The 70,774-nt window shown below is 46.8% G+C and overlaps 2 protein-coding genes across 4 annotated transcripts in view; both read right to left on the bottom strand.

Annotated features, from left to right (window-relative positions):
* STRIP1 (striatin interacting protein 1) overlaps positions 1 to 11,714 on the bottom strand; it is a 17,063-nt gene extending 5,349 nt beyond the window's left edge. For 2 of the 3 annotated variants that reach the window (XM_040998541.1, XM_040998542.1), the window contains exons 1-14: positions 11,505 to 11,647; positions 9,151 to 9,220; positions 7,801 to 7,875; positions 7,293 to 7,427; positions 7,072 to 7,192; positions 5,934 to 6,002; positions 4,969 to 5,075; positions 4,726 to 4,853; positions 2,902 to 3,090; positions 2,157 to 2,374; positions 1,790 to 1,855; positions 1,630 to 1,693; positions 626 to 697; positions 103 to 177 (exon numbers count right to left, since the gene is read on the bottom strand). In XM_040998541.1, coding sequence (XP_040854475.1) covers positions 103 to 177; positions 626 to 697; positions 1,630 to 1,693; positions 1,790 to 1,855; positions 2,157 to 2,374; positions 2,902 to 3,090; positions 4,726 to 4,853; positions 4,969 to 5,075; positions 5,934 to 6,002; positions 7,072 to 7,192; positions 7,293 to 7,427; positions 7,801 to 7,840 — 1,284 coding nt within the window. In that variant the 5' untranslated portion in view covers positions 7,841 to 7,875; positions 9,151 to 9,220; positions 11,505 to 11,647. Of the gene's footprint in view, positions 1 to 102; positions 178 to 625; positions 698 to 1,629; positions 1,694 to 1,789; positions 1,856 to 2,156; positions 2,375 to 2,901; positions 3,091 to 4,725; positions 4,854 to 4,968; positions 5,076 to 5,933; positions 6,003 to 7,071; positions 7,193 to 7,292; positions 7,428 to 7,800; positions 7,876 to 9,150; positions 9,221 to 11,504 lie in introns of all 3 variants that reach the window. The other variant, XM_040998540.1, reaches the window with a different exon arrangement.
* A 9,139-nt stretch (positions 11,715 to 20,853) lies between these two features.
* On the bottom strand, positions 20,854 to 67,264 carry AHCYL1 (adenosylhomocysteinase like 1). The gene is made up of 17 exons (XM_040999231.1): positions 66,794 to 67,264; positions 36,089 to 36,200; positions 33,723 to 33,866; positions 32,645 to 32,745; positions 32,132 to 32,234; positions 30,077 to 30,171; positions 29,405 to 29,511; positions 28,473 to 28,589; positions 28,118 to 28,181; positions 27,377 to 27,465; positions 26,951 to 27,021; positions 25,925 to 26,019; positions 25,744 to 25,842; positions 24,940 to 25,008; positions 24,464 to 24,542; positions 23,312 to 23,432; positions 20,854 to 22,871 (listed from the first exon to the last, which is right to left on the bottom strand). Exons 1-17 carry the CDS (start codon positions 66,911 to 66,913, stop codon positions 22,865 to 22,867), a joined length of 1,593 nt encoding a protein of 530 aa, XP_040855165.1. The 5' UTR covers positions 66,914 to 67,264; the 3' UTR covers positions 20,854 to 22,864.
* Between the last annotated feature and the right edge of the window lie 3,510 nt (positions 67,265 to 70,774).

Raw genomic sequence — 70,774 nt, 5'->3', positions numbered from 1 at the left:
AGCCCCGAGCTGGGGGCCGCAACACTCAGGGGAAGTCTAGAGGCAGCTCCCACTGCAGGCGCCCATGAGGCCACCAAGATGGGTCTCAGCCCCAGCACTCACCATGTACTGAGGCAGGCTGGGGAGCAGGCCTTGGTAGAGAGTTTCTGCAGGGACCTGTTCAACCTCCTCTTCTCCCTAAAACACAGTGGGTACAAAATCAAAGCCCCAGTCTACACTGTATTCCTCTGGGCCAGTTTCTTGCTGGCTAAAGAAGAATCTGCAAGCATCAATGTGGAAGAATTCACGATAGCCACAGCAAACCCTCCACACTTGGAATGTGCCAGAGTGTCTGCTTGCAGGAACTCACTTACTTCTTATTATAAGTCTTTGGAGGTACCATGTTACTGCTGTGAATCTCATAAGTGAGAAATCAAGATACAGAGATTTGACCAGGAGTCAGTAAGTAATTATTAGCAGGTCGCCACCCGCTAATAAGTAGCAGGGCTGGAATTGGGTCTGTCCTCTTAACCCCTGGTGGCAGCCAGCTAGACATGCCACCTTGGGGCAGCTCTGAGGTGGAGGCCCCTCGGAGTGTCTGGGACAGCTGAGGACAGCTGGGGGCTGTCAAAGGCATCCCACTCACCCCTGAAAGAGGCGAACGGAGGTACTCCTCTTCCATCTGCGCCTGGACCTCAGCAATGGATGTGTACTTGTGCTGGAGAGAGACAAGAAGCAGGGACGATATCCCCCATTCTCCGGCCGAATGCCCCACATCCTAGCAAAGACTCCACATTGTTCCCTCAAACACACTCCTCCAGAGAGGGGGGCTCAGTCACCCTAAAGAGCTCTAATTTGAACCTTAATCAAAATAGCCTTCTAAGTAGGCACTTATCTGTTTTGCTAGCCATGATGAGAAGCCTGAAGAAGATGAGCAAAAAGCAGACTCAAGGAGGGGATGGGGCTTCCCCCATAGCTTTAGTGGCATGACAAGAGCTATTAGAAGTAAACCTAAGATCTCAAAATGTCTAGCTGCCCAGGGCCCAGCTAGTACAGCACTCTGCAAAACTATGTCTTGAGAATACATCAGTAGGGCCTCCTCCATGCTACGCCCTGCCTTGGGAGCCCACCCTGCATGGCGGGTGGTCACCTGCAGATCACTCCTGGGCCCTACCTGGACTGGAGAGGAGGGGTGGAGGAACAGGACTGCCTTAGCCCAACACCCTTCTCTTCAGAATCCGCCTGCTCACGACCTGTGTTCTCTGGCTCCGGCCTCAGCCTCGTTCCCCAACTGCTCTCTCAGTGGTGAAGAGGGGACTGCAGTTCCTGCTAGTCCCTCCTCTATCTCCAGTGCCCGAGACCCTGGGCAAGCAAAGAGCAGGGCTGCATGCTGGGCTTTTCACAAATAACTCCACCTGCCCTCTGCTGGCCTGATCTTTAATAAACCCCCTTCCCCACATACCAAGGTTCTCCATCAAAAGCTCAATTATGAATTGAAAAGTGCTTTCTGAGGTATTCTGCAACACACCCCTGTCTGTAGCCCAGGTTCTCAGGTAGGTAGCAGACTTCAGAAGGCCACTGCCTGCAGGTCGGTGTCACTTTACTTACCTGGTACCAAGCCAGGCCAAAAGCTCACCCAAAGCCGCTTACCTGTTTTAGAGTCTTGATGCTTTCATGGATTGGCCTGGGCAGCCCTACTATGGTGCTTGTGTCACTAGAGAAGAAAGAAGGCTCTGTGTTTGCTAGGGTCCCCAACACCAACAGTGCACAAAAGGACCGTGACCTTCTCAAGAACTCCAGTCCCACTCACCTGCCTAGAGTGTAACCTATGAATTTGCTGCGGCTAGACTCGAGGAACATCTCAATGTCCTTCTCTCTGCCAAAGCAAGGTGAAGATTTCAGTATCACAGCTAAGAAAACACAGAACACATAGCAACACTGGATATACCTCCCACAACAGTTCTGTGTAAAAGAGAGAAAAATGTTTAATTTCATGTTTTCTATAATTTCATTGGATCAGTGGCCTGATTTTCTGTGACAGGAATAACAAATTTGTCCCCAACCCTGCCCAGGGCACAGTGAGTCCCTCAAGGAGCTGTGTGTGTGTGTAGTAGAGGGGGAGAGAAGAGGGAATGGGATCTGGCTTTCAGACAAGTGTGACAGAGGTCTGAACTCACCTGACCTTGGGGGCCCAGGGCAGCCCCTTGGGACAGGTGAGCCTGTCAGTCTGGGGGTGCTGCAGTGGGGGAGGCATCACCTCATCCCGCTCCAAGGGAAAGGTCTCTCCCTCCAGACTGTTGTCATCGTCATTCTCCTCCTCCTCTTCTCGGGAGTCATCGGCCTTGTAGGGGTCCCGTTCATTGAAGGCATCTAAGTTGTCCTGCTTTATCAGGGCCTACAAACAGGAGGAGATGATGAGCATCAGACTGAGACAGAGACCAGGAATGCAGCCTGAGTGGGCAGAATACTGACAGGTGTTTGGGTAGAGGGCAAGAACAGTGGAAAGCCAGAGTTAAGGTGGGCACCAAATGACAGATGGCCTCCTGCTCCGATCCCTGAACAGTGCTACAGCTGGGTGCTCTCTGGGCATGGCCTGGGGCTGCAGTCAGAGTGGCCTTCTGAGCACGCATTCCTTCCACTTGTTCATCCAAGACCTCAGCAGCCCTGCTGCCCTAGAGCCTGCTGTGTCTGCATACCAGCATGTGTGTGTGTGTGTAGGCCTGCTGTGTCTGTGTTCGCCCATGTGTGTAGGCCTGCTGTATCCATGTGCAAAGGCCTGCTATATCCATGTGTATGAGTGTGTACAGGGCCTGCTGTGTGTGTGTGTGCAGGCCTGCTGTATCCATGTGTGTGTGTATAGCACCTGCTATATCTGTGTGTGTGCACCTGAGACCCCTTGGGAGTCCTGGGGCCCTTGGTCGCCCTCACCTTGTGCTCACGGCGGCCCCTCTTCTGCTGCTGCTCAATCAGATCAGAGGCGGATGCTGGTGGAGAGGCAGCCCTCATGTTGCGGATCACCTTGATGCTGTCTTCTGGCAGTGGAGGCAGGCCCAGGAGCGCACGCTTCTCGGCCTTCATGCTCTGCAGCTCCTCAAAGCCACCCAGCGTGCACTGCATCACAGACAGGGCCCGGAGCTGGGTGTCAGTCTGTTCACAGCTGCCCAGGTACTGTGGCAGACTCAAAAGCACCAGGCTTTCAGCATCTGGCCTAGTGCTTAGGATGCTGCTTGAGACACCCACACCCCAAATGGCAATGCCTGGGTCTGAGTCCTAGCTCTGTCCTAACTCTAGGTCCCTGCTAATGCACACCCTGGGAGGCAGCAGGACTGACTCTAGTTCTTGGGTCCCAGCCACCTTTGTGGGAGACCCAGATTACAGTTCCTGGCTCCCAGTTTGAGCCTGGTTCTACTACATTGTCACAGGCATACAGGGAGTGAAAAAGCAATGGGAGCTCCTTGCCTGCCACTCAAATAAACAAGGGCCATCATGACTCACACAACCTCTACAACACAAGGAACTAGTGTCAATTCCAAGGAATTTAGTGACACCAGCAGAGGGTATGGGTGTGGAGAAGGAGAGAAGAAAGAGTAAAATGCGGGCATGCAATATACTTCCCCCCATAAAAAAAAAAGGCAGCCTGAAGAGCCCACCCCTACCAGTTGCCAGAGCAGCCAGTGAGGCTCGTGTTTCAGTTCTCATGCATGTCAGGCTTTCAGAACCAACAGGAAGCACATGACTGGCAACTCAAGCTAAAAACCAACGGGGCCAGTGCTGGGGCATGCAGTTAAGCTGCTGCCCATAGTACTTGCATCCCATATGGGGACCAATTCAGCTCCCTGACAAAACACCTGGGAAAGCAGTGGAGGATGGTCCATGTGCCTGGGCTCCTGTGCCCAGGTGGGAGACTCAGATGGAGCTCCAGACTCCTTGCTTCCACCTGACCCAACCTCAGCTATTGTAGCTATTTGGGGAAGCGAAGCAGCAGTAAATCTCTTTCTGTATCCACCACTTCCCTGCCCCCTTACTCTACTTTTTAAATAAATAAGCAAATTAAAAAACAAACAAACAGCTTCCTCTCTGAACATCTCTCTGGAAGCCAAAACCTAGGCCATGCATGGCAGCTGCTGGTTGCTAAATCCCTCCACCTGAGTGACTCAGCTTTGCTCTGCTGTCAGCAAGGCCTAGAGAACCACACAGGACAGGTGGTCAAGAGAAAAGCAGGAATGATGGAGGAGGCCCCAATCTCATTGAACCTTGGCCTCTACTGGCCGACTGCGAAGGAGGGCAGGGGAGTCCCAGGGACAGCAGTAGCCTCAGCTACAGCTAGCTCCCCTTGGAGACCTGGCCTGAGTCTGCTGGGGCTGACAGGGCCCTTCAAGCAGGGTACTGGCCAGCTCACCTCGGGTCCTCAAGCCAGAAACAGGTGTCATATCATACTGTGAGGGAAATGGAGGGCAGCCCCCTACATGTGGATCTGAAAAAGGGTGCCCCATTACCCTAGCTCTAACTCAAATCACCCTACAAACTCCAGGTGACTGACACAATAGCTGCCCGCAATAGGAAGCCAACAATCCAGTCTGAAGCAAAGATCAAGTCCTCCTGGGGGCACCAACTGTTTTGATATCTCCTTTTAGACTCTTTTACAATAATTTTTCAGCCATGGTTCACATGAGTCAAGCTTCAAAAGTCAGGCGCCTTCCTGACTTGCCCCCCAGTGCTCAAGTTCCCCTCCAAGCAGGTGCTCACCAACACTGTCTTCCACAGCAGTAGGAGAACTTTCTTCATAGGAAAATGAGGGGCATGGCCACTGCAAAATTTGGTCACCATCCCAAACAGCATGATGGCAAACGGCTCATTGTTGTACAGCGGGGATCCTGGGGCAGGGTTGACACAAAGAAGTCTGATGCACCATAGGCAGCACATACACAGCACCCAGGACCCCCAGGAAGCCTCCCAGATTAAGTTCCCAGAAGGAGCCCAGGGTCCTACCCAGCTCTGCCCTGAAGGTCTGCCGCATGGTCCTCCACTCTGCCTTGTCACCCTCACACTCCTGGTGCACGGTCTCCACGATCAGGTACATGATGTTGAGCAGGACCCTAAGGACAAGAGCCAGTTCACAAAGGAGCAGAAATGGGCACTCGAGGAAGCAGTCCTGGCTTCCTCACACGTCAGCTCACAGGAGCAGATGCCAGGAAAATTGAGAACAGAAAGGTGAGAAGCCAAGGGTCCATGGAGCCCAGTGGTGCTTCTTTCTCCCCTGCCGGTGTTTCATGTCGTGCTGGCAGGGACAAGACCTTACTCTGCTTTGTATCTCCAGTGGCTAACAAAGTGCTCACTCAAAGCAGGTGCTTATTCAATGAATGACCATGAACAGGAATGGCCAAAAGCCATGACTGCCCCAGGCTTCCGGACAAGACAGAAAACCTAGAAACGGGAGTGAGCCATTAGGGCAAAACAGGACACTCGCAGTGAGGACAAAGACTGAGTTCAGGTCAGCACCGGAGACACTCAGGAACTCTAACTGCAACAGGAACACGACAACCCCCTGCCTGAACACTCTCTAGATTCACAGAGACAAACTCCAACCCCACAGATAGAAATGCAACCTACGTTGGGCAGCCGCACCCATGGCACATGATGAAGCCACCAGGTTGAGCCACACAGATGGGGTTCACGCTGGGCCAACGGCAAAGGGGGAGTCCAAGGATATCAAACACCCCCGGAACAATTCCTCAGCAGCAGGCCCACACCTCACTGCAGCTCCATAAAGTGCCTGGACCCTGGGTTTCCTGTGGGAGTCTCGACCCAGAGCCCACTGAGGCTGGGTCCTCGGGCAGGGTCTCCTAGTCAGTCACTCACACTGAGCCCATCACACCAGCAGGTTTGAGTGTGCAGAAGGAACACACACACACACAAGCTGCAGCTCCAAGAGCCCAAGCCCGACGCCTGCTTACCTCAGATCTGTGCTGTCAGCCAGGGAGATGGCGGGCTTCCTCACTGCGCTGCTGCATGCGGCACTGTTGCTGCAAGAGAGACTCGAGAGTCAGCACCTTTGCCCGGATAGGTCAAGTAATGCCCTCAGCAAGTCCCACACAGTACAGGAACAAAGGGCTGTGACATGTGTTTAGACTGCACAAGAGGCCATGGGGCACAGTGGAGAAGAAGTCAGGCCTGGGGCCAGCAATGTGGCACAGTGGATACAGCCTGCTGCCTCGGATGCTGGCATCCTACATGGGTGCTGGTTAAAGTCCTGGCTATTCCACTTCAGACCCAGCTCCCTACTTAATGTACCTGGGGAAGCAATGGGAGATGGCCCAAGTGCTTAGGCCCCTGAACTCATATGGCAGACCTAAAGGAAACTCCTGGCTCCTGTCTTTGAACTAGCTCAGTTCAAGCCATTGCAGCCATCTGGGGAGCGAACCAGTGGATAAATTGTTTTTCTCTCTGTCTTTCCTTTTCTCTCTCTCTCTCTCTGTAACTTGCATTTCAGATAAATACATAAATAAAAAACAAAAATTTAAAAACCTAAGGCCCTGTACCAGATTGCAATGGTTTGATTCCTGGCTCTAATACTTATTAACTGTGTACTCCCCTGGGTAAAGTGCTTAACTTTTCTGTGCCTCCATTTCCTCCTCTAAATTGGGAACTGCGTCATTCACAAGGCACTCAATGAGTGTTCTCAGCTTTTATCACTGATGCTTTCCTCGGATGAGCACAGCTGACCTTCCTACCAAGCAAGGGACCATTGGTAACACCTGCTAGAGAAGGCTGAAGTTGAGCCCATGTGTTACACTTATGTCTGGCCTTCTGCTGAAGCCAAAACTGCAGGCCAAACCAAACAGAATCAGCAGAAGCAAACAGAGTTCAAATGCAAGGCTTCCTCAGAGAGGTAGCTTAGACCTGGGAAGCTCAGATACTACCTAATTTAAAAGCTCTAGCATGAGGCAGGTGCAGTCACCCAGCTATGGTCCTGAAGGTGTAGGCAGCAACATCCTGTTGCTCTTCCCCAGGTGGCCGGAACAGAGCCTGACGTGAGACAATTAGCCCCCTCCCCTCCCCTCCCTACTCGAGCCCCTTGGAAGAAGTGCTCACTCTATTTCCATGTTCAGAAGCTCCACCAAAGCATTGAACGTGCCCACCTCCAGGAGCAAAAAGATGTTGTAGCGCATCCAAAACTGCACCTCTGCCTCCGAGCTGCACTCACCGAAGGTGCCTGCAAGCACAGGGCAGTCAGAACTCACTGAGCCCTTTCCCACATCTGACAGGGGATGCCACAGGCAGAGACGCTGGCGGTGGGGAAGCCCGCTCTTTACCTTGGGCAACATAGAGAATGGCTCGAGCCACCTTGAGTCTCTTCTCCCTGGCAGTGACTTCCAAGCCATCCAGGAGCCTCATGGCATGGGTACGGTGCTGGTTGGTGTCCAGCTCAGTCCACTTCTTGTCAGTCACTGCAGGGCAAGACAACAGTTACATCTGAGCCTGGAAGAATGCTCACAATGGAAGAGCCCCCCCCAGTATTAATCCACTACATCCAGGAGTGCCAGAGAAGCAGAAGGATGCGTGCCTCTTTGGAAGCAGCAGGCGCATACTGCTATTGTATTTTTGGTGCAATTCCCATCACAACACTTTCCCCTCAGTGCTCACATTCTGAAAGCCTACCACCAGACTTCCCAAAGCCTCCTCTAAATGCGGCACCTGGCCTTGGACAACATGGTCCAACAGGTTTCTCTGGGCATTCCAGGATGACTGAGGTCACCCAAATGACTCAGAGGAACCCCGCAGCTCTTGGATGCACATGACAGCACCAGGAAATCATCTCACCATGTATCCTAAAGTCTTCCTCAAAGCATTTTCGATTCATCAGGAATTCTGGTCCTTCCGTGTAGCTGTAAAGTTCTGGCAAGAACAAAGGTTCATTAGCAGCAGGGCCTCATTGACTTCCACAGGTGCACCCAGGACCACTCCAGCCCCTGCATCCAGTGGCTCTCAGCTGGTGCTAATTACTCAAAGGATTCTGGTGCTCTAATTCATCTTACAGTTGATACCCAGAATGCCAATGAAGCATCAGGGCAGGCACTTGCATTAGATGAGCATCCTTCTAGCATGCCATGCCAGAAGTGACCCTCATGCTCAAACTGTCTTCCACGAGCTACCTTCCCAACAAACCCGAGCTTATGGAGGCCACAGAAGCAGCTCACACTGAATTCATGCCACACAGGAGTGGTTGTGGCAAAGGCAGATATGCAGGCATGGCTGCTATCATCTCCCACGACACACTGCTATCTTTTGGGCCACTGTTGGGAACAGTATATGACTAAGAACATCACTATGACCACCTTGGAACTGGGTTCTAGCTAACTGAGCTAACCACACAGAAATGCTTCAGAAAAGTAAAGAACAGGGGTTGACATTGCAACCTAGTGAGTCAAGCCACTGCCAGCAAAGATGGCTCATGTCTCGGTTACTACTCTTTCAATCCAGCTTCCTGTTAATGTGTCTGGAAAGTAGAGAAAGATGGCCTAAGTGCTTGGGCTCTAGTCACCCACATGGTAGACCCAGATGGAGTGCTGGCTTTGGCCTGGGCTAACCCTAGCCAACGTGGTCATTTGGGAAATGAATAGTAGACAAAAGATCTCTCTTGCTTTCTATTTCTCTATGGAATTCTTTCAACCAAAAAAAAGAAAGAAAATAGGAAAAGAAAAGAAATAAATCTTAAGAGAGAGAAGAGAAAGAAAACAACCTAGCTTTAAAGTATATAAGGCTTGAACTAAAATGCTATTTACACATATGTATGGTGTGTGTGTGTGTGTGTGTGTGTGTGTACCGTTGATAGGATTAAAGTAAAACATGAATCCAGAAATGATACTTATTCTTAATGTCCTTGAAGACCAACAGGGAGAAGAGCATCCCCAAATTAACACAAGCTTTTTTTTTTTTTTTTTGCATTGTAAATATACTTATGCTTTTCACCCAGCAGCACAAGAGCAAGCTCACGCACAGCTGCCCAGAGGTTGTCTCCCTGCCTGAGAGCTGCACCAGGTTTAAGAGGGTAGAGGCAGATCCTCCTGCATATGACTGCTGGGCTCCCACGAAAGCAAGGGCAGAGGCCACAGGGGGAGCCTCTGGCTGTGTGGAGCAGGCTCGGGCCCTGACAAGGGACCGTGATTTTACCTGAGAGCTCTGCTGCCCATTTGTCTGTGTCCGCATACTCAAACTCCAGGTCTGGAGACTCGGAATAGCCCTGCTGACAAAAGGAGACAACGTCATGGGGGCCATCATTCTGAAACAGAAACGCTCCCAGTGTGTCAGTCAACCACCGCCTCCACTTGCTTGATGTTTCATTGCCACACTTTGCCTCCTAGGTTAGCTCTGCTCTCCTCCTGGAGCACCTGGAACCTGTAATTACACCGCCATGTTGTTCAGTTTCTACCTTTTCTTGAGATGGCAAGTCCCTTGGATGCCTGAAGTCTGTGCACCTTGCCCGGCAATGATTTCAAAATGCCTCCCAGGGCACTCTTGACAAGAGCAAGTAAATGGATCAATGGTTTATATTCAAGACCTCACTGAATGAATGAATACAAAGCTTCCAAGCATGTAGGGCAGGAGACACTGTTCCACAGAGTGTTAAGATTCCAGAACCCAGCGAGTTAGTGGGTTCCCAACAGCCTGGGAGAATTTGAGCACTGAAACTCTCAATCATCAGTCCATGTCTCAAATTTCCTTGAGAGCTGAGAGAGAAGGAAGGCAGTGGCCACACAGATGGGCTCACCTCCCACACAAGAGAATGTGACAAAGAAAATTTTCTCCCTGTTGGAAACAGGTGACCATGTATCACACCCCATCCCGCAGGCCTCACACTAGGAGAGAGGTGATGAAGAACAGGATGGTTGAAAATCCTAAAGCTTCAGTAAATCTACTTGGGAAGAGAAAGTAACAAAACACAACCAAGAAAAAGGGGTTTCCTTCTGAGACAACACAATGTACATTTTTACAAGTTACTAAGCATCATTTTTTTTTTAAAGATTTACTTATTTACTTGAAAGTCAAGAGTTACAGAGAAGGAAGGACACAGCGAGAAAGAGGTCATTCATCTGCCATCCATCACTCCCCAAATGGCAGCAAGATCCAGAGCGGGGCAGGCTGAAGCCAGGAGCTTCCTCCAGGTCTCCCACATGGTTGGCAGGAGCCCAGGCATTTGGGCCATCCTCTGCTGCGTTCTCAGGCACAGGAACTGTGCCTGATCCAGCAGGATACTGGATCAGCAGTGGAGCCACTGGGACAGGGATCAGCAGTGTTATCTGCTATGCCACAGAGCTAACCCTAGTCTCTTCATTTCTAGAATGAGGATGACATAAGGCCACCTCGAAGGTTTTTAAAAAGAGATCAAAAGTAGGTAACGTACAGTAGGGGCTCCTGGTAAAGATCAGGGTACCTATCCTTCCAGCACTGATCCAGCCCCCAACTGTCTTCACTCACGGAGGAAGACTGCAAGCTACCCTAAGGAGACAGCTGTAGACAGCCTCCCACCTGATGCAGCCATCCCACCAGTCTCCTGTGTGTTCAGTCTACCAGGAAATTAAAGGCTAGTAAGAGAAATTCAAGTGCATCCAAGGCTATTTATTCAACTAATCCTGGCTGATGGGTTCACCCTCACCACTCTCACAATCCTCCCCACACCAAAAAAATCACTGAGCCGTCCTCAGTGACGTTCCAACTCTAAGCCACGCAACAGCGGTGCCCTCGGCTTTTCCAAACAGTTCAGACATGAAGATGGAGAGGAACTGATTCCGTCCGCCTAAAAGCGTCCAGGAGGGGTGGTATGGAACCGCTGGGACGCTGTGCTTGGGTACTGAGGAGTCACCACCGGCTGCGTACCTCCGGGTTGCCTCAGGTGAGGGAGCCCGCTGAGCGAGTGCTCCGCACGCGCGGAAGAAGCCCTACAACGCTGCCACAGGTGTCTTCATTCATGAATTCTGCCAAGGGAAGCGGTGGTGGGAGGGATGCCTTTATGCGGGGTGAGGAGCACAGTCAAGCTGCTCCGCGAGAAGGAAGGCTGAGACACCCTGCACACACGCACACCACCAACACCAGCTCGTCTGAGACCGGTCATCTCTGATCCTCCACAGCCCGGCACCGGGCACGCCGGGCGATGACAGCCCACCGCTTGACCCCGCACCGCCTAAGGTCCACGGCAAGCCGGTGGGATCCCCTAGCCTGGGCGGCGCTGGATGGTCACTAGCTCCGTTCGCTTTCCAAGCGCCTTCCCGCTGGAAGCCGCGCTCCGCGGAGCCCACGACCGCCGTCCTCCGGCCCAGGACCCGAGGCCACTGGTTCTTCACGGCGGAGCGGGCACCGGCCACCGGAGCCTCTTCACGCCTCGCCTCCCGCCCCACCGGCTGTAGAGTGACAGCTCCCCGGTTCCACTCGGCCGGACCCTCCGGGCAGCCCGGCTCAGCCCCGACTGCCCCGACAGGCCCCCAGCCGCCGCCCGCCGGGTCCGAGCCTCGCCCCCTCCAGCTCCTGACCTCCGAGTCTTTACGCTGGTTGCGGTTGAACTCGCGGGCTTTGCCTCCGGGTAGGAGGCCTCCGCCCGCCCGCGGTGCCCCGGAGGTAGGCTGCGCAGCTGCCGGCGGAGGAGGTGGCGGCGGCTGCGGCTGCTTGTTGTTCACAATCAGCGGGCCCGGGCCACCGGCTGCCGGCTCCATCTTGGCTGCTCCACACCCCCGGCTCAATTCACGAACACCCGGGATGCAAATCTCGCGTGACTTCCTCTGGGCACTTTCTCTTGGCCATATTGAGTGTGGCGGCAAGTGTGGGACGCCATCTTGTCTGTCCGACACCTCGCGAGATTTCTTCCGGCCGAATCTCTTTCCAGGTCTACCTCGCTGTCATTCTCTTTAAGGCTTTCTTTGTTTCCTGAAGCCAGAATGACGTCTTTTAGCATAACTTTACACGAGTCACTGGGCTAGCTCCGATCAAAGTTTAGGGAGTATTGTAAGAAACAAGATGAAATCAGCCTTTCCATGGAGTTTTGCTTTCATAAACCAATGAATAACAAAATTAAGTCAAGCACAGCGTGACAGCTGCGTAAGCAGTGGATTAGAACTGAGGACAACTAGAATTTCTGCATTCCCAAACAGTAAACAAAGGCGATATTAGAGAAATAAGGTGGAGAAACATTAGCGAAAACGGGATTCATAGCATTTGTTAAGGATACCAGGGCGGACTTTTTTTTCCCCCACAGTGCACATAGCAGCAGGTAGGCAGAGCGACCACCGGCAACCCCGTCTTGCAGTGGAGATTCACAGCCAAGCAGTAGGGTGGGGAGCCACACAGAGGAAATTGCCAATAGGAAACACCAAGGATAAGGTTTCTGACTCGATAGATGACTGCTTGCAGCATGCCAGAGAACTGAAACATGGAGAGTAGGCAGACATCAAGGGTCAAGTGTTTTGCTGGATTCCTGCTCAAACAAGATTCACCAAGGAGGGACCCCGATACTCTATAAATCTGTCTTTCCAATAAAAACAAGTAAATTTAAAAAATCATCTGAGCCCATGTGAAAATCTTTTCTGACTGATGCAGTGTCCCCAGCGTATGAGAATTCTAAAGAAAACAGCTATTCAAATGGCAACAGTTTAGAGTCCTGGAGATGCAGAAGCATATTGTGTGCTCCTGCTTTCCTCTGTCTCATCTATAAAATGAGAGTGATCCCATGCCTCCAATTAGAGAAGTTGAGCTTTCGTTCAAATCCATCTCCTGTGTTAGGCAGTCCTCCCAGAAAGCTGGCTTTGGGGCAAAGTTATATCCATATGTGAATTTGTACCTGGTGATACCCCCTACAAAGGGTGAAGGAAGCAGGCTTGGAGAGAGGGGGAAATTAATTGTGACACAGTCCCAATAGGCTCTGGAGCTGACCCAGGGGCTGGGCCTTACATCTCTCTGCAATTGAGTTGCTGAATGGCTGACCATCCCTGCAGAGGGAGCTGAAGTTTAAATAAGGTAGTTCTCTTTCCCCAAGAAGGTAGCCAGTACTTAGCTGGCAACTCCCAGCAACACAAGAGTGTGCCAGTCCTGGAGAGGGAAGCCTGGCAGTGCCTCCAGGACCCAGCACCCACCCACCATATGTAAGCTGCTTTGGTAACACATTACTGTAACCCTTAGAGGTTTAAAACCAGGCACACTGACCTGACAGGTTCTGAGGGTCAGGAGTCTAGAGCGATGGCTGAGCTGGGTGCCTCTACTCAAGGAAAAGTTAGGATGACACTCGTTAGAACCGGAGGAGGACTTGGCTCGGTGCTGCCATGAGAGGCATCAGGACTGTCCTGGTGAGACAGTAGGGTATGGCTGGGACCTGAGAGAGGCATCAAGGCTGGGGACACATTTTCACGGGATTCTGGATGAAGGCAGACCAGAGTGACTCGAGATCAAAGGTGTGTGTGTAGGAACAGAGGCAGTGATCTCACAAACCAGACTTAGCGTTCTCACGACCACTGGGGCAAGCAGGCTGAAAATAGGAGCAGGTGAGGGGGCAAGGCCCTGTGCAGGAGACACTTTAACAGATATGTCTTCATCTGCTGGCTTGACTTCAGGGAAGACCATGCAGACGCAAATACAATTTTTTTTAAAAAGATTTATTTATTTTTATTGGAAAGGCAATTATACAGAGAGGAGGAGTGCTGGGATCTGTGCAGTAGGTGCGGATGGCACGAAGGAGTGAAGAGAACAACTCCCCTGCTTGGCAGGGCCCAGGGGAGCTTCCAGTTGTTTGGCAGGGCCCGGTGGATTTCTCTCTGACCACCTTGATGCTGTTTCACCCCGTTTGCATGGACACTCAAGCACCCCACTAAGAATTCTGTAATCTATTGAGGCATTGTTGTTTGCCCCTGTGAGATGGCTTTTGTCACCAATGTGAGCTTGAGAGTTAATGTCACTGATAATGTCTTGGTGAGTGGGCCTTTGACAATTTACACAAAGGAGTACAATTAAACCCATGCCATTTCTGGACACCTTATTGTGTACCTAGCCATTGCCCTGAAATCTGGCCAGGACATATAGCATGCCTTCTGGGAAATGGCTTAATAAGAATTTTACAAAGTAATGGAAGTGATGGGAGTGAAAGCTGAAACTGCTATGGCAATAAATATAGTTACTGTTATCTCAAAGGCTAGCCTGCCTTTGCAAATTTTTGGAGCATAGAAAATGTAACTGTTTTAGCTGCTTTTATAATTTTTAGCTAGAGGAATTAAGGATGCTTTTATTAAAGAAAAATGCTTTTGATTGTTGTCTCATTGTTTATGGGGTTATGGAGTCTGTAGTTGTAGGAGGATTTTGTATTTAAAATTTATGTTTTGGATTTTAGGTTTCTTCCCTTGTAACCTATTTTCCCATTAAATGATGGATAAATTGTAGAAGTAGAAATGTGGTGGGAAAGTACTATGAATTAGCAGGTAATCGCATGTGCCTTGGCTTTGGAGTCCTGGCTGTTGCTCCATGGTTACTGGTAAAGAATAAATAATGGCTTGCTTTGAAGAATATGAATACGGTATTTTGCATAATTATCTTTAGGGGCACCTGTTTAGCCTTGAAGTGCAGACGGAGTGACCAAATATCTGTACATGCCCCCTTAGTCTTGAAGTAAAAATAGAATAATTAGTTCCTTGTGCAGAAGCTTGTGAGGTGTCTCAGTAAATAAAAAGGACAGCTTTTTCTTGAGCTGTTGTGAGAACGCATTCAGTGTCTGTGCCTTTCTTTATTGCCGACTCCACGCACCCTTCCCGAGCTACAAACTAGGCTGTAGCTGGACTCCGGCAGAGGAGAGACAGAGAGGAAGACTTTCCATCCGATGATTGATTCCCCAAGCGGCCACAACGGCTAGAGCTGAGCCAATCCGAAGCCAGAAGCCAAGAACTTTCTCCACGTCTCCCACGTGGGTGCAGAGTCCCAAGGCTTTGGGTCGTCCTCGACTGCTTTCCCAGGCCACAAGCAGGGAGCTAGATGGGAAGTGGGGCTGTCTGGATTAGAACCGGCGACCATATGGGATCCTGGAGCACTCAAAGTGAGGACTTCAACTGCTAAGCCATCGTGCCGGGCCCAGATGTAAATACAATTTTAACAGTGTCCTCCCCTTCAGGTTGATAGCTTCATGTGATTCATTTGGTCTTGAGGAGGAAATCAGAAGAGAACAGAGCTGCTGTCTCTGCAGCATAGAATGAGACGCAGGCTGAGAAGTTGGCCTGGAAGGGAGCAATGAGGTGAGAGCTCCAGCCCTCAGATGCTGGAAATTGCAAAGGGAGTTCCTATCTCACAGCAAGCTCCCCTCTCTGCTTCTAAGTTATGCTTCAGCATAACTTCCCTGGATAAAGACAAAAGCAAAGGCAGGCGAACCCTCTCAGAGAATGGATGGGCCCTATGTTTGGTTTTCATGAACAGAAATAACAGAATCAGTAATGAATGATGCATGAGTTTTTTTTTTCTGAAAGTATTTATTTGAAAGGCACAGTTATAGATAGAAAGTATGTACACACACACACACACGCAATCTTGTATTTGTTGTTCACTTCCCAAATGGTGACAATAGTAAGGGTTGGGCGGGAAGTCAGGAACCTGGAACTCCATCCAAGTCTTCCACAACAGTGCAGGAGCCCAAGACGTTGGGTCACCTTCTGTTGTTTCTAGAATCATCCCAGATTCATTAGCAAGGAGTTGGACTGGAACTGGCACTCATGGCATGCTCGAGTTGCAGGGCAAGCTTACCTTGTGCCACAATGCCATTCTCATAAGAGAACTTATTTTTCCTTTAATAATTCATTTACTTAAAAGGCAGAATCACAGAGAAAGGAGAGGCATAGGGAGAGACAGAGATCTTGCATCTGCTGCTTCACTCCCCAAATGACTGCAATGCCTTGAGTTGAGCCAGTTAGAAGCAGCAGCCAGGAGCTTCTTCTAGGTCTCTCACAAGGGAAAAGGGGTGCAAGCACTTGGGCCATCTTCTACTTTCCCAGGTGCATTATCAGGGAGTTGGGTCAGAAAGTGGAGCAGTGGGGGTCTTGAAGAGGTGTCCCTATGGGATGCTAGTGTTGCAAGTGAAAAGCTTAACTTGCTATTCCAAAGATATGGCCCATCATAAGAGAACTTGTAAATTTTTTCAAGATTTATTTACTTTTATTGCAAAGTCAGATATATGCAGAGAGGAGAGACAGAGAGGAAGATCTTCCATCCGATGATTCACTCCCCAAGTGGCCGCAACCTTTGGTGCTGCGCCGATCCGAAGCCAGGAACCAAGAACTTTCTCCAGGTCTCCTGTGTGGGTGCAGGGTCCCAAGGCTTTGGGCCATCCTCCACTGCTTTCCCAGGCCACAAGCAGGGAGCTGGATGGGAAGTGGAGCTACCGGGATTAAGAACTGGTGCCCATATGGGATCCCAGGGTGTTGAAGGTGAGGACTTTAGCTGCTAGGTCATTGTACCAGGCCCAATAACTTGTAAATTTAACAATACTGAAATCAAGAGCACAAGGGTTCAGTTGGGTCTTCATGCCTCCATCAAATTTCTTCTGTTCTGGGGATCTTTGCTGAGATATGAGAACCAGGGGCAGCTTCCTCCTCCTTCTTGAGCAATCTTAGGGCAACTCAGGTAAGAGGAAAAGGAGAATAAGACAGCTGAACTCTAGCTGCCCATAGAATGCACTCTAACACTGGAGGCAGACTTGACTTCCTGAATCCATTTCCTCGTGGCCCTGAGAGTTTTAGTAGGTATGGAATAGAGCCCAGAAATTAGTATTTCTAATGAATACCACTGGTGACTGGCATATAACATACTCTAGGCATCACCAGGTCCCTGGTTTGGGGCTGTTTTCTGGAGGCAATATCATCTACTGCCAAGCATGAATCCTGGAGATGATCCTGCCCAGATCCATTCCAATTCCACCAAGTTACCAGGTATTCGAATAGGCTGGATCAAGCAGTGTAAAAACAGGGGTAGCAGTCATCCCTATTTCAAGGGGTTAATTGCAGAGACCATGTTTGTTAGTGTGTGGAAAGCAATTACAAAGAAGCAAACATTGCGACTGCAATTAGACAGAAAAACCAAAGGGCTCTAACAATAGGCCAGTGGACAAAAGCAGGCGTGAGCTGTAGCAGTTAAGCAGGCAGGAATATATTTTGGTTGGGCAAGCCAAAAAGTAAGGTTGCTTCATAATCAAACTCCAGGATGCCTACAAAGTCAAGTTGTTTCTAGGGCTTGCTCCCAGGGGTTATTTTGGGGACAGTATACAAAGGATCAAACATTTTCCTAATGGAGCAGGTGTGCATGTCCTGAGTTACTGCATATATCACATGGAGTCCATGTTTGCCTCAGGGCAATTTAACATCACAATTTGAGGGTTTGGCTTTCTACATCATGAGGCTGCCATCAACTTATGTGCACTATCTGAAACCGCACTGTCTGGTTTGGTGCCTGAGGTTCCTTCTCAAGACAAACTCATCAGACCTGGTGCGATGGCTCAATAGCTAAATCTTCACTTTGCAAGCACTGGGATCCCAAGTAGGCACCATAGGCAGAGACTTAATCTATTATGCTATGCTGCCAACCCTTGCTCCACTTCTCGTCCAGCTTCCTGTCAATGTACCTGGGAAAATGGCAGAAGATGGCCCAAATTCTTGGGCTCTTACACCCACATAGATGATTGGGAAGAAGCTCCTGCCTTTGGCCTGGCTCAGCCCCAGTCATTGTGGCCATCTGAGGACTGAACTATTGGACAAAGTATCTCTTCTACTCTCTCTTCTACATTTTTATAAATTTAAAGACTCCAACGTGTAAGAAGGAATTTAGCACAGCATCTGGGGACAAAATCCTAATCTAGTGTACCTGGAAGGCAAAATAAGGTCAAAGATTATTCCAGAACCTGAATATTAAGAAAGTTTGTCTTGCTGACTTTTTGAATTGTTTGGGAGCTGTTACTGTTCTTTCTGTTTCGGAATGGGATTGTGTAGCCCATGTCTATTCCATTGTTGCACTCTGGAAGCAGCTAACTTGAGACAGCTTCACAGGTGTGTGTCTCAGGATGGACCTTGTGTATTTGCACGCAGTGATTTAAGAGACCCTGGACTTTCAACTCCTGAGCTGATGCTGGAAAGAATTAAGAATCTGGGGATGGTTGTGACCAGTGCTGAAGCTGCTGCCTAAAATGCTATTAACCCATGAGAACAGGCTCAAGTCCAGCTGCTCCTCTTTGGATCCAACTCCCTACTAACGTCCCTGGGAAGGTAGCAGAAAATGGTTTGCATACTTGGACCCCTGCTACCCACATGGAAATTCCAGATTCCTGGCTTCTCTGGCTCAGCCCTGGCTGTTGTGGCCAATTTGGGGAGTATGCCATGAGATTTGAAAATCTGTCTCTAATTCTGCCTTTCAAATATATAAATGAATCTTTAAAAAAGAATCAGGGGGATAAAAAAGATACAAATTTTAGTTTAGATTGACACCCACATGCCCCATCAGTGTAGCTGAGCTTGAGCCCCACCTCCAGACTAATGCAGACCCCTAAGACAACAGTGATGGGTAGTTGGGTTCCTGTCACCCTGTGTTCCCAGCTCCCGGCTTTGACCCTGACCCTGTGACAGTCACTGTGGGCATTTGCTGAGTGAGCCATTAGAAGGGAGAAGTCTCTCAAAAGACAAGATTTGGGGTTACTGGATGAAAATACATATTTGGTATGCAAGGACATTAAGTTTGGGAGTCAGGTGGCAGAATGCTATGATCTGAAATCTTCCCTGAAACGAATCAGATGAAACTGAAATCACTAACATAAGGAAGTTATTAGGAGGTAGGGCCTTTGGGGTGAGGAAGTCATGAGGGGGAGAATCCTTGTGAGTGGGTTGGATGTTCTCTACGAATGTGGTAGGCAAGCAGTGCACTGGCTCTACTCTCTTCAGCTCCTTGCTGACATGCACTCTGGGTGGCTACAATGACGGCTTCCATACTTGTGTCCCTGCTACCTACATGAGAGACTTGCATGGAATGCTCTCTGCTGCTGGCTTTGGCCTGCTCCAGCCTGAACTGTTGCATTTATTTATTTTTAAAGATTTATTTGAGAGTCTTCAACAGAGGATAGAGATCTTCCATCCAGCTGGTTCTCTTCCCAAATGGTTACCTCAGCAGGGGCCTAGGAATGAGGATCATCTACTGTTACTTTCCCAGGCACATTAGCTGGGCACCAAATTAGAAATGGGACAGCCAGGACTTTAATGGGCACTCTGAGAAGCACCACTTGCATTGCAGGCAGAGGTGTGATACACTGAGGTATGCATCAATACTTATGAAAGGCATTTGGTCAATCGACAGAGGATCTTGGTCTCTTTGCCTTTTTTGTTTAAGATTTGTTTGGGTCCAGTGTGACAGCTCAATAGCTAAATCCTCACCTTGTAAGTGCTGGAATCTCATATAGGTGCTGATTTGTGGCTTGGGAAGGCAGTGGAGGATGGCCCAAAGCCTTTGCACCCTGCATCTACATGGGAAAGCCAGAAGCAGCTCCTGGCTTCGGACTGGCTCAGCTGTGGCTGTTGTGACCATCTGGGGAGTGAACCAGTGGATAGAAGATCTTTCTGTTGGGCCTGGCACAGTGGCCTAGTGGCTGAAGTCCTCACCTTCAACACTCTGGGATCCCATATGGGCACCTGTTCTAATCCCAGCAGCCCTGCTTCCCATCCAGCTCCCTGCTTGTGGCCTGGGAAAGCAGTTAAGAACGGCCCAAAGCTTTGGGACCCTGCACCCGTGTTTGAGACCTGGAAGAAGGTTCTGGCTCCTGGCTTTGGATTGGCGTAGCACTGGCTGTTGCAGTCACTTGGGGATAAATCATCAGACGGAAGATATTTCTGTCTCTCCTCTCTGTACACCTGACTTTGCAATAAAAATAAATAAATCTTAAAAAAAATTATCTTTATAAATCTGTTTTACCTTTCCAATTAAAATCAATTCAATATTTTTGAAAATATATTTATCCATTTTACTTGGAAGTTAGAATTACAGAAAAGAGGGAGAGACGGGCCAGTTCAAAGCTTAGAGCCAGAAGCTTCTTCCAGGTCTTAAGCTTGTACTTCCCAGATCCCTGACTGCTGAGAAATACATCTCAGTTCTTTACAGAATACTGTCTTGGGCATTTTGGTTGTAATAGCAGGAATGGGCTAAAGTGGATACACTGCTGTGTCAGAAGGTGTAGAAACAACTTCAGAGATGGATCCATATGGGTGCTGGTTCATGTCTCATCCAGCTCCCTACTGATGGCCCGGGTAGATGTGATCCCGGAAACTTCATTAGCAAGTCTTCTTAAAAAAAAAAAAGAGATATTTTTTATTGAAAAGTCACATATACAGAGAGAAGGAGAAATAGAACGATTTCCATCTGCTGGTTCACTCCCCAAGTGGCCTCAATGGCCAGAGCTGAGCTGATCCAAAGCCAGGAGCCAAGAGCTTCTTCCATGTCTCCCATGTGAGTGCAGGGTCCCAAGGTTTTGGCCATCCCCAAATAATTACCCAGGTCACAAGCAAGGAGCTGGAAGGGAAGTGGAGCAGCCAGGATATGAACCAGTGCCCATATGGGATCTAGGTGCATGTAAGGTGAGGATTTAGCCACTAGGCTATCTGCTGGACTGCCAACTCTACTTCTTGAAGAAAGTTAAGAGAGACAGTACTGAGGCCCACTGTTTGGTACATAGTTGGCAGATAGGGCTACTTTTCTCAATAACTGAATCCAGTCTCTGCATATTAGGTCCCCAACAAATCCCTGTTCAGTACTGTTGACCTATGATTGTCCCCCTCCAAAAAAACAGGATTTCATGATTTTTTTTGCTGGTCAATCAAGAACGACACAAACTATCAATAAGGTTTCATCATTTTAATTGACTTTAATGATTATTGCTCATCTGCAAGGATTAATATTGCATTCATTAAAAATCATTTGATATAAAATGAACTTGTTCCTCCCAAGTTGCTCTCCACACGCTCCCTCTGATGCCAGACATTTTCCACAGTGTTCTTTGTTACACGGCCTGACAGAGATGGAGATGGAGCCCTTACCTACTATTCCTAAGGACAGGGTAGTAGACAGGGGGCTGGGGGCAGGCCAGAGGACAGGTGGCACTGGGCCCCCTTGTTCCAGCAAAACTGATGTGATGGCTACACTGTCGGCCAAGTTACCTTCCCTATTGAATGTGTATTCTGATTGGCTGGTTAAGTACCCTAAGAAAAAGCATTTTAATGTTCACATCAATAGAGAGAAAAGCATGGTCACATCAGCCAGGATTGAGAAGGGACTGGAGGGGGAGAAATGGGAAAAGGAAGGGAAAAATATTTTGGCAAGATAACTTTCCCCTGCTGTCAAGTGGCAGGGCTGGCTTTTCTTTCACATAGTCCTGTTTTTAATGTCTGGTTTTCTGATCAATGGAAAGAGAAGTGAAATTTCTACTGTCTAGCACTAATATATGACCCAGCTTGGAAGGATCACAAGCTAGAACACGTTGAGGATTTAAATCCCAGATAATGCTATATACTTAAAGCTCACTGGACCATGCAGAAATGCTGGTAAGCAGGGCGCATGGCACGGGAACACGGCTCTCTTATATTGGAGAGCGCTACTGAAGACTCTTCCGGAACATGAGCCAGGAGATTCTGTGACTGTCTTTGTTTTCCACACTTTTTATCGTGTGAGTTGACCAAAAATGGTACCATTTCTATAAAGCTCACACTATACATGGTTTACAGTCCCAAATTACACAGAGCTAGAGTTCTCTTACCTTGACCCAGTCTATCATTTTTTTCATCCACACCTACCTCCCTTAAAATAATTTTAGGTTACAGAAGCACAACGGACCAGAAATTTGCTCTTAAAAGGATAAATCCTAAAGATAAAGCTCAGTGCTTTATATTGAGTAATGGCTCAAGAAATTTGCTTTCAGCATAAGCTGTACGGGGCAAAGCTGAGAGAAGTTGCTGTTATGGCTCCAGTTCACTGATGCTATGCACTATGGGCTAGGAACAGAGGGACTTCAAGTTTGAGACTAGCATTTTTCTAGACTCAACTCTGCACTCTTGTCTCCAAAGATTCAAAACAGAAATTGGTAACAACTAACCACCCAAGTAGTTTCTCAGTACTAACACTAAGAATTTTCCTTATTATTATCATTATTTTTAATATAACACAAATAAATGCTAGGGGACAAAATTTAACTTAACAGGATGCACTCTAGTTAAGAACTAGTAAATGAGAAAGTGGTAGGAGTGACGGAATGGTTACACTATAAATCCCGGTGTGCTTACTGGATCTCGACAAGCAACACTCACTAGTAACATATCTTGGAACCAGACATACTGCCTTTTCACAGGAAATGAGGCTTGGGACTTCTAAAGGGAAATGAACATGCACCATCTACATCTAACCTACCTGGCTGGTAGGTGCCATCCCTGCTCCTTTGAGGAAGTGAAAGAGCACTGATTTCAGCAGCTAAGAAACGGGCTCTTTTAAGGCAATTTAGACATTGCAGATTGTTCCACATACAAAGTACCTTAGTATTTCCTGTTAATAAGGTACCTAATTAAGACTGACGTCCCCAGAAGTGGTCAAGGAAGGACCACCCTTCTGAGAATGGGAGAGTAAAATCTTTCTCGAGTAACTAGGGTGAGGAACCCTGAACCCCAGTTTCATCTAAAGAGCCATGAAGCAAGTTCCTGTGCGGTCTGCAGAACTTGGATGATGAGATGAAAAAACAAAGGATGAAGTTATAGAAAAAAAAAATCGAGAGGAAAGGAATAAGAATAAAATGAGTTATCTTAAAAAATATTTCTTTCAGAAAGTTGTATGGTTCATGTGGACAGGTTGTTGGTAATATGGTCCATTAGTATCTGTAAAGGAAAGAGATTGATGGTTAACATTGAAGGCTTTCCCGTGAGAACTCTAATACCAGGATCAGGAACCGCACACCTTCAGCAGGCTCCCTCTCGGGCACAGCCAGGGGATCCCTATAGTTATTCTCCAGGATATCGTTCTTCCCTGGTCTTCCACAGGCTGTCTGGTAAGGGCAGTAAGGGTGTACCTCCTGCTCTCTGATAATGTTAAGTCTGTGGTTTTCCACCACGGTCACGTGATAGAATAGTCTGGAGAGCTTTTACCTAATAACCTTGCCTAAGTCCTATTCCAGACCAAGTGGATTAGCTTCTCTAGGGGTGAGCCTCAAGCTCTAAAATCTCAGGAAACTATTTGATCTTCATTTAATAAAGTCAGCCTAGTCTGCTAGAATTAATTTTAGGGAAAAGGGGTTTTCACTCACTTTCCCCCAAGTTACCTGTAGTAGTTGGGTTTGAATGGCCCGTTTTTGTTGAGTCCCAGATATTTTGCTTGGTCATCTGTCAGCTCTGTCAAGTGGGCATCAAATGATGGCAGGTGCAAGCTGGCAACATACTCATCTAGGAAGGCAAAGTGGTGGAAGCAGACTCCTTTTCAAACATGCTTCTCAGGGTATTACCTGTCCTCACCCCACCATTTTTATTTGAAGCTTTCTGAGAAAGAGGATAATGACTAAATGACTGAAAGGATATACAACTTGAACTATTCACTAGTTTAGAAAAACAAACATAAAAACAAAAAAACCCAAACTCAAAGCTGCATTTTTGGCAGGGTATTTCTCTAAGTATTTTTACAAAGTCACTTATCAAGGTGACAGAAAGAAGTGCATTTATGTCTCCTTAGTCTTTTCCAGCAAAGCTTTGGCTTTTCCTCTGTGGCCAACAGTTATATATCACCCCCACTTTCCTCCTTAACTAGAAAAAAAGTATCGTCAAAGGTGAACACGAGTAAGCTCAGGAGAGCCTCGTGTCACTAACATTCAGACAATATCCACTGACATGGATCTCAGGATTACGGAATTCTGGCACACAGCTATTACTTTTCTAAAGATAAGCTTCCCTGATTTTTATGAATATGATTTTTAAAAACCAATCTGAGGTAACCTGTTGGAGAAAAGGAGGTTTTCTCCCCCAACTTTTTTTCAGTTAAAAGGTAAAGGATGGGAAATGACATACCATACAGAGCAGTGTCCTCTGGAATGGCAGAAAGTGGGATAGCAGGCATTTTGCACAATTGTACAGAAGACGGAGAAGTAAACTTACGTGTGGTCTCTGTTTCTTTCATTTTGGCCCCAGGCTGCACTTGGTTGCAATGAGAAGTTCAATGAACTTCCTGAACACCCACTCTAACCCACTGTGTTCTGCACTGTTCTCACTCCTGTGCTTCTGCAATGAATGTATTATTCTCACTTTACTGATCCCGCAACTGAGGTTCGCGCATATCAGGACTTGTGCTGAGGCCAGACAATCTGTAAGCACTACAACAAGAACCAGAATCCTGACTGGGAACCCAGTGTATCTGGTGATGCTCACTCCACTAAGTAACACAGCTGTCTGGGGATTGATGTAGCTTTGTCTTGTTTTTCACTTACCCATTTTCTTAGGAAGCAGGTATACATCCTGTTTGTATCGGCCCTCGGGTGCATTATAGAGTTCTATCAGCGCCAAAGCCTAAGGAGAGAAAAGTGCCAGGAAAATACAGAAACACTTCTTAGAAAGGGATGTGATTAAACAAAACCAGGTTTGACAGAACATGAGGTAAGTATTCCAGTGATTAGCACCTACAACTCTAATAAAGGCCAGTACACATCACAAGAAGATTTGCTGGTATTTTGTTTAGTTCTTGACCAAAGAACAAAATAAACACAACTAAGCTGAAGCACTACATTCTTAACTAAACAGCCAACTCAATGAGAGACAAACACTGACTAATGACTCTTTCTATTCAAGAACCCTGAAGTCTCAACAACCTGTAACATGGGCTAAGTTTAGGTTGAGAGCAGCCTGGCACACTCTCTCGTCTGCTTCATAAATCACAGTGTAGGATAAGCAGACGTTTGTCATGTACCTGTGTTGTAGCTGTGATGGACAGAACAAAGGTGGGAACTGTGGAGCAGCTCAAATTGAGTAGACGACCCTGGAAAAGTAAGAAAAAATCTTGGGGTGAACTTTTGGTTTCAGATTCCAATAGCATACAAGTCAAATTACAAGGATTTACACTCTTTCAGACTCAACTGAAAGACTTATAGCTCCACATCAGGACCCCGAGTTTTTATACTATTTTCATCAATCGATTTGAGTCTGAAAACTCAAAGAATCAGCTGTGGTCAGGCAATAGTACACACTTCATAAAGAGAGGGTATGTTGTGTGCATACACATATAACATACATATTTAACATTTTTTCATTTATTTGAGAGGCAGAGATATAGAAAGAAAACAAACATGCTTCCATCTGTTCATTTATTCTCCAAATGTCTGCAATGACCACGACTGGGAAAGAACAAAGCCTGGAGCCAGGAATTCAATCCAAGTTACTCACTGGATGGCAGGGACACTTGAGCCACCACCTGTCACATCCTAGGGTCCCCATTAGTAGGAAATAGAGAGTTAAGAGCTAAAGTTGGGTATCAAATCCAGGCCTTTGATATGGGATGTGGGCATCTTAATATCTTAATTGCCTGGGGCCAAAGGCCTGACCCACAAGTAATTTTCTTTTGAGTGATTCTACTTTGGGAAGCAGCCCATTTGAAAAATATATCTGTAATGACAAAAACAGAATTTGGGGAAGACAGGCTCAACATTTTCCCCTGCCTCTTGTCTCTAATACAGCTTCAATCACACTCTTTGTATTGCTCTTTCTATGTGTGTACCTCTGCCAGGAGGACGACGCGCTTGCCATCTGGCCAGATGACATGGTCTACCTGGGAACGCACTCGCTCCCATGTCAGCTCAGGAGTGCGGAGGCTGGTCTGAAAAGAAGATAGCACAGATGACCGTGGCCATAAACGAAGGAGGAGGAGAAAGGCTTCCAACAAACACGAGAAGCCTTACCACATCTATTTCAGTGTTGGAGTGGCCCATATTGCAGACGATGCAACTGTTTTTCATGCGATCCAGGTGCTCCCGTGTTACCACATTCTTATTTCCTAAACATAAAGATGGGTTGCTTAGCAGAGAGGTGTTGGGCAATAAAGGCACCAACTGGCTTCCATCCAGAACACAAGAAAGGTTTCCTAGCATTTAACAGTACGTGTGCATTCCAGGGAAGAATTGCTTAATACCTCCTTGGGCTCAATGGTTTGCCTACATTTTTCTTTTTAAATTAAGGCAGAAGGAGGAAGGGAAGGGAGGAGATGGTGGTAGAGGAAAAGAGAGATGCAGGGAGTGAATGCTTCTCCCATTTGCTGTTTCACTCCCTAAATGTTTCCAATGGCCAGGGCTGGGCATGACCTCAATGGCTTTGAACATTACTGTCCTCTCTCAGGTAGCTAGAACTGGGAACTGAAGCTGGGTACTGAACCTACGTATTCTGGTATAGGATGCATAGGTGTCTCACCCATCCTGATTATCTGGCTTTAATACCAATCAATATAAAAGCCCCCTACAGGGAAGACTACTCTGAAAGCCACTAGAGTTCTGATAGTTTACTGATGTGAGACATTATACTGAGCGCAGGTCTCTTCTGCTGTGATGAAAGCTCAATTTAAAAAAATAGATTTGTTTATTGGAAAGGCAGATTTACAGAGAAAAAGATCTTTCATCTACTAGTCCACTCCCCAAATGGCTCCAAAAGCTGGAGCTGAACTGATCTGAAGCCAGGAGCCAAGAGCTTCGTCCAGATCTCCCACATGGGTCAGGGTCTCAAGACTTTGTGTCATCCTCCTTTCTTTTCCTAGGCCATAAGTAGGGAGCTAGAAGGGAAGTGGAGTAACCGGGTTACAAATTGGTGCCCATATGCGATGCCAGCATTGGCAGCCAGAGGATTAGACAGTTGAGCCACTGCATAGGCCCCAGTCAGCTCCCTTTTAAGATTTAGCTCATGAGTTAAAAGTCTTGCACGGACATCAACAAACCTACCTGTACAAGTTATTACAACGTCAACTTGTCGGATGACTTCATTTAGCTTCACCACCCTGAACCCATCCATGCTGAAAGAAAAGAGGAACACCATGAGCAGAGCTAGGAGGCAGTGCAAAGAAGTTAGTCTCCACACAGACAACAGCAAAGCCATTCTGAAGTCAGGTGCAGAGCTGCCTCACAGGGTGTCAAGTGGCAGGCAGCACTGAGCTCTACCCACTGGCCTCCAAGAATCCCACCCAGCACCTAAGGAAGCGGACATGCCAAGCGGCTCTGGGAGGGTCCCAGGATTAGAGTAAAAGGAGTAGGGCAATCTTAGCCTTCTTTTCCTGTAGGGAAGAAAAAGGATTCATATAATCAATCACAAACTCTAAGTCACATAAAGCACCTGGAGTAAATCTAATACTATCCCCACTCTGCTCTTACCAGGCCTGCAGGGCACAGATGGGGTCGATTTCCGTGATGTAGACGATCGCTCCAAGGGCCTTGAGAGCGGCACAGCAACCCTTCCCCACCTGCAGAACAGAACAAAGGATGTCAGGGCCACAAATGTGTGGCTACTGGGCAGGACAAGGTCTGTGGGAGATAAGAATTAACCTTTCTGGAACCACCAAGAATCCACTGGGCCTCTACAGGGGAGCACCAAGCCTAAGCAGAGACCCAGATTACGCCGCCATGAATCTCAGGGAGGTAATTTAGCAGCAAGGACTGAAGCTTGGGACAAAAGTTTTCATCAGAGAAACAAGATCAAGTAAGGGTAATTTCTTGTTCCTGAAAAACTCTATGTCTGTCAGTTGAGTTATGTATGCATTTACTCAAGGACAGCCTAGCAGCTGACAAACATTCACTGGTCCATGCTGAAGTCAGTACAATTTTGTATAAGCTGGTTTGGAGATACTCCACTTTCACCCTTTATCCCACTGCATGTCATTTGCAGAGCTCAAAGTCTACACATTCACTTAAGTCTTTTATGAGGCTGTTGTAATGGCGGGGGCAGGGCAGAACGCATTAAGTTCCTGTCTTATTGAATAAGACAAACTTGGAAAACTCAAAGTCATGTGTGCCTCCATCATAAATGTGAACAATGGACTCCTGAATAAGAGACTTCTTCACCCCATTTCTACTAAATGCAACTAAAGACAGAGATGCTGAGGCCCAGCTATTTACCTCACCATAGCCACACACCACCACTTGTTTCCCACCAAACATCACATCTGTGGTCCTCTTCAGGCTGTGGAAACAGACAAGGGCTCAACTCAAACATTATTAGCTCAAACTCAGTCCCCCTGCACAAGGTGAAAAGTGCAGGGCAATGCCCAGGAGAACTTCTAGGTGGGAGCTGGCTGAACTTAGATGGAATGGACTTCTTTCGCAAATCTTTTTTTTTTTTTTTTTTTCCCTTCTAGCCAATTTTCAAAGCTGAGGGAGGAGCAAGGGCACAACTGTGGTGGTATCAGACCAATTCTGTGGCCCAATCCCAATGTACTTCCTTTAACTGCACTATGCATGTATGTCAACCTACCCATCCAGAATGGATTCTCGGCAGCAGTACAAGTTATCAAACTTCTGTTTGGTAACAGAATCGTTGACATTCATGGCTGGAACACAGAGCTTCCCAGCTTTGGAGAGCTGATACAGCCTATGGGGAGAAGAGGCCACAAAAACAAACAAAATGCAAGTTAGCTGCTACAACACAACTCAGGGAAAAAATTTAATTCTCTGAAAGATTCATGCTCTCTTAGACTTACTTACTGCCTGGGGACAACAGTGAATAGATGATTTCCTTACCATCCCTCCTCACTTCTTGTCTTTCCCTTGTCCTCCCACCCATTTATGGGAAGGAAAAACAAAGCCTCCCCAATGAAGATCTTTATTTCTTTTCCATAATTGCAATGTTATTTTCTTAGATCAGCATCTCTCAATCTTTAAAAACCCTTGCTTACTTCTGATAAAGATTATTATTGATTCTGACATGAATCTGTGTGTGTGTATGCGTGTGATAAATGTGTACAATGACATTCCTTAGAATCACTTTTTCAGTTAACTTTTAGTTATTCAGACAAGCCAAGAATATCTGGCCCAGTTATATTTTTGCAGTGTGTATAATGTATAGTTTTACAACAGCATTTTTCCATATTTCATATATAAAATGTTAATATTGAATACAGTTTTCCAAATTACGTTAAATCTCCCTACCTCCCCCCACAAACACTGGCTGAGAATCATTCAGAATCTACAATGGAGTAAATGGTAGAGAGAAAGCTATAAACTAGAACCTGAAATAAGCTCTTCTAGGGTCACCTTGACTTTTCAAAAGTATCAACTCCAAAGTGTTTGCTAACAGAGAGACTCCCGTTTAATTGTGAGCCTGAAACACAGCCCTGACAGCCTAACAAAGACCAGAACAACTTGCTGAGGCAAGGACACAAGGGCAGCTACTCCAGAATCTGTTACCTGTGAACACCAGTCACGCTCTCTTCCACAATGCCTCGGATCTTCTTAAACACGTTTGGATACTTCTTATAAACCCAGTGGGTTAAGTCTCCCCCATCATCCAGGATCTACAGAACAGCCAGAAGACTTCTATGGGCATTCAGGCTGCTAGAGCTGGGGGGAACTGTGAACCCATTTTCTGCACTAGTCAGAGCGCCCTGTATGTTTGCAAGAACACTCCTTGGAGTGCCTCAGAGTAGGCTTAGACAGGGGAATACAGTCAATTTGTTGGTATAAAATGGTTAAAAGGATTCCTAGGTTTGTTCTAGGCTACAGTGAAGACTATTAGCCTAACAAAGACTCATTTTTCAGTTTAGAGTCTCGGAATACATAGCCCCTTTGAATGCAAAAGGGAGAGCTAGGGCAGGAAGCAAAGAAATCAGAATCCTACTTCAATGGAACCACATCACTGCCTTTTAGATTGTTCTGCAGTATTGAGCCATATGTTCAGCTAGTTATACCCTTCCCCCACCTTTCAATACTCAGACCCATTTGGAACAGGTATCAGTTATATATGCTTTAATATCAGTGCCTAAGAGCAAACACTCAGAACACATTTAGGGTACCATGCTTTGAGGGGAAGAAAGAAAATGCATATGTTGTCAGAAGAGAAGGATGGATATACGTCATTACCATGTTGGCCTGCCACCCATCCATGTTCACGCAGCGGTCAATACACCACCAGAAGTCATCTTCTGACTCGCCCTTCCAGGCAAACACTGCGACTCCTAGAGAAACACAATAAATCAGCCAATCCCTCCTTTGCTGAATGTCCTACAAGTCTGTCACCTTCTGAGATGCTGAGGGAGATAAAAAGAAGCGGTGTCAGGAAGATTTTGGAAAAGAAAACAAAAACAAACCAACAAACAAACACCACAAAACAGTCAAAAAGCCTGTACTTATAGAATACCTGAAGAAATGAAGGGCCTTTATTTAAAAAAAAAACATACTGTAGAACCTTAAAATATTAGTCTCTTTGAGTCAGTTCTAGACTTAGAACTGTATACTGCGGACTTTTCAAAAGTATCAACTCCAAAGTGTTTGCTAATAAAGAGACTCCCGTTTAATTATGAGCCTGAAACGCAGCCCTGGCAGCCTAACAAAGACCAGAACAATGTGGGGAACAATGGAAACTGTTTACTAGAGCTTATTTATTTATTTAATTCAAGATTTATTTATTTTTATTACAAAGTCAGATATACAGAGAGGAGGAGAGACAGAGAGGAAGATCTTCCGTCCGATGATTCAATCCCCAAGTGACTGCGACGGCCCAAGCCCAGGATCCAAGAACTTCTTCTGAGTCTCCCGTGTGGGTGCAGGGTCCCAAAGCTTTGGGCCGTCCTCGACTGCTTTCCCAGGCCACAAGCAGTGAAGTGGATGGGAAGTGGGGCTGCCGGGATTAGAACTGGCGCCCATATGGGATCCCGGTGCGTTCAAGGAGAGAACTTTAGCTGCTAGGCCACGACGCCCGGCCCTGGAGTTTATTTATATTAGCAAACATCTCCATGCAACTCAATGCTCAACCATTAGGAAAGTGACGAGGTCCAATCCCAGGGATGCAGGAATAAGTACTGCAAATGATGCTAATAAAAGGTTTTAGTGATATCAAGGGCTGCTTCTGAAAACTTACACGTAGGTTATAAAAACTGTATATGCCAAGATTCATTTTATCACTGTTAAGCAAGATAAAAAGACAAAATCTCAAATATCTTCTTTGTGGGTTATAGTTCTTTTTTCCCGTTTTTGAACTTTCTAAATTTTCTGTAATAAATGCTTATCAGAAAAGAACAAGAGAAACAAAAGTATTGTAACTTGCCTTCTGAGGATCTTAGCACAACTGGAGGTACTCAAAATAAATGTACATCAACTTAAAAAGCTTTTGCTTAAATCCATTCATTTTCAATGCAATGATAAATACCAAATAATCTAATGAGCCAGCTGTAAGGTATTTTTAAAAAATATTTATTTATTTTTTACTGGAAAGGTATATGGGATCCCAGCACTTGCAAGGTGAGGATTTAGCCATCGAGCCAGGCCCAGTGAGGCATTTCTTACTAGTGTTCTCTCACAGTGAAAGGAGCTCAGTGGTGCTCATACTTAATAGCACATATAGCTTAACATTAGAACTGAGCATATGGGGCCAGAGTTATGACCTAGTGCATAAAGCCACCTCCTGTGATGTTGGCATCCCATATGAGTGCCAGTTTATGGTTGCTCCACTTCTGATCCAGCTCCCTGCTAGTGGCCTGAAAAAGCAACAGATGATGGTGCAAGTGCTTGGATCCCTGTTACCCCTTTGGGAGACCTGGAAGAAGCTGTTGGCTCCTGGCTTCACCCTGGCCCAGCCTTGACTGCTGCAGTCACCCTGGGAGTGAATCACAGGATAGAAATCTCTCTCTATCTCTCCCTTTCTGTAATTCTAACTTTCAAATAAATAAATAAATCTTAAAAACAAAAACAGGCATTTCCTCACATCATTTCATTCTTTTCAAAAGACAACTGCTACTGACTACATTCCATCACACGTATAGAGCCTTTATTATCCAGTGTCTTCCTGTTTGTGTTTTTCTTTTCCTCCCAATCCTACAACCCTAGAGCATGAATGTCATATAGAGATAATTCTGATACATAAAATTGATGTTTAGGTAATTATTTTGAAGCAAAGCTGGTGAAACTGGCCAAACTTACCAGCCTCTGCCAGGGCCGCAGCTACTTCGTTCTGAGTTGAGTAGATGTTGCAAGCAGACCAGCGGCACTGGGCCCCCAAGGCACAGAGCGTCTCAATCAACACCTGTGTAGATGTGCAGGAAGACAGAGTGAGGAAGAGGAGGGCTATGCAGTGGTGGGGAGCAAACCTCAGTTAGGAGAGCAGTATCCAAAACGTTACAGCAACCAGGCACACATCAGAGTTATAGAAGGGTGACCCAGTCAGGTGACATAATGGTACTGAAGAGTTGCCTTAACAAGATTTATTGAACATTTTTATAATCAGATTTTTGCCAATCTAGATCTTCCGTAAGTTGGTTTTCTAAAAATCACTTTACTTACACAGTTAGAAAACCCCCTTACTCTGTAACAGGGAGGTCCCACCTAATAACCTTCTGAGGTTGGCTAGATGCGGAAGGAAAAACAAGTAAATCAAATACATTGGTTTCTTTGCTCCCCCATCAGGCTGAATGCCATCTCTTCTATGAAACTCACCGCTGTCTGGGCCGTGATGTGCGTACAGCCCACTATTTTAGCACCAGCCAAGGGCTTCTCCCCCTGAGCACGTTTCCTGAGTGAAATCAGAGCAGACATGTCTGTGAAAGAACAGAGGATTTGAGCTAGGTCCGCACTCTACCAACATCATCAGCTCCTGCCCCGGCAACATCTAGGGCTGCTCTGGATCTGCTGAGACAGGATGAGACGAGGCAGAGAACACTAAGCATGCTCCCACGATGACAGGCAGCTTCAGCAGCGCAGTGCTGGTGAACAGGTGTCATGTGCCACTTGGAATGTCTCTCTTCCGCTACTCCTTCAGTTTTACATGCAAAGAACTGACTGGAGAATGAAGCAAACTCTCATATGTGACCAAAATAGAAAGCGAGTCTCACCATGCATCTGGGAGGAATGGAAAGTGGTTGTGGCCCTAGCTAACGGACTCATGCACACAACCATCAGACCTGAGACACGATCCTCAGGTTTTTTCTGTGTTACCTTACTCTCCCCGTTCACCTGTCTGGTCTCTCTACTCCCTCTCAGTATAAAATACGCCTTCCATGTGGCAATAATCAAAGAGTAAAGCAATCCTATGGGGAATGGGGTAGGAGTGAGAAATCCAGATCTAAATGTGACTTTCCCTCTGCTCCAGCAGGGGGTGCTCGGGACCACACGAGGCCACTGAATCCTCAGCTTCAATCCCTGCCAACAGCAGCCAGTGCTTCTGGGGAATCTAGGTCTCAGTGACTGCAGCTACAGTTGGGCCCCACAACAGTAGGGATCCGGGACTTGTTGACCTCGCAGGGTAGATTTCTGAATATGCTGTCACCAGGGAGGAAACAAATTACTCTGTGTGTAATTACCACATGCAGAGAACAGGAAGAAGGGAGGAACAAGAACAAGAGCCCAGATATTCAAGCTCCACACAGAGGGAGTGTTTCTGGATGTCTTTTCCCTGGGTGCTTTCAGGCTGGCTTCAAGCCTTCAGCTGTCTGCAGATTCTGAGGACCAGTGGCTGGGAAGGTGGGAGGTGAAGATGGATGGTGCTTCTGCTCCTACACCCACGGCCCTGCTTTACCTTGCTCTGCAATCTCAATCTCTCGGCGTCCGAATTCCGCCTGCTTGATGTTCTTCACACAGAAGTTGCTGCTGCCCTTCGAGTTGGTCTGCTGTTTCTCCCGAGGGGAAACCTCATCGTCAGAGCTGTCTGTGTAGGATGCAGCTGGAGCCAGGAAAGAAAGAAGCTAGAAATGCTCAATGGCCCTAGCTCCACAGGGGGCAGATCTCTCCAGTAAAGTAATCAGGCTAACTGATGCTACCTTTTCTGTCACTCTCACTTCCGTTCCTCTAGGGACTGAAGAAAGTATGAAGAAACTGGTGGATCTTATAAGTGCTGCAGTTCTTTTATCCACCCTAATGCTACTTTGTCATCACTATCTAAGGAGCCACGCTGATCCACTGGTCCTAATCCTGTACCACCCGATGGAGCCTAGACAACAGTGCCAACTTGGCCCCAATCTGAACTGGAACCAGAACTGGCAAAAGCTGGAGAGCAAAATCTGCAGGGGAGAAAGGAAATGCTGTTTCTACAGATCACTGGTTTTCCAACTTAAACACCTTTCACAATCACTTGGAAGGTTTGTTACCAGACTTTTGGGCCCTATAGTTTCCCCTGAATTAGCATTTCTAACAAATTTGCAGGCACTGCGGGTAGTGTGGGTCAGGGACCCCATCTGAGAAGTGTTGAAAACATGAAAGTGATCAGATGAACACACAGATTTCACATCATGGAACATAGCGAAGGGAAGACATGATACAGAGGGCAAGCAGCTCTGCTCCTATTGCCAGCCCTGGGGAAGTCTAAGCATTCAACTTTAAAAAAAGCAGCTTCCCATAAAAATAGAAAACATCCAGACCCAGCATGATAGCCTAGTGGCTAAAGTTCCTTGCCTTGCATGCGCCGGGATCCCATATGGGCGCTGGTTCATATCCCAGCAGCCCTGTGGAAGATCTTCCTGTCTCTCCTCCTCTCTGTATATCTGCCCTTCCAATACAAAATAAATAGATCTTTACTAGAAAAAATTAAAAACATCCTTCAGAGAGATATGCAAGAAGATAAACAACATCTGTGCCTCACCTCTCAAAAATAACTTTCCTCTCTGAATTAAGTGCTTTCATCACCACTGTTTCTGCCAGTCTCTCACGGACTCCTGCTAAGTTCATATATGCCTTCTCTTCTGGGAGAATGGAAGTGCACCACTAAGCTTTCTTCAATGCTCCCACAGGTCCTTGTGACACGGCCACTATAATTTTGAAGACTTCTTTGCAGTCTTTTTGACTTATCACATTTTTCTTCCTCTTCTAATTTAACCTTCAAAATGAACCTTCCTTCTTTCTTAGCGCCAATTAATCTGCTTACCATCCAAACCTCTTTCATCTTTCACTCTAAGACACCTTGTAGTTTATGATGGCCATTCTGTTTGGAGCTGTTTCTTGCACACTGATGCTCACAGTGCATCCATACATCTTTAGATTTTGGTATTGAACAATAACTGTATACAATTACTGCCTTATCTGCCTATTTGGTCTATACCTGGTTACCAAGAGGAACAGGTACATTGTGTGTTCCTGTCTTTAACATTCCTCATACCTCAAGCCCAGTCCTTCAATCTCTTTGCTAACATGAATAGCAATCTGGGACCCTGACAAGCCTCTTAGTTAATAACTTTCAGTTGAACAGTAAGCACTGGACTAGATGCCCCTAATGTTTCCTCCTGTACTCTGTTCCCAAAGTTATTTATCATCTTCCATGTTCATTTTCTAACATCCCCTCTATAACTGTGAAAGGCACAATTCAAACCAGAAAGATGTTACTTACAGATAAGCAAGATAGGAAGGGGAACTAACAAGATGAAGCAGGGCTGAGGTCTCCTTGTTTATCATGGTTTCAATCTTTCCCAGAACACAGATTAGCAGAAAGGGATACTTCAACATAAACAGTAACCAAGTAAACAAAAGAGGGCAAAACATTAATATTTATTGCTACAACTCATGCCATTTGGCAGGCAACTTGGCAGATAAGAAAGATAGGTGGCAGGGTGTGTTTCTAACCACGAAATCAAGTTTCTTAGTACATTTCCTTTTCAAGGCCAGTTCTGTCAGCCAAACACCATTGATTCTCTTGTTCTGAAATGTGGATGGCATCAGTGTGGGAATGGGAATTGGCCCAGCACTACCGACTGGGCATTGCTCACAGACCACACACCGAGATGATCAGGGAAAGAAAGCCTTAAGCTGACAACAGGAATAACCATTACTCAACCACTGATCAATAGCTTTCCACACGTGGGAGGCCCTGAGATGAGGTGCTTTCACACACAGGACAAAAGCACTGGCTAAGGAATGGGCAGAAGTGATCCCACAAGATGGGAAGCCCACACCTACCTGAACTGTAGCTGTCAGTGGAGGACTGTGAGATGGAGCGAGATAGAGACCTTCGGCCAGTCTTGGTAGGGAACTTGGTGAACTCCTGCATGTCATCAGCAAACTGGATTTGCTATAGAAAGACAAAGAGTTGAAAACTTGTAACAATATGAGCCTATGAAATGCTATACTTTTTTTTTTTAAACAGATTTATTTCTACTGTAAAAGCAGATATATAGGGCCTGGCAGTGTGGCCTAGTGGCTAAAGTCCTCTCCTTGAAGGCACTGGGATTCCATATGGGCACCGGTTCTAATCCCGGCAGCTCTACTTCCCATCTAGCTACCTGCTTGTGGCCTAGGAAAACAGTTGAGGACAGCCAAAAGTCTTGGGACCCTGCACCCATGTGGGAGACCTGGAGGAAGTTCCTGGATCCTGGCTTCGGTTTGGCATATCATAGGCCATTGCGCTCACTTGGGGAGTGAATCATCAGATGGAAGATCTTTCTGTCTGTCTCTCTTCCTCTCTGTATATCTAACTTTTCAATAAAAATAAAATGAATCTTTAAAAAAATAAAAAGCAGATATATAGAAAGAATCTTTCATCCGCTGATTCACTCTCCAAGTGGAGGCAACGGCCGGAGCTAAGGTGACTGGAGCTATGAGTCAGGAACCTCCTCTGGGTCTCCCACACAGGTACACGGACCCAAGACTGTGGGCCATTCTCTACTGCTTTTAAAGGCTTTACACTGTCTTCCTTAAAAGCCAACGTTATGCAGCAGATAGCCTATCAAGGATGAGGATAAGGCAACTCCCAGTTCCTCCTGCCCCAGTTATTTCTGCAGGATTTCAGAGGAGTATGGTTGACTTAACTAGATATAACTAGAATCTGGCTAAATGGCAAAATCCTCACCTTGTAAATGCCGGGATTCTACCAGGTGCTGGATCATGTCCTGGCTGCTCCACTTCCCTTCCAGCTCCCTGATTATGGCCCAGAAAAGCAGAAGAGAATATCCCAAAGTCTTGGATCCTGCACCCACATGGGGACCCAGAAGAAGCTCCTAGATCCTGGTTTTGGATTGGCTCAACTCTGGCCTTTGTGACCACTTGGGGAGTGAACCAGCAGATGGAAGAGCTTTCTCTCCTCTCTGTAAATCTGATCTGCCTTTTCAACAAAAATAAATATATCTTAAAAAAAAAAAAAAGAAATGATATAACTTCATGGCAGCTTTTTTCCCTCCAGAATATCTTCCTGTAGTACAGTCTTAGGCTAAAGTTGACAAAGTTCATGCTCTTTGAAAGAATTCTGAAGAGATGTCTAGTTACTGGGGGTTGCCCTGGCTAGGCCACAGGACCCATTAGTTCATGTGAGAGAAGAGGCCACAGTGAAACTGACTAGGCAGCTACATCCACCACTATGTGCACTGGCTGATATAGGTGACAGATTCAACCTGACCCTGCACCAGCTGGCACATATAAGTCAAGTCTGAGGTCACCCCAGACAAGGTTTCTTAGGGCACTCCCCAACTAAATGGCTGGACTCAAACCCCAGCCACAGGAAAAATCACAATATACTGGTTCAACCTTGGAGTACATGTTTCGAGACCGGCCCTCCTCAGGTGCTAACTGTGAGGTGGACAGCATGCCCAGATACACACGGGGGACATGACAGCTAGCTCATCTAGACCAGCAGATGATGTCAAGTGCCTAGACAGAGGATGGAAAACAAAACAGGTTGGATCACTCTTCTGGACAAGCTTTGCAGCACGTTCCTGGGCCTGTGGATGCACTAAAGGTGGACTTAGTCAGTCAATAGATATGGGAATGAAGCTGAAGACATCTGAGAACTATCAAAACCACTCAAATATCATTCTTGAAACATTCTTTCCCACATCAGGTTCTCTAAGGTGTCATCAAATGACTGCTCCCAAACCCCACGTGTTGACAGCAAGGAGTAGCATCCCCTCACCTGCTGCCCTCAACAGCTGTGCTCACAGGAGAAAAAAAATGAAATCATCTGTCCCATCCACTTTCATCCATACCTTGACCCTCCACCCCTTTCAATGTAAGCAATATTAAAAAAAGGAAAGGAAAAAAAGAAAGAAGGGTGGGCCTAGGGCTGGCAGCAGCACTGTAGCATAGAAGGCCTGGGACATCTACATTCCACATGGGCACCTGGTCTGTTCTAGCCCTGGATACTTCACTTCTAGACCTCTTCTAATGGCCTAGGAAAACAACGAGAAGATGGCCTTGCACCCATGTGGGAGACCAAGAAAAAGCTTCTGGCTTTGTACTAGCTCAGCTCTTGCCGGGGCGGGGGAGGGGGGGTGTGAACCAGTAAATGGAAGCTCTGGCTCTCCTAACATGACCTTTCAAATAAAAATAAATAAATCTTTAGATACATACACACACAGATTCATAGTTCAACCTCATCACAGGCAGCTGATAAGAAGAGACTGAAAACTTAGAATACAGGTAATGAATCAGTCATCAAGAGAACACAGATTTGTGCTCTCACTCTTCCATCTAGTATGGTTTATACCAAGAGCCATTTAGTAATGGCCACAGGTCCCACTATTTGAACAGCAGACCCGAGATAAACTTGGGTGCACTTCTTTAAAAACTCAGCTTGATTCAACATCCAAGGGGGCAGAGGGAGCATGTATTCTTCTTCAGGCTACTCTAAGTTAAGGAGGGGCAGGGTCCACAGCCTTTATAAGTCTAATGACAGATGCTGAAGGCAGGGAAGCAAAGGGGGTCCAAACCTGACATCTAGCCCAGGCTCACCTCTTAAGAAGGTGTCTACTACTTTCTGTAGAATATGGGAAACTTTCAAGCTCCTTTCTGTAAGGTCAGATCAAGCTTCAGAGATAAACAGATAATACCAAACCACACACACCAGAACTCAAATGCATTCTGTACTTCCAAAATAGTCTTTTAAGTTTCAGGGTGTAACTTAATTTTAAAAAAATACATATATATATATATATTTTTTTTTTTTGTTGTTGTTGTTGGAAAGGCAGATTTGCAGGGAGAGGACAGATAGAAAGATATTCTATCCACTGATTCACTCTGCAAGTGGCTGCAACAGCCAGAGCTGAGCCTATCTAAAGCCAGGAGCCAGGAGCCTCTTCTGGATTTCCCATGCGACTGAAGGGTCCCAAGGCTCTGGGCCATCCTGGACCGCTTTCCCAGGCCACAAGCGGGGAGCTGTAGGGGAAGCGGGACCGCCAGGATTAGAACTGGCACCCGTATGGGATACTGGTATATGCAAGCTGAGAACTTTAGGTGCTAGGCTATTGTGCCAGGCCTGAAACTTAATTTTCAATATCTTTAATATCTGAAGTACAACTACCTTTCAAAAAACAGACAAAGAACCCAACTGAGTGAAGTGACCACATGCTAGCATTTGCCCTTCGGACAGGATTTCCCACTGTACACTGATGTGTTTTTGCAGCTGTCAAACAATTAATGAAGGGATTCGAGCATGACCCAGGTCATGATTTTCAACACAACCTGCATGGCCAAGACACCATTCAGAGCTTTATACACAGCCTAGAATCTGCCCTCCCTCCACCAGCTGCCCAGCTGCTGGCCTTGGCAGTCTGTTTGGAAGCTACTCTCCTCTCATGGCTGTTAGAATTCCCCGCTCTGCTCATCTTTCCTTCAGAAGGTTCCAGGCATGTTGCGAGATACCACCTATGGGAAGTGAAGGGAGGAACTGCAATAACATTTATAGCTTTTTAGATAAGAGAAAGAGAGAGAGAGTGGGAGAGAGAAAGAGAAAGGGAGAGGCACAAGACCAAGCTGTGGCCAGACAGAAATACGTCTCCTGAGTAACTTAAGATCGGAATTGTTATAATCTCTCCTCATAATAAAGCTCATCAGCTGCCTAAAGCTTAGCAAAATGTTTCCCATCTAAAAATATTTTAGGCTGTGTTACATGTAGCTTACTAACCAGTGCCATGCCCCTACCATTCCAACTCTCAAATAATGACCACAGTCCTTATTTTAAACAGGCAGAACGTTAACCCGAGCAGCAACATGGATGGGGAACTACCTATGTGTGCAGCTCTTTGACATTCTCACACAGACAGCTGATAACCTAGCCTTGTCTCCCAGCTCGAGCACAGTATCGCCATTGCTGTTGTAGACCACAGCTGCTTGGCCACTTGGCTCCACTGGCTGCTTTCACAGCTAGTAGCTCCATTTTTTCCTTGGTGAAGCACCTCTAGGAGCACTGCCTGCTTTTATGTTGTACGTGGAGGTCAGCAAGCATCGGTATTCCTACAAACCCAGACTGACAAGGAATACTAGGCCTAAGTACACTGTAGGATGGGGAAGTGAGGAGAGAGGAGATAACTAGGTGGGTGAAGTACAAAAAGCATCTTAAAGTAAAAAAAAAATCTTATTCTAAAGAACCATTGTGTGCTTGTGCATATACCACCCCATGAACAGCCATACCCTCAACTAAACAAGTACACTAGTGCTCATTCTTGAACCTAGCACATTCGAGAAAGGCTAAAGGTCAGACTGACTCACTCTTCAAATAGCACATCCAAATACAAAAGTCTATTTACTATGTCTTACAAACCCAATTAAATATCAGGCCAGTTGAACAAGCTATTTTAAAAGCACTTCTTCAAACAGCTTAGTAGGTAAGATGGCTGACTTCTTCCTTTGTGATACTGAGAATGGTAAAGAAGAACTACTGAATAAACACTTTGGACTACAGTCCATCTTAATGGAAGTCTGGTGGCTTTTGTCTAGTGACAGAGTGAGCTGAAAGAACTGTTATATAGAATTTACAAGAACAAAGCACTAACAGGCAATCCAAGAAAGTTAAAAGCTTTGGGAGGACAGAAATTGCGTTACTAGTTTAGCTGAAACTGATAGATGTTTAGCCAGTGGAAATTGCTTCCACAAACACACTGCCTATATATTCCCATGTTGCTTCCTGAGTCACATCCCATTTTGTGTTCTAGCTCTTGTACCAGAATTGAAAGGGACCAAGATCCCATCAGGATCCTAAGGGGGCGGTGATTAGAACAATCCCCACAGTGCATCCTATTAGTCCACACATCTGCCAGATATCTGTTGAGTGCTGTAGATCTTTCACATGATCCTTTGAAATCTGTACATAAATCCTCCCCCACAGCCTGGCTCCAGACTCCAGCCAGCTCCCTGCAAGTGCAGACCCTACGAGGCAACAATGGTGGCTTAAGGCAGCAGGTTCCTGACTCTCAAAGGGAACACCTGAATTGCGTTCCATTCTTGGCTCCCAGCTTGGGCCCACACTCAGCTGTTGTGGGCATTGGGGATGATGGGATCTTTTCTTTCTCTAATCATCTCTGCAATAATTAAAAAAATAATAAACTGTGTTCAACATACTTCTGAGTTAATACCAAACAATGGGGGGGTGATTATCACTCAGAAGCTAGAAATTTTAACAAGGTAAGTTACTACACCAATATGCTAGAATCTCTTTCAGGGTTCCTATCTCTTTTCTAATTGCTTCTTTCCCACATAATCTGGCTAATTTGTTCCTTCTTTCTGTAGATTCTATCTGCTCTAACCCTACTCCTGTTCCACAGGAAAGGAAGGGGACATCACAGCCAGCTTCGGCAACTGCAACAGCTTGACACTTACTTAGATGAATCCAAAAAAAGTCATCAAGACACACAAGCTCCTTGGTACAAAATCCAAGTTTGAGTATCTTTCACTTCAATCAGAAAGTAGTTTCCCCAAGAAGTGCATCCCCTTTCCAGCACATTGCTCTTAAGACATACTGACTGCCTGACTGATGGACCAACGAAGCCGCTGGGAAACAACTTTTCTTAAGGCGACTCACGTTCAAACCGCAGAGCTGAAGCCACAGCGCCCTTCAGGTCCATCTTCCATTCTACAGGGCACAAACCAGTCTCCTGAGACTCAGCAGGTTTCGTTGCACTCTCCTCTCCTCCCCAGTCTCAAGTTTCTGAAGTTCTCACTCTCCCCAGACAGGATCTGAGTTTTTGGGAGGGTGGGGGTAAGCAGGCTGACTAATGACAGCACACATCTCCTTCCCTCCCTCCCTCCACCGTTCTCTGTATCTCAACAGTAACAGGATATAATTACACCCAGGTCTGCACACCCATGACACCCACACATACTTACAGACACACTCCTGTTCTCCAAGTCCACAACTGAAAAAATGCCCCCTTCAAAATGAGATATAATCAAGTTTTTGCAAATACTGGAGGAAGGGGTAAGGCAAGTCCTCTTACCATGCTAATGAGTCACTTTAAACAAGAAACAGCTTGAGAAGATATTTCCAAAGATTGGCTTTACCGACTGGAGGCTGACTGTGCCGGGCTGGGCAGCAGCACCTGCCAGCGCAAGCTGGAATGGGGACAGATCGGGCTGGGCCAGGCTACAGCACCTGTTGGCAAATAAGATGGCCCATGCCAGACTGGATCAGAGTACCCACCAGTACACATGAGATGGGAGGAGGCGAGAGCCTGGTAGGGGAGTAGTGGGTCGTGGAGAGTCCCCTGCTGGGATACTGCTCCTGCTGGTGAGCATGAGGTAGGACTGGGAGCAGACAAAGCGGGGCAGGGCTACAACATCTGTTAGCCTGCATGTGATTTGGGTTAGGTAGAGGACCAGGCTGGTCTAACTGATTGTATCCACTGGTTCAGGTAGGACCCAGAGTAAGGGCAGACTGGTTGGGCTTTGCCACAGCACCAGTTGGCAAGTTCTGGGACTGGGAGCAAGTCCTGTCGAGCCAGACTACAGAACCACCTGGACTGTGCAAGATCTGGAGCACAGAGTGGAGCACAGAGTGGGGAGAAAGTGGGCACTTTCTGATGGGCTGCAACTCCCACTGGTGAGCATGAGAACCAGGACTGGGTGGGGGGGGCGGGCCTGACTAGACAGTGGTGGCACCCACTGGCACGAGTGTGGGCTATAGGGTGGAGTCAATTGGACTGAGTTAGGCTTCAATGCCCAATGATGTGTACGAGAGCTGAATGGGATGTACGACAGACTAGACCACCTCACGTGCTGTTAGGCACAGGAGCCAGGGTTGGGGGCCAGTCCAGTGGAGACTACTGGGGATTGCTCTAACTGGGTTTCACCTTCCCCGGTGTACATGAGGCTCAGGCGTGTGGCGGGCGGGGTTAGGCTGGGCTGCAGCATCCACTGCTTTGCAGAGCAAGAAAGACAGAACAAATTGATCAACTATCCCAGTGAAGTTGACACCAAGCTTCTGGGCAAATAAATGGAGACACCTGAGGTGGACTATGTCAGCTAATTCACCTTGGAAGGATTTCCTCATCCTTGGAGCGGCAATATCAACACCATCTCAGAACTGCTGAAACCACCTGAGTGGAACCCTCAGAACATGTTCTACAACTGGGATCTTGGGATGACATCAGGTACTGGGGAGGCTGGGCGTGGTCTCTCCCACTGCATCCTCCCCTCTCCCAGATGAAGAAAGAAGAAAATGTGTAAACAATGATCTTGCCCATTTTTCTCTGATCCTTCACCCTTCCCACCCTGATCAACTCCCTCTCTTTTCATGAGACAAAACACGCACCTCCCAAAGTACTCTGCTCAAGAGTGATCCAGGCTTCCAAATGCCAAATAAAATCAGTAAAATCCACTAATCTGGACATAGAAGAGCATTCTAATCCTGAAAAAACCAATTAACTACAACAGAATATGACACACATCCCTTAACTGCTTCAATGCCTGCTTAGTTCCTCACCAGACCCATCCTGACCATGTTTCCCCTACTAAATCCCACTACCCATATTCTTTAATTTATTTTTATTTTACTATTAACTTTTTATTCTTTATTTTATGACACAGTTTAACAGGCATTGTGGTCTCCCCTCCAGTTTACAACAGGTGTCTTTTGTGAATTTTCACAAGTCCATCATGCTGCCACTCCAGGTGTCTCCCAACAATGTAGAGACTATCTGCCATTTCTCTGTGAGTCCATCCTTATACTGCATGCAAGGTGACATATTTCTCTCAGTTTCTACCTATGGACATAGTTTATTTCCATTGTACTTCTATTATACATCCCTTTAGGTACAGTGCACCACGGGTTAAGAGAAAAAAAAAGTGGATCTTCATCTCTATGATGCTATTGAACTTGTAACAAAGGTATTGATGTGAAACTAGGGTGGTACAAAAGAGAGTCCAACATCTTCTTGTAGAAATAAATGCTAGCACATGACCCATGTAGTTCTAAAAGGAGTAGTATAAGGACCAGATCACCATTACCCATGGGTAGTAGTAATAACACTGATAAAAGGGACATTGACAATCTCAAGTGACCACAAGATTACATCACAGGTTACATCACAAGATTTTATTACGTGTGGTACAAACAACTAGGAAGTGTAGTAAGATAAGACTCACAGGTACAATTTTTAGATTTGATATCATATTATCTTACATTAAGGCAAACATGATATCTGACCTTTTGGGATTGGCTCATTTCCCTTAGCATAATGGTCTCCAGTTGCGCCCATTTGTCCATAAACAAATGTATTTCATTTTTATTAATAGCAGAGTAGTAGTCCATAGAGTAGACGAACCACAGTTTCTTTTTTTTAAAGTATTCTTTTTTTTTTTAAATCATAAAGTCAGACATACAGAGAGGAGGAGAGACAGAGCGGAATATCTTCCCTCTGATGATTCACTCTCCAAGTGACTGCAACAGCCGGTGCTGAGCCAATCCAAACCCAGGATCCAGGAACTTCTTCCAGGTCTCCCACGCAGGTGCAGGGTCCCAGGGCTTTGGGTCGTCCTCAACTGCTCTCCCAGGCCACAAGCAGTGAACTGGATGGGAAGTGGGGCTGCTGAGTTTAGAACCGGTGCCCATACAGGATCCTGACGCTTTCAAGACGAGGACTTTAGCTGCTAGGCCACCATGCCAGGCCCAGTGAACCATAGTTTCATCATCCAGTCCTCTGTTGATGGGCATTTCGGTTCGGTTGCTTTCATGTTTTTGCAACTATTGATTGTGCTGCTATGAACATAGGGTTGCACGTTGGTTTCTCATGTAGCAGGGTCTTTTGTATATACTCCTAGAAATGGTATTGTTGGGCCATATGGTAGGTGGATCTTCAGTTGCCTGAGTATTTTCCATACTGATTTCCATAGTGGTTGCACCAGCCTGCAACCCCACCAGCAGTGGAGTAGGGTTCCTTTTCCCTGCATCCTCGCCAGCAGGTGTTGTCATTAATTTTCTGAGTGTGGGCCATGCTTACTGAAGTTAAATGGTATCTCAGTGATGTTTTTATTTGAATTTCCCTTATTGCCAGGGAGTTTAAGCATTTTTCCACATGCCTACTAGCCATTTGGATTTGTTCTTTTGAAACGTGTCTGCCCATTTCCTTCATCCATTTCTTGATTGGTTTGTTTGTTTTGTTGTTCCCATTGTTCTGCAGTTCTTTGTATATTTTGGAAATTAGCCCCTTATCTCCTGTGTAGTGTGCAAAGATCTTCTCCCATTCTGTTGGTTGCTTTTTTACTTTCTTGATTGTTTCCTTTGTTGTACAGAAGCTTTTTAGCTTAATGTAGTTCCATTTGCTTATTTTGGTCTTGACTTGCTTTGATTTTGATGATTTTTCTAGGAAATCTGATTACACCTATATCTTGCAAAGTGTATCTACTTTTTCTTCCAAAAGTTTGATGGTTTCTGCATGTAGGTTTGGGTCTTTTATCCACTTAGATTTGATCTTTGTGTATGGTGAAAGGTGTGGATCTTGCTTCTTATTTCTGCAGGCTATTAACCAATTGTCACAACAGTATTTATTGAAGAGACCTTCCTCTTCCCCCTGGACTATGTTTTGTTTTCTTGTAGAAGATTAGATGGCTGTACATGTGTGGGTTCCCTTCTGATGTTTCTATTCTACTCCATTGGTCTTCTTGTTTCTGTGTCAGTACCAGGCTATTTTGGTAACTACCACCCAGTAATATGTCTGAAGGTGTGGAATCCTTCTCACTAGGTTCTTATTCTTCAGGATGGTTCTGGCTATTCTTTTTTTTGTGCGTGTGTTTTCAGATGAACCTTTGTATCATTTTTTCTAGCTCTATGAAGAATGATCTTAGTGTTTTGACTGGAATCATGCTGAATGTATATATTGCTTTTGGGAATATGGACATTCTGATAATATTGACTTTGCCCATCCAGGAACATGATATGTTTCTCCACTTTGTGAAGTCTTCATAAATGAAAAAAATCAACAGCCATAGTGTACACAAATAAGTCCAAGGCTGAAAAAGAACCAACCAGCATGCTACTCTTCAAAATAACAAAGAAAATGAAACACCTGGGAATAAGCCTAACTAAAGATATGGAAGACCTCTACGAGGAAAACTATAACACATACCTGTATTCTACAAAAATGTGCCAGCTGACCTCATTTTCTTCCAACACTGAACTGTCACTGAGTTTAGGTTTTGGACTTTGTTGATTAAAATCTCCCCTCACTGTTATCACTGTTGTGCTTTCCACTTATTTTCCCAACTTTATTCCAGTCATTTTCAACACAGAACACTTTAAAAAAAAACACAGTACAATAAAGACTTACATACTCTCCACCTAGACTGAATCTTCCCATTGCCCATACTAGGTTTCTTTTATTGTATATACATACACACAAACACATACTTTCACGTTTTTCAAGAAGAAAACAGTCTGCAAACAATAACATTTCCTTAATTTTTCAACATGTGTCCTCTAAGTATGAAATTTTTCTCCTACAGCATCTCACTGACATTACCACATATTATCAACAGGGCCCAGCATAGTAGCCTAGTGGCTAAAGTCCTCACCTTGCACATTCTGGGATCCCACACAGGTGCAGGTTCTAATCCAGTGGGCCCGATTCCTATCCATCTCCCTGCCTGTGACCTGGGAAAGCAGTCGAGGCCTGGGGACCCTGCGCACATGCGGGAAACCTGAAAGAGGTTTCTGGCTTCAGATTGGCTCAGCTGCGGCCGAAGGGGCCATTTGGGGAGTGAACCACTGGACAAAAGATCTTTCTCTATGTCTCTCCTCCTCTCTGTATATCTGACTTTCCAATAAAAATAAAATAAATCTTTTAAAAAATCAAGAATTTTATACCATCAATATCTAGATTATATTCAAATGCAACCCGACTTTCTCAAGAACATTTCTTATAGTTGTGGATCCAACAGCTTCCTCCACCCTTTCAACTCCAAAGGGAACCAAAGTCCACAACACGCCTCCGATTGTTGGCTTCCCCTAGGCTCTCTGACAGAGAGCAGTCCTTGTGCTTTGTATTACCACTCCTTTCTCTCTCAGCGACTTTCCTTGGGAATCCAATCCAACCAAAACCTCCCACACTCTGAACTTCTCTGATGGTTTCTTGCCTGTAACTTGGAAGTCTAATGTGAATATAAAGAGTTTGTTAAAACTTCAGTGGGGTTGATTCATAGGTGACATGGTATACTTCAATCTGGGAGGTCCATGACATTCTGTGGTTCCACTATTACTTATGCTGGTTATGCATCTGTGGTTGAAGTGAGACCAGCAACCCTCCCTTTGAAAGACACAATTTGTCTTTTGCAAGTAAAGGTTGTTCTGTTAGGTGCCACACATTGTTATCTGAGTATCTTGTTCCCTACTGACTTTACCGTCTGTGACTAATCCTTCCCTGAACCAATTCTACTGGGGAATGGCAGTTATAAAATCATAATCATGTTTTTCTGCTATTCTGTCCACATTCTTTTAGCTGCAAACTTTTCATAAATATAAGCATTATTACACTCTCTTTATAGTCTGGCATTCATATTTCTACTCAATATGTCACACTCAATTACACAAATGCTCACACTATCCCAAGCCTAGTAAGTGGAATCGCCTTCAAGTTGACTCCTCCATCCTTCTGACATGATTCTATTTTAGCATTAAAACAACAACAACAAAAATTAAAGCTGGGCCTGGCGGCATGGCCTAGCAGCTAAAGTCCTTGCCTTGAATGCGCTGGGATCCCATATGGGCGCCGGTTCTAATCCCAGCAGTTCCACTTCCCATCTAGCTTCCTGCTTGTGGCCTGGGAAAGCAGTCGAAGATGGCCCAAATGCTTTGGGACCCTGCACCTGTGTGGGAGACGGGGAGGAGGTTCCTGGCTCCTGGCTTCGGATCAGCACAGCACTGGCTCACTTGGGGAAGAAGATCTTCCTCTCTCCTCTCTTCTCCTCTCTGTATATCTGACTTTGAAATAAAAATAAATAAATCTTTAAAAAATTAAAGCTTTATTTATCTGAAAGGCAGAGTTAGAGGGAGAGTTAAAGATCCCCAGTTCATTCCCCAAGTGGCCACAACAGCCAGGGTGGGCCAGGTGGAAGCCAGGAATTAAGAATTTAATTCAGGTCTCCCAGACCAGTGCAGGAGCCCAAGAACGTAGGCCTTCCTTCCTGCTTTCCCAGGTGGGTTAGCAAGGAGCTGAATCAGAAGTGCAGCAGCAGCAGCGATTTAAACCTGCACTGGACGGGATCCTCGCCCGGAACCCTAACCTGCGGCGCCCAAGGCAGGTTCTTCTTCCCACTTTTATAACAAAACACGCACCAGGTAAACCTTGTTCTTTCTTTTCTCCAAACGGTATCAGTCACTTCTCAAATAAGCCCTTAAATCTTTCAATGGGTCATGGATTTAGAAATTATTATCTGAGTACCAAGTGTCCCAACTGCTTTTAGAGGGGTCTTTACTTTTAGCTTTTTCACATAAAGAGAAAAAAAAAATCATTGTGTTTAACACCTAAGTTTATACTGACATTTCTGCTTTGTTTTACTAACTTAAAAAAAAAAACCCTTAATTTTCTAACTTGTATCTCTTTTCTCATGTCAAAACTTTAGTCTCTATTAACAATATATACTTACTTAATTTACTCTGTAACATAAAATTGTTTCAAAATGCAAAGACCAACATTATTGCTAAGCATAATGTACTGAGGGAAGTATCAAAGATTTCATGGAAATTCTTAGGATATACTTAACATGGGATGCATAACCTTTTTTAGTCATGTGTATAATCAATTATAAATATTAAACAAGGCTTCCTAGATAATACTCATTTGTGCTTATGAACAATTTTAAGGCTCTACTTTTATTTCTGTTTATTTCTGACTATATGGCCTGGTGCAATGGTGAATGACTAAATCCTCACACCAGGATCCCATATGGGCACCAGTTTGTGTTTTGGCTGTTCCACTTCCCATTCAGCTCCCTGCACCTACATGGGAGACCTAAAAGAAGCTCCTGGCCCTTGGCTTCAAATCTGCTCAACTCCGGCCTTTGCAGCCACTTGGGTAGTGAACCAGGGGACAGATCTCTCTCTCTGTAAATCTACCTTTCAAAAAACAAACAAACAAACAAACCTAATCTTTATTTCTGACTATAAAATCTACAGGTCTCAAAGTTCAAAGTTACACTGCCTCACTTCTGTTCCTGTTCTCGACACTCTGCTCCTTCCTTCCCATTTGTAGTTTATCCATTTGTTGCTTTTCTTTTTTTGTAGAAAAGGGCAGAAGCAAATATATATTTACATTCTTATTTTTCCTTTAATACTCAAAAGGCAGTATATTCAAAATAGTTTGTACCTTTTTTTTTCACTTTCACACCATTTTTAAAAGATTTTTTAAAAAAAGATTTATTTATTTATTTTTATTGGAAAATCAGATATACAGAGAAGATGAGAGCCAGAGAGGAAGATTTTTCATATGTTGATTCACTCCCCAAGTGGCTGCAACAGCCAGAGCTGAGCCAATCTGAAGCCAGGAGCCAGGGTCCCAGGGTTTTGGGCCATCCTCGACTGCTTTCCCAGGTCACAAGCGGGCGCTGAATGGGAAGCGGGGTCCCTCGGGTTAGAACTGGTGCCCATATGGGATCCCGGCATGTACAAGGCGAGAACTTTAGCTGCTAGGCTACTACACTGGGTCCTGAAATAATTTTTTAGTTTTATTTCAAAGGTAATTTTTCTATAGAAAGAAAAGGAGAAATAGGAAAGAGAGATTTTCCTTCTACTGGTTCACTCCCCAAATTTCTTCAATGACTGGACTGAAGTTGTATGAAGCAGGATACTGGAGCTTCTTTTGGATTTCCTTTGTAGGTGCAGAGGACCAGGGACTTGAGCCATGAGCTGCTTTCCCAGGCTGCAACAGGAGGCTAGATCGGAAATGGAGCAGCTGGGACACAAACAAGCACCCAGATGGGATGCCGGTTCTGCAAGTGGAGGGTTAGTTGCTGTGCCAGCATGTTGGCCTCTCAAATAATTAATTTTTAAAAATAATTAAGTTACAGGGCCTGATACAATAGCCTAGTAGCTAAATCTTTACCTTGCATGCGTTGGGATCCCATATAGAAGCCAGTTCATACCCAGTTCGTATCCCATTGCTCCACTTCCCTTCTAGCTCCCTGCTTGTGGCCTGGGTAAGTATTAGAGGATGGCCCAAAAGCCTTGGGACCCTGTACCCACATGGGAGACCCACTGGAGGCTCTTAGCTCCTGGCTTTGAATCAGTTCAGGTCCAGCCACTGCAGCCAGAGATCCTTCTCTGTCCTTCTCTTTGTAAATCTGATTTTCCAATAAAAATGAATAAATCTTAAAAAATAACAATTAGCTACAAGTCAAGTTAACTTGGCTCAGTCTCTCTACACAGTCAAAAACTGTTGATTTTTATATGCTATAAACCAATAATAAAATGGTGTGAGTGCCTGGCATGGCATCCTAGTGGTTAAAGTCTTCACCTTGAACATGCCAGGATCTCACATAGGCATTGGTTTGTGTCCTGGTTGTCCCGCTTCTTATCCAGCTCCCTGCTTGTGGTCTGGGAAAGCAGTCGAGGATGGGCCAAAGACTTGGGATCCTACACCCGCATGGGAGATTCAGAGGAGGCTCCAGGTTCCTGGCTTTGGATTGGATCAGCTCTGGCTGTTGTGGTCACTTGGGGAATGAATCAATGGATGGAAGATCTTCCTCTCTGGCTCTCTTCTTCTCTGTATATCTGACTTTGCAATAAAAATAAATCTTTTTAAAAAAATATTTGAAAGACAGAAAAACAAAGAGGTATCTTTCATCTACTGGTTTACTCCTCAAATGTCCATGACAGCTGGGGTTGGACCACTGTAAAGTCAGGAGTCAGGAATTAGATCCAGGTCATCTTGTGTGGGTAGCAGGTGCCAAGTATACCTAGGTCATCCTCTGCAGCCCTCAAGGCACACTAGCAGGAAGCTGAAATATCCAGGCACTTCAGTATGGGATGTGGGTGTCCCAAGGGGTGGCTTTACCACCTGGGTTATACCATTCACTTCCGCAGTAAATTATTAACCTTCTCTTGCAGTTCACTCTAAAGCCAACGTTGATTTTAAATGAAGCTCACAGGCAGTTGTTAACTGGAAAACCTTACTGCAAGTTTTGCTGAAAAAAAAAAAATCTTCTAAGGAGATGAAAATCTGTCAATTGTTTATGGACATTACTCTTGACGTAAATGCTATTGCAAGAAACTGTAACACCAAAAGCAAGCCATCAGCAGCCTGCTTTAGAAGGAACATGGGCCTCATGCATTTTGGAAGCCAATGCCATGTGTGCAGTTTTCTTAGCCTACCCAGAAGGAAGGTAAGTAAGTGATGTGGCATAAAAATCTTTCTTCTTTCACTTCGAAGCTTAGCTCCATTTAGGTTGTAAGCCATTACCTTTCATGAATTCAAATCAAATTCACCTATTTTTAGGAGTGGCTGGATCTCAGCTTAGCATTCAGGAAGGCTAGGCTATATCTAACCACAGGGGAAAAAATGACAAACCCTTGCCAAGCGTACCTGGGCAGTAGCAGAACCTTCAGTGGATTCCAGGAAGCAGCAGCTGATCCCATGCTAACATCCAACAAAGTTTAAGGAGACAGAAACCAGATTGGCTCTGCCACATCAGTACCCCCAAAATTCAACACTGAATAAAACTAATCTGACTTTAAAGACCTAATGTAAAATGGTGACCATGCAATAGCAATTATTGTTTCCAAACATGCGCAGGTCAATGGGACCTTTCAGAATCTACTCTGTAGTTAAGACCACACAGGTTCAGGTTAAAGAACAAAGTGAAATCCTTTCAAAGATCAGCTACAGTTTATTTTAGCTTTATAGGTCTTAAAAACACGAAACAGCCCTCCATGTAAGACATAGAGATAAAATACACAGAATCTATCAACCAGTGATATCAAACCATCTTAAAAGTATAACTAATATTTCATTCCAAAGAATATTTGCTATGTTCTTCATTTTCTAATCTGAATCTGAGATATATGTATTTGATTTTAGACAAAAGTCTCAGTATAAAAGCAGGACCTTAGATCAGGGTTGGGGAATCCTTTTTCTGTCTAGGGTCATTTGGATATTTTATAACATCATTTATGGGCCATATTAAAAGTGTCAACTTAAAAATTAGCCTGCCATAGATTTATTACATTTTGAGTCCCACCTGTGGGCTGTCTTGCCACGGCCACACAGAATGATTCTGTGGGCCTTATATGGCTAGTGCCCCGATGGTTGCCATGCCTGTCTTGGATGTCCTGTAAGAAACTGGTGAAAAGAACTCTTGCCTAAGTTCCTACTGGGTGTTATTTAAAAGTAAGAGGAACCCACTGCTCCTGCCTACATACAGTGTAGTCCCCACCCTCTCCATCTCTCAGATTGGAACACAGAAGTTTGGGCTCTCCTGATTTAGGACTTTCTCAAGAGCCTTTCGCAGCACAGTGCACAAAGGCACAAATATAAAGATTTTGTGCTTTACACTGCACAGAAAACCAAAAGATTCAATTTTGTACCCGAAGTTACTTGGCAAACTTTATCGACATATAATACTGCCAGAACATCATCCATTTACATATTTTTCAAACCATTTTTGGTTAGTTCTTGACCAATCAAGAACCAGCCTCAGCACATGATGCATCTTACATAGGTAACTGAGAGAAGTAGCTTGAAATACACACTTTCTAGTACAGTAAACTCCCAGATCCAGTACCTAGATGTCTAGGCCTATCTGGTTTAAGTGATCTACCTCAACAAACACTGGTGGTTTTCACTTTACAGAGCACTTACATCTTCAAAAATTTCTGGAATCCCACCAGTGCTGCATCTACATTTCACAGAGAAGACAGAAGGGGGGTGGGGGTGGGGGAGAAGTGACTTGCTTAAGGCCATTTGCTACCAACACAGACCAAAAGGCAGAAACACACACCCTCAGGCTCAGCAGTTTTTCCTCTTTGGCACCCAGCCACTTTCTCTGGTATCTTCAATGGGTCAGTTTACGGAATAGTCTCGCATCGCGTTCAAGCCTCCTGAGCGGCTCAGAACAACACCTGGACATCTGTGAGCCTTTCAGAGGAAAAAGAATCCTTCAGCTTCCCAAATCTCAGTTAATGCTGGCAGCAATGAGGAGGCAAAGAAAGGAAGAGTTTTCACCTGGGATGCTCACATCCATGTCCAAAGACCTGGGCTCAAGCCGTGTCCCGTTCCTGACACAATCTTTCAGCTAATGTATAGCAGGTGCTAATTGAAGCAGTTGGGTTTCCACCACCCATGAGGCAAGCCTGGATTGTTCCCCTGGCTCCTGGCTTAACCTGGTGTGGCCTACTGCTAATATTTAGGAAATGACTCAGCAGATGGGAGCTGTTTCTCAAATAAGAAAATCAACAAATTAAAGTCACCACTGAATTACTAAAAGAGGTTGCTCCTTAGCCTTGGAAAGAGTGAAGAGGGACCAGAAAAGTGTAAACACTGCAAAGCAACAAGTTCAGTTCTAATACTTACTTCCACTGTCTTTTACAGATGAAGTTGACAGGAGAAGAAGGTATGGCAATATGACCCTGCTGTCATCACTTGGGCAAAAGACATGAACTCAGTATTTCCTATTTGCATCTAATCCACCTGTGTATATAAACGGGCTTTTCTTTGTTTAAAGGTTTACCTATTTAGAAAGTCAGAGTTATAAAGGGCAGGGGCGGGGGGAGAGACAGAAAAAGAGATAGATTTTTTTCATTTGCTAGTTCACTCCTCCTAGAGGGCCACAAAGCCAGTGCTGGGTTGGGAGGAAGTCAGAAGCTAGCCATCTTTGGCTGCTTTTCCCAGGTTATTAGCAGGTGACACTGGATCAGAATTGGAACTCCTGGGACTTGAGTCCGCATCCAGATGGGAAACCAGCATTGTAGGCAACAGCTTTGCTCACTACACTGTAACACTGGTACCCTATACAAGGACATTTTCATTTTGACATGGTTAAAGTCAATAATTTTTTTTTTGCTGTTCATGTTTACAAATTACCATATTTTTTGAGACATGCAACAGACAATGTATTTTAAATGTGTGGGGACTTTGCTTTCACACTAACCCTTCCTAGCATTTTGCTAGGTGGTCTGCCACTCAAAAAAGCACCTGTTCCAAGTCATCTTGGTTCTCATGACTGAAGACCTGAGTGAAGGTGAGTTTTCCCAACACAAAAGAAAAGGAGCTCATGTTTTATTCTTTTTATTTTTTTTAAAGATTTATTTATTGTTATTGGAAAGTCAGATATACAGACACAGAGCGGAAGATCTTCCGTCTGACGGTTCACTCCCCAAGCAGTGACAACAGCCAGAGCTGAGCTGATCTGAAGTCAGGAGCCCATAGCCTCCCCTGTGGGTGCAGGATTCCAAGTCTTTGGGCCGTTCTGGACTGCTCTCTCAGGCCACAAGCAGGGAGTTGGATGGAAAGTGAGGCCACCAGGATTAAAACTGGCACCCAAATGAGATCCCGGTGCGTGCAAGGCGAGGACTTTAGCCACTAGGCTACTGTGCTGGGCCCTACTTTCCTTTTAAAGATAAACTTTTTTCATTGATGCATTCTCACCTCTCTGACTCTATCATGACAAGAAAACTTTTGTAAGACTGTAAGCTTTATTGAACCAATCAGGACTCAGGTTAGTTGAACAGATTATTTAAACTATTCAATTAAATGATCTACTTGTATAGAATCTGAAAAAGTCAAACTCACAGAGTAGAACAGGGGCTAAAAGGTGAGAGATGGAGAGGTGTTCAAAGGGCATAAGATGAGGAAATTTGGAGAGCAAAAGTACAGCACGGCGATTACAGTTAATAATTATGTTCCAGATAAGGGACATTTGCTGAGAGTAAGTAGTAAGTATTCTTACCACATACCCAAAAAAAGTACCCGTGAGGCGATGGAGATGTTAATTTGCCTGACTGTAGTACTCATTTCATACCACACTGTATACCTTGAATAAATACAACTTTTACTAGTCAGTTCCACTTTAATTACACTGAAGGAACTGTAAAAAACAAAATAAGTACTCACTGAATATATAAAAAGCTTCCATATATGGTTTAAGAACAGAATTTTTCTAAAAACTGAACAGCAGATTTTAGCTACATAGTTTCAAAATCTCAATATAACTGCAAGACAGATGTATACAGAGCCAGGAACCAGGGTCTGAAATTGTTTTGGTCATTTAAACAATTTATTTTTATCTTTTTGCGTGGTCATTTTAGAAGGCTTCTTTTAAAACAGCTGAGGGCAGGCGCTGGCCTCGCAGTCAGGACAGCTGTATCTTGCATGGAATGCCTAGTTTGATCTGGACCTGGGCTCTGGACTCCAGCTTCCTGCACTGCAGACCCAAGGAGCCAGCGGGGCTAACTCAGCTAACTACTGCTGGCACCACGTGGGAGATGTGGATTGGCCTCCCAGCTCCTGCTGTGGCCCAGTGCTGTCCCAGCCATTCTGGCCATTTGGGGAGTGAACCAGCAGTGTGAATCTCTCTCTCTCAAGTAAATAAACTTGAGAGGAGGAGGAGGAGGGGAAGAGAATGAAAATAACTGGTGTGTGAGATTATATCCCCTTCTAGTGGGCAGCCTGAGCATTAATGCAGCAATGATCAAACCATGAGATGTTATATTAATTCAAGGTTTCACAGCAAAATGGTTTCCCCATATGTTGGAGAACACAGAGCCTTCCGACTCCTCTGGGGAGGGCTTGGGGACCTTGCTCTTTGACAAGATTTGGCCCTGTGTTAGTGCAGCATGGAAGGCCTCCATGACAGCCCTTACTCAGCAATCTTCAATGTGCGTAAAGAAGATTCCTCTGAGATACTAGAGGAGAAAACAAGAATACCCCTGGTAAGGAGTCCCTGGGGGAGATCTTGGCCTGTAGCTGTACAGAGTCAGGTTCCAGAAAGGGAAAAGCAGAATTTGCACCAACCTGCACGCTTACTGTGCTCTAAGCATGATTCTTTTTCCCTGGACCCCAAACAAAATCCCATCCATGTCTGCAGTTCACGCCGTAAACTGTACCTACCACCTGGTCACTCTTTCAAGTCAAACATCGATCTTCTGGGACAGACATATCAACACAGGACTGAATAAACCAAACCCTCACCTGGCCTCCCTCTTCACAATTCTGGGTCCTGGCTGGGAGCACAACGATCCTGACAGAACCTTTCATGACTACAAAGACATTTTTGGGAGACTCTGACAGTAGCCCTCTCCAGCTATGCAGTTCACCAGCTCAGTCAACTGACTTTTGCCCTTTCCCATTTCCCCTTCTTTAGCCTTTATTGTATCAGCAACTGTCAACCTCAGCAACAAAGTCAACTCTTCTAAGACTTCCTGTGGCTTCTTTGAATACAGAATTTCACTAAAATATTCTCTAATGATCTTATCAATTTTAATATCACCCTCAGTCCCAGAAATTCCTAAAATAAATTAGTATGTCAGGAAAGCTCTTCTATTCTGACCTGAGATTTCTGAACTAGCGGTAGTTGTTTTCGTAGGGTCTGAATCTTCGTTTGTTGACATATCCTGACTGCACAGGTCCTGGGACACAAACGGTGCTCACTCCCAAGCTGACAAAGCTACCTGATTTTTGGGGATGGCTTGCTCTGAGCATCTTGGCAAGGAGAATAAAGGCAGACTACCTGGCTTTTGTCCATGATCAAAATTATCCAACAGGTGGCTAACCACATTATCATCCCAACATCCGATTTCCTAACCCTTGGAGGAAACCCTACTACATAACTTAAAAAGAGTGCTTATCCATCTGAGCTCTTTCAAGTTGTTCTGGAAAGCTACTTCACTTGCCAGCCCATCCTCTACCTGCCCCTGTCCACTCTAGACTCAGCCATTCAGCTATCCTGATTAAGTAGATCTATGGTTCTTAAGCAAGGCTCCTAATGTGGCCTACCCCTTCCATCACACCCTACTCTGTGCTGAGGCACAATCCAAGTAGAGCCTGAAAAAGCAAACACAGATAAAGACACTCAAGAAACACAGGGAGCAAATGGATTAGCTATACCTCTGTCAGAGCTAAAACAAATGAGTCACAGAAGCTGGGAATCTACCTTTAACCCCACCTCCACCAGTCAGTATACACAATGCAGGGTTAGGAGACCATTACAAGGAGGTTGTCTGAGAGAGGCTAGACGTACTCTTACAATGTTTTTATCAAATGTAGGAAAAACTGCCAAAGTGCTCTCATTCCAAACATGCCCAGCACTCAGCTAATCCCTTCCCTGTGGAGTCAGAAAAGAATGTGCAAAACTGTGACCCTTTCCTCTCCAAACAGGAGAGGCTTCCGCTCCTGAACGCGAAGGCGGAGAAACCAACAACTCAATATTCCTAATTACATAAACAAGGTTAGGCAATAAGGTGCTTCTCCAATAGGTCCTCTTGTCCAAACTTTTATGAAAGGTCGATGTCCTTGATCCCACCGTGCCTTCTCTAAGAATCAAGCCTTTGCCTTGGTTCATTCTCAATTGGCAAACATGAAAAGAACTGCTCCCCAACCCCCCGTGATGTTTTCCTTTGAGAAATCCTAGGAAAGGATGCCATAGGTCAGCCCCTGCAGGATGCATTTTCCTTGAACTCACAATACAGCTTATTACACTGAGAACACCATGTCCCCAAATCCACTTGGTCTTTTTCTGCTATGGATCTGAAATAAACAGATTCTACAGCAGCTACAAGTCTGTTACCAAGGCCACTGTATTGATGAGTATAATTAACATTCCCAATTCATCTAGTCCCCAGCAGGACCAGCCAGCTGGGCTACTCTCCTGGAAGTTAAGAAGCCTGGTGCTCAGAAGCTGGGCACCAAATACTCATGTATTGAATGAGACGCTCAGTACCACCTGGCCACTAAGAACCGAGTTCTTAAAGCAAGAACTTATACTTCAACACATCTGCCACCTCTACAAAGCACCTATTCCAGTCAGTAGCAAAATTCTCAAGATTTCCCTTCTCTCTGAAGCCTGCCTAAATCATGTACTTTAAGGAATAATGCATCCAAAATTCAGTGCTAAACAGAGCTGGAGCTCCAGACTAGGACAAGCACAGGCTCAGTTCCCAGAAGACTGTAATTCTAAAGAAGGTGTGTTTTAAAGAGCAAGGGTACACGGGGATTTTGAGCATCAAGGTCAACTTCTGGCTCACAAAGGGTAGTCAGGACTGTGGAACAGGAACCAGGAGTTTGCTCAGCACCACCAGTCAAAACGGTTGTTACTTGTGGAGTCCTAACTTATAGTTCAAAATGAAAATGTTTCAGGCACAATTGACTTCCAAACCCCAACTCCCTTACTCCTTAAGACCATGTGTGAACTAGAATCCCAGTTTTATCCTGGACAGCATTCCTAATGCTAAGGGCTTACAACCCGCTTGTTTTGATGATGAGAAATTCAAATTACCTTCCCTATTGTCATTGCCTTGTGTTTCCAGATTACTGGGCTAAGAACTTGGAGGCCACGTATTCAGTCTTAGCCCTTAGCTGGCACTTCTCCCTCCTTCCTTTCCCTCTCTCTCTCTCTGTATTTTAATTTGAAAGACAGATTTTGCAGAGAGGAGAGACTGTGGTAGCCCCAGCACTTTCTAAACTGGTGGAAAGTTTCACCATTTCCTCATCTGCAGCTCCTGGCACTTCCTTACTCAGGCCAGGTGGGAGGGTTCTAAGCTAGAAAAACAACCAACCTGACAGGAAAAATGAGTCAAAGCTAACATGTGAATCCAACTTACTTTCTCCTGGGGTGATCAATCATCTTGCATTATTCAATCAGCTGTATCCTGGCAGTATCCTATGCCAGGAACTATGCCCATGCATATGCATGAGACATGGTCCTTACCCTCAACATGCTTCATCTGGAGGAATTAAATGATGGCAAGTCAGGTATCATAGTTTGATAAGCTGCACACTGATATCAAACCAATTCTGTGATACAAAGGGAGGCAAAATGCTCTGTTCAGATTTGCTATTTGATCTGGGATGTGGAACTCCCAATTCTGAACACTCCAATGGGAATCAGCTCTGGAACCTGGCAGCATATAAAAACCCTCGAAGGTGCTGAAATGTTGGTTTAAGTCTGTTAAGTTCCTGAGTTGGACCCTCAGGACATTTATAATAAGTCACCTGGGAAGCTGAGATGTCTCCCGGAGCAGGGAGTAACAACAACCAACAGGCTCACAGGACAAACTGCAGGCTGGAAATGGAATGGCTTAGCAGCTCCTGGACCCATAAAGGAGAGGGTTTGTGGCGCAGAGAGCTGACCTTCTAGATGACAGCTTTTCTCCCAAGGTCCACGGGTGAGTTTCAGGGAGTCTTGTAAGTCCTCCCAAAGCATATGCACGTTTTTATGCCCCTGAATTTTCCCGAGGGAAGAACCACGACTTTCCTAACATTCCTCAAGGGATCTGAATCTTCAAAGCTTATGAACCATTGTGCTGGTGTCTCATCCAGCAGCTTAATGGGCATGCCTTCCAAGAGGCTGTGAGAGGCCTGTTTTAACCTTTCAGGCAGGTCTGTCTGCAAACTCCTACAATCAGATGGGCGTGCGCATTTAGAAAACCCAAGGCGAAGGCTTCCTATCTACCACTCCAAAATGAACGGTCACAGTCCCGGAGAGCCCAGCTGAAGGTTCCTTAAAGCCTCTGAGGAGCAGACAGTAGGGCTGCCAGAGTGGGGCACATCTGAGTCTGTGAAGTGAGGCTTTCTAATAGGTAGGCTTTGGGACCTGAATGGAAATAGGTTACAGTCCCAAAGCTTTGAGTTGAGGTCAAGCCAGTCCTAGGGAAAAAGGATAAAGCAATTCCCATCTACACCCATGGAAGCCCAAGCCCCAACAGTCACCTTGAACAAGTAAGTATATGGAAAGTCAGGGCATTTATTAAAACAAAATAAAATAGAACAAAACATCCATTTCATTCAGGGGGTCTACGGTCCCAGCCCTGGGAGCAAACTCAGGTGATTCTCTGCCTCCACAGGCCTCATTGGCAGGCATAAGAGGCCCTGGATGTGTTGCCAACCCTTGCCTTCTGTGTAAGATCACACACACCCATCTCCTCCAAGGCTCTAACCCCTGCACCCTGCTACTTGTGAATTCAACAGCTGGCTACCACCAGGCTGTGGTCCAACTTAGATCAATACTGGTGTCTTGAGCACGAAGGCTTAGTGGGAATTGAAATGCTATAGGACACTTGCAAGTCTAGGAAGGGAGAGAAACACAAGCGGCAGGCATGCTGTTCCTGGGCAGTTCTTGGGACTGTAAAGCACGAAGCTTGAAGCAGGTCCAAGATGAACAGCATGGAACAGTGAGCAGTTCCAGGCCCCTCTTGCTTAGTAAGCCTCATTTCCATCACACAGCTGAGTACACGGTGTCCATTTCCAAGGAGGTGAACTGGCTTAGACTGGCAGTGGAGAAGAGGGTGAGCCCATTAGCTCTGCAGGTTAAGCACATAGGCCTGTCAGCTGAGGCATTGGGGCTATCATGGTAAGGCAAGGGCATGCCTGGATACTCCTATATTTGTGCTTCAAAGTCTTTCTAGTCTCTAGGGCTGCAAATACTACTCTTTACCAGTAGTTCATTACACTGTGTTCTTTATGTCTTGAGTGTGTGGTGAATGTTAAAGCCCCACTGCATACTGCTATGTAGTCCCAATCACTGTGCCGTTCCGAGACCAAGCCAGCAGGCTGAACCTTACTAAACTGAAGACAGAAAAACAAAAAATGAAAGCAGTCCTAGTCTCCACGTTCTGTAACTGCTGCAGAGCAAAGGCCGCTCATTTCGGCAGGAGACTATCAGTCATAACCCACCAAGGACAGGCTATTCAGAGCACAAAGAGGAGGGACGGGACGGATGGGAAATGCTAAACTCCCAGTTCAGAAGAGTCCTAGGATGTTTCATATCATTCAAGGATTCTATTTTGAGAAAACACTCCCTACCCCACCCCCACAAAATCTTCTATAGCCTGAGGACTAACTGGAGCCCGCTTAGCTCAGGATCTGACAAACACCACATTCTCCGACTACATCATGCCTTGGGGAGGTTTCGTGGGAGGACAGGTGCAGTAGAGCTCATCACGTTCCCACCACAAGCTCTAAGATTTCTCCTTGTCCACAGTCCCTGCTAAGAAACTGGTAATTTACAGTGTTCAACAGGAGTAAGTTACATGTCGGAAACTTACATTAGGGAAAATGATTTTCCTATTGAAAAATTCCAACAGAAGCACCTCTGATTTGGCTCTTTAAGAATATCTCAGGGCCTGTGTTGTAGGGTGGCAGGGAAGGTTACAGACCTGGCTACCCCACTTCCAAGCCAGCTCCCTGCTCATATGCATCAGAAAAGCAGCTGAAGATGGCACAAATGCTTGGGCCCCTGCCTCTCCTCCTCAGAGGAGACAGAGAAGAAGCTCCTGACTCTGGCCTGGCTCAGCCCCAACCACTGCCATGTGGAGAGTGAAACAGCAGATACAAGATCCCTCTCTGTCTCTTCCCTTCTCTGTGTTATTCTATCAAATAATCTTTTTTTTTTTTTAATGACTTATTTATTTTTACTGGAAAGGCAGATACACAGAGAGGAGCAGAGAGAGGAAGGTCTTCCCTCCGATGATTCACTCCCCAAGTGACTGCAGCAGCCGGTGCTGCACCGATACGAAGTCAGGAACCGAGAACCTCCTCTGGGTGTCCCATGCAGGTGCAGGGTCCCAGGCCTTTGGGCCATCCTCGACTGCTTTCCCAGGCCACAAGCAGGGAGCTGGACAGGAAGCCGGACAGGAAGCCAGGCTGTTGGGATTAGAACTGGTGCCCATATGGGATCCCGGTGCGTTCAAGAAGAGGATTTTAGCCACTAGGCCACTGAGCCAGGTCCTCAAACAATCTTTTAAAAACAACATCTCAAAATGGAGCTCCTATTTGACCTTTTGTGTCACATCATCCAGAGCATTATAAATAGGGTGAGTGCATTAACCTGGGAGCTGTACAGCGTAGCCGTCAGTGGACAGCACACTGGGAGTACAGGTACAAACCAGAACTGTACTAGGCAAACTAGGACATATGGTCACTCCAGGTATAAAGGAATAAACACTCAGGAAGTGCAAATTCTCTCAACTATCATCATTCCCTGTTTTACAGGGAATAAAAGGAGGCCCACATAAATAATTTATCCAAGGTCATTCAGCTATCAGATTGTAGAAACTGAAAGTGAACTTGAGTTGTAAGAACAAAATGGGGGAAGTTAATAAGGCCTTACGTAACAGCTAAGCAACCTGAGACAGAGAACTACTTGAGTGAGTCAAAGGCAAACATGGAAACCAGAAGAGCAACGGTGATTCTGATTTTATAGAAATTTCATTACTTGCTGACGTTATAGGAGGTGTGGACAGTGTCTGTAAGAGGCCTTAGGAAAGCACACAGTAAGACGCTGCCCAGCTCTGCATTCTCAACATCTCAGGCCAGAGAAGTACCGCATGCAAACATCTTCTCCCACGGGGATGCTTCTGACTGAGCTCAGTCAGGTGTGGTCCAACCACCGCTCAGTTCTGACTCAGCCTGAAGCACGTGTTCAGGGTAAGGGGAGTCGTTCTTTACAGAAATATAACATTCACAGTCCCCTTACTAATCAGTTCCTTTAAGTAACTACAAAGAGCACCAGAGTAACTTTACAGGTCATTCACTGCCTGAGGTGGCACAGTAAACCTACCAGCAGTTACAGCTAACTGAAATTCTAGGTGATTCTACCCATCAACCTATCCCTTACAGAAAAATTCACCAGATTATTACACAGGATAAGACACTCTGCAGTCACATGACATCCTCTTGATGAGGCAAAAAGCACAGAGCTGCAATCTTGCCAGCGAAGGGTCTAGATAATAGATTTCTCTATCACCACCAGCTCAATGTCTAAAGGGATGCGAAAGAACATGATTTGGAAACCAGTGTGTAATCAGCTCAACCAAACTAAGCAAGGTCAACACCTGCCGAGAAATCCTAAGAGCGTTCTCTCACACCCATTTCCTGCTCTGAGCTAATCACCGCCACACAGGAGAGAAGATTGGTTCTCAGTGATTCTTAGAAGCATTGGTGCAAATTCTCTAAGTCTAAACCAGGAAGAGGCTGTGAGAAAAAGGGCCCTTGGCACTGCTCCTATCTGGTTGCCATACCAACAGGGCGCATGTGCAGCCACACTCAGAGTATTTCTTAGTCTCAGCTGACTTCGGGTGAGTGCGTGCTACATATGCTTTATTCAAGCGGGGAATATTCTTACACACAACAGTAATTTCTTCTCTGTAATCTGCCAGCAGAAAAGGCTCAAGGGCAAACATCCTAGGCCTAATCTGTCATTCAGAAAAGTGTCCCCAATTCCCCCACCCCAATGTTCAGAAAACGGTGGGTGTTCCAAACAGCAGCCTTCCAGAGGAGCAGGCTTGGTGACCAAGATGGACATTTGGGCTCAGTTTATGAGCAGAGAGCCCACTGGACACAACGTCCATTCCTGGAGCCCCAAGGACACCCCCTCCTCCCCTTCCTCCCCGCCACATTACAAAGTTGCCAAGAAAGAGGGATAAGGAGCCAGTGTTTGCTGGCAACTCCATGACTGACTCAGTTCCCACTGGCCTTCAGTTAGGGATCTTCCTCAGCTATGGCACGACGTGCTCCAACCCTCAGAATCGCAGGTTTCCTGTGCTCCTTTGCCACTTTCCCAGCCACGTCGGAGTCACCAGTGCGTCGTGAGCCAGCCTTACCACGTGAATCACACGACAGCCGGCAATACTGGTCTGGAAGAACGCCCTTCAGGACACTGCACTACTAAGGAAACTGATCCGGGCCTCCCCTCAGCTCCTGGCTGCACGGGAGATGAGCCTCATCAACCAGCTGCCTAAGCTCTCGGAGCCACCACTGTTCCCTCCCACAGTTCTGACTTCCTACTTGTAAAAACATACTTGGAGACTCCCTTCTAACATGTATTTTTCGCTATCTTATTTCCCAATATGTCCCTGTCTCCCCCGTGTCAAACAATGGGCAGAGGAAACTGAGGAAGACCAACCAATTCATTTGAGGTGGTACCTATGTAGCCGGCTTCTTCGTACCCAGACATCTCAACTCCTGCTCCCTACTAGCAAGCCCTATCACACATATGGCACTGTGAGACGGTGGACCCCAAAAGGAGAAGGATTATAGTCGCAGAACCCAGACATGTATGCTTGTAATGGATGGCCATTCACCACACTCTTCAGCACACAAAGAGTAAAAAAAAAAAAGCGTCCTCCAAAAGTTAGGCCGGGATCTGATCTAAGGACCAGGAAGGTCACCCTGCAGTAACCTATATCCTCTGGCACCTAGACTGGCCTCAGCTCCCTGGGGACCTCAGCGCTTCGCCTGACCCAAGGATTTCTTGGTCAAGAGCCAGGCTGGGGTCATCCCAGGTAAAGGACGGTCCTAATCCAGCAGGCCCATTCCTCCCCCCGTTGAGTCCCGGGCCAAGCTGCTTGTCCCCTCGGCCGTTCCTCATGCTTTCACACATTATCCACACATGGCAGAGGTACAAAAGTGACTTCAAACGTCCTATTCAGCTGCAGTTCTGAGAAACACATCACCCAGGACTTGCTCGGTGACCTTGACGAGCCTGCAACCAATCCTTTAACTAAATAAACGCCTTTTATCGTCACAGGGGAAGGGTCATCAGGCCCCGGGAAAACACTTTGGGACAAAGGGCTGCATAAACGCAGAACACCAATGCTCAGAGCCAATAAGATGAATAAGAACCACCAGGCACACAGACCAGCAAATGGCAACTCACCCCAAGGTCTTCCCCCCCTCCCCATTCCTGGCAGACACTGCTTCTATTAGTCAGCCATTAGCCCTTGGCCTGACCACAACACAGAGAAAACGAGTGTCCACTCCTGACAGGCAGCCAGACACTCCAGGTACTAGCTGCCCAAGGGGGCAACAGGCATTTGAGTGCCTCCTGTACGCCAGGTACAGAGTGAGGCATAACAGAAGAGAGGCAAGCACCCATCTGGGATGCCCTGAAGCAGCTAGCCCAACAAGGGTTAGCCCCGGTGGGAGGACGAGGCCCGGGAATTGAGGTATACGGCCCTTCCCCGTCATACTCCTAACTCGGGGCACAGCCCTTACACACTCTGCTTTTAAGGGCTGCACCTGCATCTTGGCAGGCGCGCCCAGATTATAAAGCAGGCGGTTCAGCCAAGAGGCCAGAACACCAAGGCTCCCCTGACTCACAGTCAAGGGCCATGATCCGGCTAAGACCCTACAGGTACAGACTGGTGCAAGAGCAAAGTGACAGCACACAATCACGACTTGTCTTTTCAACTTCGCGATTCGTGTGACTGCACGCGCAGGCCGACTCTCCAAAGAGAGAAGAGGGGAGCTTTGCTGTTCAAGTGCAGGGGCCTTGAGAGTTGAGACTACTGCAAACCTTGCAGTGTGTGGCTTTCACAGGCCCGCACCCGCTTCCGAGCACAGGCAGAGACAGCCTTGAAACACTGCTTGCATACAAGGAGGAAGTGTTTACCTGGGCTTCGGGAAGGTCACCTCCTGTCAAAGGTTCCCGGCTGGGCTGTTAACTGCATGCGTGCTAGGTATGTGGAAAGTCAGGCCGCGCTTGGCAGGCAATGCTTAGCAAGCCCTTGGGATCCCCATGCTACCCTGTGGAGGGCCAAGTCAGACTGCACCCCCAAAGGTGACAGCTAGTACAAGAGAAAGCAGCAGGGTGGCCTCCACGCTCAGCCCCCGGCTCCAGGGACCCAGGAATCAACCAAGAATGAGCCATCGTTCATACCCACCCACCCACCCGCCGCACCCGAGCTCCTCCAGGGATGCCAGGCTCCAGCAGCAGCACCCCTGTCAACGCTTGCTGTCAGCAGCAACGAGCTACCTACGTCCCAGCCGCCGGAGACGGCAGGTGACAAGCTCGGTGCGGCGACAGCTTCACGCAGCCCAATCCCAAAGATTCACCACCCCCAGAAGCTCTGCCAACCTACCTGAGGGGGAGACTTCGGCATCTCCCTCTTCTCCCACTCCCCACTGGGCTGAGCAGCTTCGCTCCCTCCCACTGTCATCTTCCAGGTCCTACCTCACCCAAATCACAGCCGCCCATTTAAAAGCCTGGCTCTGATGGGGTCTCCAAAGGGTCCCGGAGGACCAGGGCCGAGGGACAAAGAAAGCAAAGCGAGGTCGGGGGGCGGTCTCTCCAGCCCGGGTGAGGCCTGAGGCGGCTGCCCGGCTGCTTCTCCCTCTCCCTCCGCTGTCCCCGATCGTCCCAAACCAAACCTCACCCAGGCCCCTGAGGTGCCAACCAGCCGTCCCCCGACCAGCACCACCCCGGTCCCTGCCTGCTCGCGCCCCCTCCGCGAGGCCGCAGCCCGTGGCCCTCGTCGTCACCCACCTTCTTGGGCGCCTTGGTGACGGTGGCCATGAAGGAGTACTTCTCGGCGTCCTCGATCTCCTTGGCCTGCTTCAGCTCCTCCCCGACCCCGGGCAGCGGCATCGCGTCAGGCACAGACATCCCCGGGCCGGCCCCGGCCTGCGGCCGCCCCGCCGCCCCCGCCTCCTGCGCTCACGCCCGCCCGCGCGCGGCGCCCACCCTCCCGCCGGGCCCCGCGCCGAGCCGCGTCGGCTGCCGAGGTGCTGCGGCCGGCGCCTCCTCGGCTCAGCAGCTCGCCAAGCCGCAGAGCGACGGCGGCCACGGCAGCAGCACCAGCCCTCGCACAAGCACCAGCGCGGAGCTCCGACCTGCCCGCGCCGCCACCTCCGCCGCACGCAAACACGTACGCAAAGTAAGGGTAGAGGGCGGCGACGCCACGTCAAGTACTGGCAGCTCTGGGGACCGGGAAGAGGCGGGAAGAAACGTCATTCTTCCTTGACGTCACCACGCTGGGCTGGGCCTCCCAAGTCGTCCTCATTTTTTTTTTTTCCCACGGGTGGGTCGGAGCTCCCGGGCTGAGGCGAGCATTTTGCGCCGCCAGGTGGCGCCATGAGCCCTGTGAGTGGCGCGTGTGGCTGCGAGGGCGCAGTGCTTCCTCGGAGGGTCTTTGAGTTACAGGGGTTTTTTTGGCGAGGCCTCAGAGGGGCCGAAGCAGCGATGCTTTGGAGCCAAGAGCAGAGCCTCACAGGACGCCTCTCACGGCCTTTGCTAGAAGATTCCAGCCCCGGAGACAGCGTGCTTACAGCCGCAAACCCTGCCCCAGGCCATTTTGATTAGAAACCCCTCCTCATGGGGGTTTAGGGTTTGCCTTTGACCTCACAGAGGGCAGAACGGACTCAATGTGCGGTCTGGTGGCTGCACCACCCTCGGTAGCTTGTTTCATCACCCCCTTCCCCCTGGGCCTTGCCTGTTTACAAGACCGTCAGCCCAAAGAGCCATTGCTGGGACAGGACCGATCGGGCAGTTTGGCGAGCAGGAGGCAGAGGGAGGCACTGCCCACTGCGGGCATCTTGGATCCTCACACCCTTTCTCAGGGGGAGTCCCTATGCGCAGACCCTGGGTAGCAAAGATGCATGTGATGCGTTTTATGTTTTGGAGAGGCAAGGCCTGCCTGTCAGCTGAGGTTGCCTGTCCTTTGAGGTGGCAGTGGCTTTGGTTGTGTGTCCTGTGGAAAGTCCAGTGCCCTCCCCTTGGCCTTCTGTGAATCGCTGGGGCTCCTGGGGGCTCTGGGATTCTGCTGGTTCAGGAGCTGTCTTCACTTTTCTGGTCTTGTGACTGCTTCCTTAGCTCTGAATGTCCCTGCAGCTCCTCCCTCCATCCTCCCGCTGCCCTTCCACCCCTCCAGCCTCCAGTTCCCAGCCACAGGAGGGCAAGGCAGAGCCTTTACTGGGGCTTTGTGGCTCACAGGGGACAGTTATGTCACACTGCGAACACTTCAGAATCACATTTATGAAGTGTTCAGAGAAGTTGCTTTGGCTGTCTTGCACCCAGGATTTCTCAATGGCTACAGCCCCTGGCCGCCGCCCAAACCTCCCATGCCTCCTGGCCATGCATCCGAGTTCCTCCTGTGACTCCAGGCCTGTCCCCGTGATTGACTCTGGGGAGCCCAAATTCTTCTCTCCAGGGCTTTGGGCAGTTCAAATCTGCTCCTTCCGTTGCTCCTCAAGCCTGCAGATCCAGCAAGTCTTGAACAAGAGCTGTGTTTTTGAAAGGCACTTCCCCCGCTGCTTTGTGCTTGCAAGTAGGGCTCAGGCAATCTGGCCAGAGAAGCCACCTTGCAGTGATCCAGCCTGGTGAGGGAGTCTGATGGAGGAGGCCTCATGCAGAGCCTGGAAGGAGGTAGGTAATGCAGAGCCTGGTCTTGAACTGCTGGGTTCCGTAGTCCACCCCGTTCCAGAACACATTTCCTTCCCAGGGACATTATTGTAGCAGACGGGTAGAGGGATGGGTCCCAGATGTGGGATGCAGCTGGCAGGTGCCAGCCAGGTCCAGGAGTCACATGTGGCCTGCTTGGGGCTGTCTGCTCCTGAGGGCCACAGTGGCTGCCACCGAGAGGGTTTGTTTGGTCTGAGCCCTTGCCAGAACCCAGGGATCAGAGGTGCCTGCTGGCGACACGAGGCAGGAGTCACTGGGACCAGGTGTGAAAATGCCAAAGCCTTGAGCAGAAACTGTGGCTTGAGATAACTTACTGTTTTTGAAAAGAGTATACATATGTCTGTCTTTGGACTTATAGTAAAAAAAATATATATATTTATTTACTTGTTTGAAAGAGTTACAGAGAGAAGATAGGATGTGCTGGTTCACTCCCCAGGTAACCAAAATGGCCAGCGCTGGGCCAGGCTGAGGCTAGGAGCTGGGAACTTCACCCAGGTCTCCCACGTGGGTGCAGGAGTCCAAGACTAGAGGCCATCTTCTGTTGTTTTCCCAGGCCTTTCGCAGGGAGCTGGATTGGAAGTGGAGTAACCGGGACTTGAACTATAGTATCCACAGGTGATGCCAATATTGCAGGTGGCAGCTTAAATGTTATATCACAATACCTGCCCTCTGAACTTCTTTAAAAAATTAAATATTTATTACTTATATATATATACACACACACAAGCACACATACACTGATCCCATCCATTGGTTCACTTTCCAGATGCCCTCCACAGCCCGGCCTGGGCCCAGACTAAAGCCAGAACCTAGGAAGCCAGCCCAGGCTTTGCCTGTGAGTGGCAGGAATCCAGCACTGGAGTTGTCCTCTGTTGTCTCCGAAGGTCTGCGTTAGGAGGAGGCTGCAATGGGAAATGAGCTCCATTGCTCTGATATGGGATGTGCGCATTGGAGCTGCTAGGCTAGACCTGATTTTTAAAACTTGTATTAATCAGGGTAGGCGTTGTGGCACAGCAAGTTAAGCTGCCACTTTGGACACCTGTTTCGGAGTGCCTCGTTCAAGCCCTGGCTACGCTGTTTTTTTCATTCCTCTTCTTGATAATGTGCTTGGGAGGTAGCCGGTGATGGGATGCCTACCTGAATCCTTGCCACCCATCTGGGGGCTCAGATTGAGTATCATGTTCTTGGTATCCACCTGGCCCAAGCCTGGATATTACAGACATTTGGGGGAGTGAACCAGCAGATGAAAGATCCCTTCCTCCCTTTCTCTCTGCCCCGCCCCCTCTGTCATTTTCTTTGAATGGACAGGAAGGAATTGAAAACAAATCCTGCTAGTGTCCTGGTGCTGTGTGTCCTGTTCACTGGCTCTGCTGTGCACTTGATCATCTGAGCTCCCTGCAGATAGAAACTCAACCTCTCTTCTTTTCTGCACTGAGAAGAAGAGGTCAGCCCGAGTACTAGGCTCACAGCATTGCTATTGCCGCTGTTGTTGCTGCCAAGTGTGGCAAAGGTAAGGCTGGCCTGGAGGGGGGCAGCTTGTGCCAAGAGGGCAACCAGGAGGTAAGATTCTGTTTCCCTTTGTAGCTGGCCCAGGGCGGAAGCTGGAGAGCTCCCCCAGGGCAGGTGGGAATCCTTAGATTAGAAGGCAGAAGCCCTGCCTTGGTGGGAAGGAAAAGGCCTCTGTGGTTCTTATCACACCAGGACCTAGGGCCAGAGGCACGGCCAGCAATCTGCCCTTACAGAGCACACGGGTGGCTGCCGTCTCCTCCTGCCTGCCGCTACGTGCCCACAGTGTGTGGTCTGGAGATCAAAGAGCTCACTCAGGCACAGAAGCAGACAGTGGCAGGGCCGTGAGAAACTGCACAAGCGTGCCACACCCCTGCCTCGTCCGATCCAAGGTGGCCTCGCACAGCACCTGAGAGGAGTGCCTCTGATGGGTGCCAAGAAATAATTTACCCTCATCCCTCCTACCCCCAGCTTGCCTCAGTGCTTCTACTGGCAGGCTCACCTCCTGCCCCAGCAGGTTCACGTACAGGCAATATATTGAATCATCTAGGGCTGTGTGTG

Source organism: Ochotona curzoniae, unplaced genomic scaffold (assembly GCF_017591425.1).
Source record: "Ochotona curzoniae isolate NIBS_2020 unplaced genomic scaffold, NIBS_Ocur_1.0 scaffold_1037, whole genome shotgun sequence".
Lineage (NCBI taxonomy): Eukaryota > Metazoa > Chordata > Mammalia > Lagomorpha > Ochotonidae > Ochotona > Ochotona curzoniae.
This window is presented reverse-complemented; position numbering and strand designations above follow the sequence as displayed.

What these genes read in the sequence shown, in the direction of transcription:
- AHCYL1 (XM_040999231.1), bottom strand. Translation starts at nt 66,913, where the DNA reads ATGTCTGTGCCTGACGCGATGCCGCTGCCCGGGGTCGGGGAGGAGCTG. An exon ending in GATTGAGATTGCAGAGCAAG is followed by an intron (nt 32,746 to 33,722) that starts GTAAAGCAGGGC and finishes GTTCTTTCACAG; the next exon opens with ACATGTCTGCTCTGATTTCA. An exon ending in ATCTGTGCCCTGCAGGCCTG is followed by an intron (nt 27,022 to 27,376) that starts GTAAGAGCAGAG and finishes CTTTTCTTTCAG; the next exon opens with CATGGATGGGTTCAGGGTGG.